A 53153-nucleotide genomic window follows, 5' to 3' on the forward strand; every position below is an offset into this window, starting at 1 on the left:
AACTGACCATCCTACCGATCCTCGACTTCGGTGATGTCATCTATAAAATAGCCTCCAACACTCTACTCAACAAACTGGATGCAGTCTATCACAGTGCCATCCGTTTTGTCACCAAAGCCCCACACACTACCCACCATTGCGACCTGCACGCTCTCGTTGGTTGGCCTTCGCTTCATACTCGTCGCCAAACCCACTGGCTACAGGTTATCTACAAGTCTCTGCTAGGTAAAGCCCCGCCTTATCTCAGCTCACTGGTCACCATAGCAGCACCCACTCGTAGCACGCGCTCCAGCAGGTATATCTCACTGGTCACCCCCAAAGCCAATTCCTCCTTTGGTCGTCTTTCCTTCCAGTTCTCTGCTGCCCAAGACTGGAACGAATTGCAAAAATCTCTGAAGCTGGATACTCACATCTCCCTCACAAGCTTTAAGCAACAGCTGTCAGAGCAGTTTACAGATCACTGCACCTGTACTTAGCCTATCTGTAAAGAGCCCCTCTACCTACCACATCCCCATACTGATATTTATTTATTTAGCTCCTTTGCACCCCAGTATCTCTACCTGCACATTCATCTTCTGCCGATCTACCATTCCAGTGTTTAATTGCTATATTGTAATTACTTCGCCACCATGGCCTATTTATTTCCTTAACTTACCTCATTTGCACTCACTGTATATAGACTTTTTGTTTTCTTTTGTTCTACTGTATTATTGACTGTATGTTTTGTTTATTCCATGTGTAACTCTGTTGTTGTATGTGTCGAATTGCTACGCTTTTATCTTGGCCAGGTCGCAGTTGCAAATGAGAACTTGTTCTCAACTAGCCTACCTGGTTAAATAAAAGGTGAAATAAATAATTAAAAAATATAATTGATGCCCGTGTTCAGGTCATATCACGGAGTCTACGTTTAAATTCACATTTGTGCCAGGTGGGGTCTACTTTGACAAACAATATGCAAAGTGATTTATAGATCAGTCAGTCTGTGTGTGGAGGAGGATGAAGACCTTTAGTGACATACAGGACACGCTATCAATGACATGCAGCTTTTCTCATAGACGGGGGAGGTTACTATGTGAAGGAATGTGTTAGGATTGGAAGTTTTCTCGTTATGTTTCTGTGGTGCTGGGGTTGTGTTGGGAATATTTATGCACGTATGGGAGCTGTAGGGGTTACATTACCGGTAATGTACGACTTGTTACATTACCCGTTCTGGGTTGAGCTCCTCAGCCAGTCTTTTTGCCTCATTAATGGCCTCATCCAGTTGGGCTTGTGGGTCCTTTTCTTGGTTGAGCTCCTCGGCAAGGCGTTCTGCCTTTTTAATAGCCTCATCCAGTTGGTCTTGGGGGTCTTCAGAGGCCATACCATCTCAAAAGAAACATAACGAGAAAACTTCCAATCCTAACACATTCCTTCACATAGTAACCTCCCCCGTCTATGAGAAAAGCTGCATGTCATTGATAGCGTGTGTGTTTTACTATGTCCTGTATGTCACTAAAGGTCTTCATCCTCCTCCACACACAGACTGACTGATCTATAAATCACTTTGCATAACAAATACATATCTATTATCACGCAGATCAGTCAGTCTTTGCCAACAATGCACTATTAGTCTGTCACTTCCTTGTTCATGTTGTTCTATGGCATGTGTGCAACTCCAGTCCTTAAAGGCTACAGTGTCTACAAGTTTTGATCAATTTAGATCATTGACTAGTTAGGCCCAACTCTCACCTGATTGTCTGTCTTAACAGGATTTCATCAACTCCTTTACGTCCCTCCTAGGGTCCCTCTCACCTTCTTCAAATGAGAAGTCGCAAGATGAATACAGATTAAGTGACAATGTGTATTTCTTTGAAGATGCAAAGAGGAAAAAGGGGAATATATAGCCTAATGTATAGGTGGCTAAAATAATAAGTGAGAATGATATCCAAATATACGCAAGTAAATGCAACAAAAATATCAAAACATTCTATGTTGTGTATGCAACTTTCTTTATTCACCTTAGTTACGTAACCTTCCTTACTGGTTTAACACGTTTTTTTTTTTTACCAAACACTTTAACAAACACAAAACAAATGTGTATGTATGCTGTATTTCTGACAAGGGACGAACTGGCGACCTACTTGTTATCTGCCCTAGGTCGATGTGTGGGCGAAAAATCTATAAACAACAAATGTCACATGGCCGAATGTCATGTAACCATTCTTGTTCTTGTAACATTCCGGTAGGCTACTTTCCGGTGTTTTTCCGCAAGTCACAGGTCGACGCAGGTATCGCACATGATTGATCGTTCTCATAACCGTAGGTGCAGCCACGTTGAAATACGAAAGCATTCTAGCTATTTCGCACTGACGGTAATTTGAACACAAGAAAGTTTCTTGTGAAAAGGTGCTTACACTCAGAGCCATGTGTTTACACTCAGCCACCCTAGCCTTAGTACGGGTTAACGTTTTGGTAATTTTGGTTGGCCAACTAAATTTAAGACTACAATAATGACAACATACGTTTCCCCAAATGTTATAAGAAAAAAATGTTTTGGTATTTATGGACAATGGCAAGGCTGCTATTGTGTTTCAGTTACATTCTGGTCAATAAAAATGTTTTACACGTTTATTTTTTGTAAGAAATACATGGAACTACAACCGAAATAAAACAACATTCGCCATCATGCATTGCTTACATTCATTCTATACTGAAAGTCTGTTCATAAAAATCGATAACAGTACATATAGGCATACAACCACAATGTTTTAATAGGAATTTAAAAAAGACAAAATATCTACATATTCATAACGTTAAATAAATAATGAAATACAGGCTATCGCGTCTACGGTTGTTGCAAAGGCTTGTGTGTCGCCTACTGGTTAAATTCGTGTATTATCGCACCTTAAATTCGTGTATTATCGCACCAATTAAGTTGCACACAAATTCGTATATTTTCGAACGAATTGAACCACACAAAAGCGCACGAAATCTACTGAAATACATTTTGTACATATATGCGCGAATTGAATGTGAGGTTGGGCTGAAAACACAGGCAAATAGGGAATGCAAAGTAACGAGATGATATGGTGACTGGCGAGAGTCTATGCTGCACAAACACTTAATGTTAAGTGGGATAAGTGAAAGTGAAGTTGGCAAGCCCCTGCGAGTGGGAAGATACAGACACAGAGACACTAGCTGTGCTCGAATAACCATACTAACATACTGTATACTACATACTTGAGTATATACTACATACTATTTGTTTACAGTATACTGAAATAAACTTAACAGTATTCTTCCTGTTGAGCATACTAGCGCTTCGCCTGTTTACCGGAAGTTGATTCTGTTGCTATGCAACTTGTTAGCATTATATATTACGACTTCATTAACAATGTCTCCACCGTGCACATCTCCCCTGAATATGCCGATTTGGCTCTCGCCTTCTGTAAGAAGAAGGCGACTCAACTACCATCCCATTGACGGGGGGATTGTGCAATACATCTCCTGGTAGACGCAGCACTTCCCAGGAGTCACGTGTATCCTCTGTCACAGGAGGAGACGTGGCTCTGGAGACATGTCTCCGAATCTCCGGGGCAGGGATACATTCGGCCTTCCACTTCACCTGCCTCCTCAAGTAAATTTTTTGTGAAGAAGAAGGATGGAGGTTTACGCCCGTGTATTGACTATCGAGGTATAAATCAGATCACTGCACTTCTTCTCAAAGCCAGTGTGACAGAGTCTGCAGGAGCTTCTTCACAAAATTGGATCCTGGTGCGTATCCCTGGTGCGTATCCGGGAGGGAGATGAGTGGAAGACGGCATTTATAGTACCACCTCTGGGCACTATGAGTACCTCGTCATGCCGTACGTGTTGATGAATGCTCCATCAGTCTTCCAATCCTTTGTAGACAAGATTTTCAGGGACCTGCACGGGCAGGGTGTAGTGGTGTATATAGATGACATTCTAATATACTCCGCTACACGCGCCGAGCATGTGTCCCCGGTGCGCAGGGTGCTTGGTCGACTGTTGGAACATGACCTGTACTTCAAGGCTGAGAAATGTCTGTTCTTCCAACAGTCTGTCTCCTTACTAGGGTACCGCCTTTCCGCATCAGGGGTGGAGATGGAAAATGACCACATTTCAGCCGTTTGTAATTGGCCGACTCCAACCACGGTAAAGGAGGTGCAGCGGTTCTTAGGGTTTGCCAACTACTCCTGGAGGTTTATCCGGGGCTTTGGCCAGGTGGCGGCTCCCATTACCTCATTGCTGAAGGGGGGACCGGTGCGACTGCAGTGGTCAGCTGGGGCGGACAGGGCTTTTGACTCACCTGAAGGCTCTATTTACCTCGGCTCCCGTGATGGCTCATCCTGATCCCTCCTTGGCATTTATAGTGGAGGTGGACGCGTCCGAGGCTGGGATAGGAGCTGTGCTGTCTCAGCGCTCAGGTACGCCACCAAAGCTCCGCCCCTGTGCTTTCTTTTCGAAGAAGCTCAGCCCGGCGGAGCGAAACTACGATGTGGGGGACCGGGAGCTGTTGGCTGTCATCAAGGCTCTGAAGGCGTGGAGACATTGGCTTGAGGGGGCTCCCCTTTCTCATTTGGACTGACCACCGCAATCTGGAGTACATCCAGGCGGCGAGGAGACTGAACTCTCGCCAGGCAAGGTGGGCCATGTTATTCATCCATTTTGTTTTCACCCTATCCTAAAGACCAGGTTCCCAGAACGCTAAGGCTGACGCACTTTCCCAGATGTATGACACAGAGGAGCAGTACAAGGATCCCACTCCCATAATTCAGTCTTCTTGCCTGGTGGTATGGGGGATGGACAAGGACATCGAGCGTGCGTTACGTACAGAGCCCACTCCCACCCAGTGTCCAGTTGGGCATCTGTACGTTCCGTCTGATGTCCGCGATCGTTTTATCTGTTGGGCCCACACGTCACCCTCCTCTGGTCATCCTGGCATCGGTCGGACAGTGCGCTGTCTTAGTGGGAAGTACTGGTGGCCCACTTTAGCTAAGGACGTGAGGGTTTATGTTTCCTCCTGCTCGGTGTGCGCCCAGTGCAAGGCACCTAGATACCTGCCCAGAGGGAAATTACAACCCCTACCCGTTCCACAATGGCCGTGGTCACACCAATCGGTGGATTTCGTGATGGATCTTCCTCCGTCACAGTGAAACACCACGATCCTGGTCGTTGTGGATCAGTTCACTAAGTCCTGCCGTCTCCTTCCTTTGCCCGGTCTCCCTACGGCTCTACAGACTGCAGAGGCCCTGTTCACCCACGTCTTCCGGCACTACGGGGTGCCTGAGGATATAGTTTCTGATCGGGGTCCCCAGTTCACGTCTAGGGTCTGGAGGGCTTTTATGGAACTTCTGGGGGTCTCGGTCAGCCTCACATCAGGTTTTCACCCCGACAGTAACGGGCAGGTGGAGAGAGTTAACCAGGATGTGGGTAGATTTCTGCGGTCCTATTGCCAGGACCGGCCGGGTGAGTGGGCGGCTTTCATCCCCTGGGCAGAGATGGCCCAAAACTCCCTCCGCCATTCCTCCATTAACCTATCTCCTTTTCAGTGTGTACTAGCTTATCAGCCGGTCCTGGCACCGTGGCATCAGAGCCAGACCGAGGAACCTGCGGTGGATGAATGATTTTGGCGCTCGGAGGAGACATGGGACGCTGCCTCGACTCCCTGGAGAACCTCCCCAGCACCGACCAGCAGTGTGGCCACTGTGGCCACATGTGGTGCAGGAAACGTCCCCCCCTCCGGTCACCCTCAGAGCAGCACCTCCGAGCTCCATAGGTGTAGGGTCGGAGGTGCTGGGGGATGGAATGGACGGGCCCCGATTCGGACGTCCACGGGTGGCCAACAGGTTACCCAGCCAGATGGATAAATCCACCAGCTGGTCGAGGGTAAGGGTGGTGTCCCTGCATGCCAGCTCCCGACGAACGTCCTCACGTAGACTGCACTGGTAATGGTCGATCAGGGCCCTTTCATTCCATCCCGCACTGGCCGCCAGGGTCCTGAAGTCCAGTGCAAAGTCCTGTGCGCTCCTCATCCCCTGTCTAAGATGGAACAAACGTTTCCCCTCATAGTGGACCAACGCTGCTGCGCCTTCTCTCCCCAGTACGGCGTTGGCCCACTCAAGTGCTCTCCCCGACAAACAGGAGATGAGGGCGGACACGCTCTCGTGTCCCGAGGGAGCCGGGTGGACGGTCGCCAGGTAGAGCTCCAACTGGAGCAGGAACCCCTGGCACCCGGCAGCCGTCCCATCATATACCCTCGGGAGCGAGAGCCGAATCCCACTGGGTCCAGGTGATGGAGGAGTGGACAGCGGTGTGGGTTGGGGTGAAGTGGATGGGGGTGTGGGAAAACCCCTTCTCTCCCATCGCTCCATGGTGTGCAGCACACGATCCATGGCTGTGCCAAGAATTTGGAGCATCGTAGCGTGCTGCTGGATGCGCTCCTCCACCGGTGATGGAGGACTGGGTGCACCTGCTGACTCCATATTTTGGTTTGTGTTTCTGTCAAGTGTCAATGTGCAGCGGGTAGGATGGAGTCAGGCGCAGGACACAGAACTGAGTAAAAAAGTACTTTATTCGAATAAACCAACAAAATAATTCCACGCAGGGAAAAATACTCCAGCTCACAGCATTAGCGAATACTTAAAGAACAAACACGCACAAAACCATAGCAGCTATGGCTATCCTGAGCTCAGTACTACTGGACTTTGCTCTCTGTCTGGCCGTGACCTAGTTCACTGATTAATCTAGTATTGTGATACCATATTGGAGTGATCAAATATAGTGCTAAATAACGAAGGTTACACATGTAACCACGGTTATGTGAGCTATTGGATCACTCCAATCCTCTTTGACAATGATCTGTGGCGCCTCGAAAAGGACACGAGGTGGAAGTAGTGCGGCAGCAGCTATTTAAGGGAGTCAGCCACAGCACTACCCGGTATACGGGACTAATCTTAAAGTCTTACTCGGAATGTATCCTGCCGTGTGGAAGGATACCATATTGGAGTGATCCAATAGCTTTACGTAACCTTCGTTCATATTTTTCAGGCAATGGGCACAGCCATGTTTGACTTTGTTTATTTGCGTCTTATAGTGAATGGCATTCTGGGATTAGGGAATTTTCGCTTGTCAAACAGAAAACAGTGCTGCCATCAAAGAATTTAGCTGCTGTTAGCTTAACTTTCACTTTTCCCTTGTGCTCACCAGAGATGTGGTACATTGTAAACAAGTCTAGCTTTTAGGTCGCTAACTTTTGTTTTCTGTTCTTTAGGTTTATGGAATGAGTTTAGTTAGCTGTGGATGTGTTCCGTGTGATGTTTGGATGATGAAGTTCGAATTTATCTTTTACAATAAAAGGTGAAATTGAGGAATAAAGTTGTGAAGACCTTTATTTCCCATCAGTACAAAACGTTTAGATACTTTTCAGACAACAATGCTGTTTAGACAAATTTGTTGCATCATATGCTCTGTTGCTACTGTTCCAATCACATATTTGCATATTTGCGACGGTACGCTGCAGGGACCACACAACAATGATCACAAATATGTGATCGTATGCGTCAAAGGGTTAATATGGTTGGTTTAAGTATTTTATTTAGCCTCCCAAGTTAAATAATATATACAATTCTTTGTTGGATGTAATAGACTGTAAAAACACAGGAAAATCAGCTCCAGGTGATTTTAATTTAAGAAATCTGTTCCTAAACATAATAAATACGTAATTGTATACAAATTTAAGCAAGGTTTGAAATTACTATGTTTTAGTCAAACATATCTTTTGGAGCTTCTTGCGGTCAATTTGTAGTCTACAAAATATTTTGAATTATGTTCCGGTGCCTCGACCTTCCACTGAATAAAAATCATCCCGTGGTTGAATGTGGTTGATGATTCCTGGACTAGGGAAAAGTGTGATCCAAAATGTCAATATTTCTCTCAAGATGTAAGAAATATGTCTAAAAATCTGTTTTTGCTTGGTTATTATGGGGTATTGTGTGTACTGTAGATTGATGAGGATTTTTTAAAATCCATTTTAGAATAAGGCAAAATGTAACAAAATGTGGAAAAAGTCAAGGGGTGTCTGAATACTTTTCTAATGCACTGTAATTGACTGACATTAATCATATCTGGTCAGAAAATAAGACAGGACATTGGCTGCATACTGTATCAATTAGTCTACAATGGCTTCCTCGTCTCCTCTCCTTCATCGGTGGCGATTTGGGAAGAAGGGATGGACAACTTTGATGGGGGTGGGGGCCACATAATCTGAGCTCATCATGAGGGGTTACAGTGGCTCGTGGGTTTGTGTACCCGACATCCATACCCACACATAGAGTCAGAGCCGTTCCTATCCTTTTGGGGTCCCAAAATTTATCCAAGCAGGAATTCTGGGAGATGCCAGGAAGCAAAATGGGGAATCTCCAACTGCCCCATTGTCGTCAAGACTCCAAGTTGTCCAGGATGTTTGTCTGGGGTGAATTCTACTCCAGCATGAGGGAAATGTGTCCGTCAGCCTGGTGTCACCTGCAAAGGAGGTGGAGTTCGACCTGGAGCGCAAGAGCATGCTCCACCCCAAGGACTCCAAGACCTTCAACTGTCGGGTGGAGTACGAGAAGGTGAAGCGCAATAACAGGGTGGCGCTCTGCAACCGCGAACCATCTAAGACCTGTTCCCAGGAGAAGACCCAGAGCCATGTGACCTGGATTTGTTCCAAGCTCTTCCAGATCATCTTTCTATAGTACGGACTATCGCCTGGTGCAGAAGGTCTGTCTGGACTACAACTTCCACAGTCAAGGGTCCTATATGCCCTCAGGCTGAAGACAGCCTTAGAGACAGTAAAGGGCACAAAGAGACAAGTTGCTGGCTGGGGGGTACTAAGCAACTTTGTATGGGTGCAAGGAGAAACATAAGGGTTCTCATAGACAAAAAGCTTTGGGGGTGTTTCAAAGCGTTGCAAAAACAAAGTGTATTTTTGCAATAGACTACATTGCAGTCATACTACTGAGAATCACTGAATTACAAATAAATAGTCAGTGTGATCCAGATTAGTGCTTATGTTCAATGCCTTGTTCATGCTGATCCCCTCAAACACATTCAAGTTGAGAACTGAAATGCACTGAAACGTTCCCTCTCACCCTTGAGTATTTTATGTCTTCTGAAATTATGTTTGGTTGTTAATTTTGGCCATATGTTTGACTATATTGTTGGTCAAAATGTTCTATGAATGACATACCTAAATCCTTGAACTGATGGGCCCCTTTTTGGACTTAAGGGCTGTCTTTTGGTTCTCTTCCAAGGCTTTATGCATCTAAACTACACCTGCAGATTCCCGAGTACTGTATTGCACAACGACAACACAACACAGAATAAGAATGGACTCAACAGAAAAGACTGGACATGACATTTCTTCAATGTCTTTCTATATCTGCAATGCAGTGGCGCTCGGTGCCGTTTAAGATGAGGGACGACAATTTTTTTTAATCAGCGCGGCCTTATTTCTATTTAGCATATTGGATGACTGTGATTCATATTCCATTCATCCAGCTCAATGTAACATGGATAGGTTTACGCTACTACACGATACAACATTTTTTCCTATACCCATGATTAGGATGCTACAACCTAGCTTATGAATGAAAGTTTACAACGTAGGTGCACAGGTCGAGAGATATTTGAGTAATCAAGGTGACAGACATTGACATGTTCAACACTGCCTTGCACACTTTTGCTGCATCTAGTTTATTTGGGGTGTAATCTTAGTCCAACAGTTGCAAAAAACTTTTCTATTGGTCAAATTATGGTACGTTTGTCCCTGTTTCGTTCCGTTTGCTTCCTTTTATGATTTTTTTCTCAACAGAATCTGCGATATGAATACACCCCTGATCACACGCAAACACAGTTGACTTTAATAGCAGCCACATACAAACAGCATGATCCCTTTGATCGTTGTATAATTAGTTCTTGCATCTACGCGCTCTCTTCCTCTCAACTTTTCCCTTCGCTTGTGGACTTCAGTGCACAACACATCAGCTGTCTATGACCAGGCAATAAAACCTTTCAGAGCCAAACCTTCATATCATAACAGCTACACACAACCTACATCATTGTCACCATATTAAAGTCATAGTCAACATAGCTAATAGAACTAACTCATTAGTAAACCCTCTACAATCATGCAGTAGTGTACTGTCAGCAGTTAGCAGTTTAGCAGTTACACCGGCAGGCCCCGGTGGCAATACATTTATAAAACCAAAAGTTTACCTTGACTTGGAAGACTTCCAGTGTTGAATAACCATAGCTACCTAGCTAACATAGCGTCCCTCTGTTTGAGCAATGTTTGAGTAGGCTAAACTAGCTAGCTGCATTTGCTAGCTAAGTAAGTAAAACTTTGTCCCTTTTGTTTTATCTCTCTCGCTTCTTCATTTTGGAAGAAATGTATTTGTTCAAAACTGTTCAACTATTGTCTCTCGATGGGGCGGCAGGGTAGCCTAGTGGTTAGAGCATTGGACTAGCAACCGGAAGGTTGCAAGTTCAAATCTCTGAGCTGACAAGGTACAAATCTGTCGTTCTGCCCCTGAACAGGCTGTTAACCCACTGTTCCTAGGCCGTCATTGAAAATAAGAATTTGTTCTTAACTGACTTGCCTAGTTAAATAAAGATAAAATAAAAAAATCTCTTTGAATCAAATACTCACAACATTTTATGCACTACTGTGCTAGCCAGCTGTAGCTTATGCTTTCAGTACTAGATTGATTCTCTGAACCTTTGATTGGTCGGACAACATGTCAAGGCCAGGCACCACAGGCAAAAATTGTGATTTTGTTTCCATCTGTTCATTTTCAGATTTGGGGATATTTTGCAACTATAACTTCCATTCTTTCATAAAATGTACAAATAAATCGTCAATAATGTATATAAATACTTTATTTGTATAATTTTATCCCAACTCCGTCAACTACACCAACCATAAATGTCGTTTTTGATAGCATGTTTCGTGTAGAACTTCAACCGCTATTTTTAAAACTCTCCATGTTGAATCATATATCGTTCAAAAGCTTGTTTTCCGGAGCATATTGTTAGCTAGTCCATACATGGCTATATCTATTGGAGACGGAAGTGCTTCGTGCTGAAAGATGAGTCATTTCCTGACATCCGAATGGTTACTGGCATTTAAAGGCCCTTTCCGGCAACCTGATTGGTTAAAATGCCTCACGTGCCGCGCAGGACTCCATTGTTTGAAAATATCTCACGCGAAGAATCAACGTGAAGAGAGATCAAATGAGAACATCTCGAAGAATATACCTACAATATGTGAATAAAAATAGGCGATCTCAGTTAGCCAAAACAATTAGCATGGTCAGCCGATCGAGGCAGTGGCAGTACAGGTAGAGGAGGAAAAGGAGGTAGCCTGCAGCATCTCAACGCAAATTAGTTGAGATGAAGATAACTAAGCAGCGACCAATAGAAGCCAACAGTGACTTTTATTCCACGTCTCAAATAAACCAACGTGTACATTATTTGATTTGCCCTGTCTAAACACTGGACTGAAAATCACCATAGACTTCACCAACCAGTGATTCTGTCATGATAGAATGGGCAGACTGTAAAAGTGACCTTGATGCATTTAGGAGTGTTTACACTTCCTCCAGGCTGCAGGAGTGCTCCAGGGGAGATGTGGCATTTGAATTGCATAGTTAAAAAAAGGTTATTAAATTATTTTGTGATGTGAATATATTTACTATAGTTTTGTCTAAAACGGATAACTTTTTTAGTGTTTAACTATTTAAAGTGTTTCCCTGAGGATGGTTCCCCCCTTCCTCTTCTGAGCTTCCACTGCTGCAATGTTTTGAGTCACTACCTTCGATAGTGTTGACATAATGCAACCAACAACTACAGTATTATCTATATCCCACTGGGCACAAACTGGTTTAATCAATGTTGTTTCAATGTAATTTGTCAACGTATTGTGACGTGAAATACGTGGAAAATAGTACATTGGATATGAAAAAAGTCCTCAACTTCTTTTCTGTTTTGAGGGTGGAATTTCAACCACAGGATTAAATTCAATATATTCACTGTTGTAATCAAAATCATTCCAAAAGGGTAGGATTAACACAGCAAATTAAATGTAACGGTTTTCTTCCTCTTCTGAGGAGGAGTATGAAGGATCGGAACAATATGCAGCGTGGTAAGTGTTTGTCATTTTATTCAATAGCACTGAACACTAAAATACAACGTAACAAAAAGAACAACCGAAACAGTTCCGTCTGGTAACCAAAACAAAGACAGAAAACAACTACCCACAAATCATAGTGGGAAAACAGGCTGCCTAAGTATGCTTCTCAATCAGAGACAACGATTGATAGCGGCCTCTGATTGGGAACCATACCAGGCCAAAACCAGAAATACAAAACATAGAACAAAAACATAGAATGCCAACCCCAACTCACGCACTGACCAAACTAAAATAGAGACATAAAAAAGGAACTAAGGTCAGGATGTGACACATAGTTTATAAATCATGCATCATCAATGATACTATTTCGGCCTATATCATATTTTACTGTTTGTTATTGTATTTTTTAAATCAACTTTTTTTGTTTTTGATAACTTGTTGATAGATTCAATCAAATGTATTTATAAAGCCCTTCTTACATCAGCTGATGGCACAAAGTGCTGTACAGAAACCCAGCCTAAAACCCCAAACAGCAAACAATGCTGGTGTAGAAGCACGGTGACTAGGAAAAACTCTCTAGAAAGGCCAGAACCTAGGAAAGAACCAGGCTATGAGTGGTGGCCAGTCCTCTTCTGGCTGTGCCGTGTGGAGATTATAACAGAACATGGCCAAAATGTTCATAGAATGACCAGCAGGGTCAAATAATAATAATCACAGTGGTTGTCAAGGGTGCAACAGGTCAGCATCTCAGGAGTAAATGTCAGTTGGCTATTTCATAGACTATCATTCAGAGTATCTCTACAGCTCCTGCTGTCTCTAGAGAGTTGAAAGCAGCAGCTCTGGGACAGGTAGCACATCCGGTGAACAGGTCATGGTTCCATAGCCGCAGGCAGAACAGTTGAAACTGGAGCAGCAGCACGGCCAGGTGGACTGGGGACAACAAGGATTTATGAGGCCAGGTAGTCCTGAGGCATGGTCCTAGGGCTCAGGTCCTCAGAGACAGAGAGAGAAATAAATAAAGAGAAAGAGAATTAGAGAGAGCATACTTACATCCACACAGGACACTGGATAAGACAGGAGAAATACTCCAGATATAACAAACTGACACTAACCCCCCCGACACATAAAGCATAAATACTGGAGGCTGAGACAGGAGGGGTCGGGAAACACTGTGGCCCCGTCCGACGATACCCCCGGACAGGGCCAAACAGGCAGGCTATAACCCCACCCACTTTGCCAAAGCACAGTCCCTAACACTTCTAGAGGGACAAAACCCACTGAGATTAACTGAAATATCTGGTGGTGACCCATGGAATTGCAGGACTGATTATGGCAAATCGGTTTATATTTGGCTTGGAGCTAGTTTGCTAATATGATTTGAATTATGCAGCAACACCAGATTAACAGCATCATTTTTTTTGACCCCCTGCCCCATTCCTAGAGGAAAGTGGACTCGCTTTTTGGGGTCTTTTCTGGACCACTGCTGAGGTGTGGTGGCACTTTTACAGTCACCAAAGCTTCAGTGAGGTGGGTGCTACATTTCAGTAGTCGACGATCCAGCCTACCTACGCAGGAGGAGCTATGGCTATCAAAGACGAGGATGTGCCCATGGCCTGTCTGTCAGATGTCTTTACCTCCCAGCCTGGCTGTACCATCTATGCTCCCTCTTCTCAAGATACTATCTTTCTGAATTACTTATCATCTAAATATATGGAAGACAATCGCCCAAATACTACCAGATCCCTATATTTGTTTTGTGAAATTATTTTCGGTTTATTTTGTTTTTAAAGGGACAGACACTACTTGCAATGAAAAGTGCTATAAAATAAATCAATTATGATTATTATCATGATGATTATTATGTAGCATTTGCACAGTCATAAACAACTATTGTTTCAATTCAGTCCAGAGTTCAACTAAAAATAGACAATACATAATCCTAGGGTGTCAAGCTCTAGTTCAATTCAAATGGAATCTTCTTAATTAATCATTAATATGTTGGATTCACGTCTCCATCAAAACCAAAAATCTAAGAATAGGACAAAAATCAGATCAAACTTTATTTAAAGTTAAGTTATGTTAACAGTCTGATGGCTTTGAGATTGAAGCTGTTTTTCCAGTCTCTAGGTCCCAGCTTTGATGCACTTGTACTGACCTCGCCATCTGGATTGTAGCGGGGTGAGCAGGCCGTGGCTCGGGTGGCTGAGGTCCTTGATGATTTTCTTGGCCTTCCTGTGACACTGGGTGCTGTAGATGTCCTGGAGGGCAGGCATTGTGTCCCCGGTAATGTGTTGGGCAGACTGCACCACCCTCTGGAAAGCCCTGGAAAGCCCTGTACCACCCTCTGGAAAGCCTATGGTGATACAGCCCGACAGGATGCTCTCAATAGTGCATCTGTAGAAGTTAGTGAGGGTCTTAGGGTCCATGACGAATTTCTTCAGCCTCCTGAGGTTCAAGAGGCGCTGTTGCACCTTCTTCACCACACTGTCTGTGTGGGTGGACCATTTTAGATTGTCAGTGATGTGTACGCCGAGGAACTTTAAGCTTTTCATCTTCTCCACTCTGACCCAACGATGCAGATGGGGGCATGCTCCCTCTGCTATCTCCTGAAGTCCACGATCAGCTCCTTCGTTTTGTTGACCTTGTGGGGGAGGCTATTTTCCCGGCACCACTCTGCCAGGGCCCTCACTTCCTCCCTGTAGGCTCTCTCTTTGTTGTTGGTTATCAGGCCTACCACAGTTGTGTCGTCTGCAAACTTGATGATTTAGTTGGAGACATGCGTGGCCACGCAGTCATGGGTTAACATGGAGTACAGGAGGGGGCTGAGCATGCACCATTGTGGGGCCCCTATGTTAAGGATCAGCGGGGTGGAGATGTTGTTACCTACCCTCACCACCTGGGGGCGGCCCGTCAGGAAGTCCAGTACCCAGTTGCACAGAGCGGGGTCGAGACCCAGGGTCTCGAGCTTGATGACGAGTTTGGAGGGTACTATGGTGTTAAATGCTGAGCTGTAGTCGTTGAACAGCATTCTCACATAGGTATTCCTCTTGTCCAGATGGGTTAGGGCAGTGTGGTTGCGTCGTCTGTGGACCTATTGGGGCGGTAAGCAAATTGGAGTGGGTCTAGGGTGTCAGGTAGGGTGGAGGTGATATGGTCCTTGACTAGTCTCTCAAAGCACTTCATGATAACGGAAGTGAGTGCTACGGGGCGGTAGTCGTTTAGCTCAGTTACCTTACTTAGCTTTCTTGGGAACAGGAACAATGGTGGCCCTCTTGAAGCATGTGGGAACAGCAGACTGGGATAAGGATTAATTGAATATGTCCGTAAACACACCAGCCAGCTGGTCTGCGCATGCGGCTGGGGATGCCGTCTGGGCCTGCAGCCTTCCGAGGGTTAACACGTTTAAATGTTTTACTCACATTGGCTGCAGTGAAGGAGAGTCCGCAGGTTTTGGTAGCGGGCCGTGTCAGTGGCACTGTATTGTCCTCAAAGCGAGCAAAAAAGTTATTTAGTCTGTCTGGGAGCAAGACATCCTGGTCCGCGACGGGGCTGGTTTTCTTTTTGTAATCCGTGATTGACTGTAGACCCTGCCACATACCTCTTGTGTCTGAGCCGTTGAATTGCCACTCTAATTTGTCTCTGTACTGATGCTTAGCTTGTTTGTTTGCCTTGCGGAGGGAATAGCTACACAGTTTGTATTCGGTCATGTTTCCAGTCACCTTACCCTGGTTAAAAGCAGTGGTTCATGCTTTCAGTTTCGCGTGAATGCTGCCATCAATCCACGGTTTCTGGTTTGGGAATGTTTTAATCTTTGCTGTGGGTATAACATCGTCGATGCACTTTCTAATGAACTCGCTCACAGAATCAGCGTATTCATCAAAGTTGTTGTTGGACGCAATGCGGAACATATCCCAATCCACATGATCGAAGCAGTCTTGAAGCGTGGAATCAGATTGGTCGGACCAGCGTTGAACAGACCAGAGCGCGAGCTACTCGTTTTAGGCTCTGTCTGTAGGCTGGAAGCAACAAATTGGAGTCATGGTCAGCTTTTCCGAAAGGAGGGCGGGGGAGGGCCTTATATGCGTCGTGGAAGTTAGAATAACAATGATCCAGGGTTTTACCAGCCCTGGTTGCGCAATCGATATGCTGATATAATTTAGGGAGTCTCGTTTTCTGATTAGCCTTGTTAAAATCCCCAGCTACAATGAATGCAGCCTCAGAATATGTGGTTTACAGTTTACATAGAGTCAAATACAGTTCGTTCAGGGCCATCGATGTGTCTGCTTGGGGGGAAATATATACGGCTGTGATTATAATCGAAAATAATTCCCTTGGTAGATAATGCGGTCGACATTTGATTGTGAGGAATTCCAAGTCAGGTGAACAGAAGGACTTGAGTTCCTGTATGTTGTTATGATCACACCATATGTAATGAAACCTAATATTACCTGGGGTACCAATGTAAGAAATAACACGTAAAAAAAGCGAGGCGGCCATCTCTGTCGGCGCCGGAAGTGAAAAAATTGAGACCCACCCAAGGCCAAAAAGAGAAAAATGAGGGGGAGGACAATTTTTGTTACCCTTCCCCAGATCTGTTCCTTGACACAATCCTGTCTCGAAGCTCTACAGACAATTCCTTCGACCTCATGACTTTGTTTTTGCACTGACATGCACTGTCAACTGTGGGACCTTATATAGACAGATGTGCACCTTTCCAAATCATGTCCAATCAATTTAATCTACCACAGGTGGACTCCAATCAAGTTGTCGAAATATCTCAAGGATGTGCAATGGAAACAGGATGCGCAATGGAAACAGGATGTACCTGAGCTCAATTGCGAGTCTCATAGTAAAGGGTCTGAATACTTATGTAAATAAGATGTTTATTGTTTTGTATAAATTAGCAAACATTTCTATAAACCTGTTTTCACTTTGTCATTATGGGGTATTGTTTGTAGATTGATGAGAAAGTAGGATTTAAAAAATGTATTTAATTTAAGAATAAGGCAGTAACGCAAATATACAATGCCTTCGGAAAGTATTCACACCCCTGGACTTTTTCCCCATTTTGTTGTGTTACAATCTGAATTTAAAATGTATTACATTTAGATTTTGTGTCATTGTCCTACAAACAATACCCCATAATGTCAAATGTTATGTTTTTAGAAATGTTTACAAATTAATAAAAAATGTTAAGTATTCAACCCCTTTATGTTATGTTATGGTAAGCTTTAAAAAGTTCAGGGGTAAAAATTAACTTAACAAGTCACACATTGCATGGACTCACTATATGCAATAATAGTGTTTAACACGATTGATGATTTTTTACATTGACTCGGTACTGGTACACCATGTATATCGGAAAGTTAGTTACTTATTAGTTATTCATTCTTCATACTATTTTTCTATACTTTCCATTTTTTTTCCTCGCTGCATTGTTGGGAAGGGTCCATAAATAAGCATTTCACACCTGTTGCTTATGAAGCATGTGACAAAATAAATGTGGATTTGATTACCTCATCTCTTTACCCCACACATACAATGATCTGCAAGGTACCTCAGCAGTGAATTTCAAACACAGATTCAACCACAAAGACCATGAAGGCTTTCCAATGGCTCACAAAGAAGAGCACCTATTGGTAGATGGGGGGATAAAAAAATAAAAAAAGATTACATTTAATGTCCATTTCAGCATGGTGAAGATATTAATTACACTTTGGATTGTGTACCAATACACATGGTTACTACAAATATACAGGTGTCCTTTCTAGAGGTCGACCGATTATGATTTATATATAGATATATATATATATATATATGTAATAATGACAATTACAACAATACTGAATGAACACCTTTATTTTAACTTAATATAATACATAAATCTATTTAGTCTCAAATAAATAATGAAACATGTTCAATTTGGTTTAAATAATGCAAAAAACAGTGTAGGAGAAGAAAGTAAAAGTGCAATATGTGCCATGTAAAAAAGCTAACATTTAAGTTCCTTGCTCAGAACATGAGAACATATGAAAGCTGGTGGTTCCTTTCAACGAGTTTAAAAATATTCCCAGTTAAGAAGTTTTAGGTTGTAGTTATTATAGGACTTTTTCTCTCTATACCATTTATTTTATATACCTTTGACTATTGGATGTTCTCATAGGCACTATAGTATTCCCAGCTTAATCTCGGGGGTTGATAGGCTTGAAGTCATAAACAGCGCTGTGCTTCAAGCATTGCAAAGAGCTGCTGGCAAACACAGGGAAGTGCTGTTTGAATGAATGCTTATAAGCCTGTTCTGTATTTTATCAAACAGGTGGCATCCATAAGTCTAAATATTACTGTTACATTGCACAACCTTCAATGTTGTCATAATTATGTAAAATTCTGGCAAATGAATTATGGTGTTTGTTAGGAAGAAATGGTCTTCACACAGTTCGCAACGAGCCAGGCGGCCCAAGCTGATGCATATACCCTGACTTGTGTGCAAAGAACGCGACACAATATTTCTAGTTAATATTGCCTGCTAACATGAATTTCTTTTAACTAAATATGCAGGGTTTAAAAAATATATACTTGTGTATTGATTTTAAGAAAGGCATTGGGGTTTATGGTTAGGTACATTGGTGAAACGACAATGCTTGTTTAACGAATGCGCTTGTTAAATCATCACCTATTTGGCGAAGTAGGCAGTGATTCGATGATAAATTAACAGACAAAGCATTGATTATTTGAAACGCAGGACAATCTAGTTAAACTAGTAATATCATCAACCATGTGTAGTTAACTAGTGATTATGTTAAGATTGATTGTTTTTTATAAGTTAAGTTTCATGCTAGCTAGCAACTTACCTTGGCTCCTTGCTGCACTCGCGTAACAGGTGGTCAGCCTGCCATGCAGTCTCCTCGTGGAGTGCAATATAAATCGGCCATAATCGGCTGATTGTTGATTACCGATTGTTATGAAAACTTGAAATCATCCCTAATTAATCGGCCGACCTCTAGTCCTTTCTAACTCAGTTGCCGGAGAGGAAGGAAACTGCTCAGGGATTTCACCATGAGGCCAATGGTGACTTTAAAACAGAGTTTAATGGCTGTGACAGGAGAAAACTGGAGGATAGATCAACAACATTGTAGTTACTCCACAACACTAACCTAAATGGCAGTGAAATAAGTACAAATATTAATCCTGTTTGTAATAAGGCACAAAAGTACAACTGCAAAAGAAATCACTTTATGTCCTGAATACAAAGTGTTATGTTTGGTGCAAATCCAACACAACTCATTACGGTGTACCCTTTCATATTTTCAGGCAAGGTAGTGGCTGCATCATGATATGGCTATGCTTGTCATCTGCAAGGATTGGGGACTTTAGGTTAAAAATAACAAATAGAGCTAAGCACAGGCAAAATCCTAGAGAAAAACCTGGTTCGGTCTGCTTTTCAACAGACACTGGGAGACAAATTCACCTTTCAGCAGGACAATCCCCTAAAACGTAACGCCAAATATATACACTGGAGTTGCTTACCAAGAGGACATTGAATGTTCCTAGTTAACAGTTTTGACTTACATTTCCTTGAAAATCCATGGCAAGACTTGAAAATGACTGTCTAGCAATGATCAACAACCAATTTGACACAGCTTGAAGAAATGTAAAAAGAAATGTGCAAACATTGTACAATTCAGGTGTGCAAAGCTCCTAGAGACTTACCCAGAAAGATTCACAGCTGTAATCGCTGTCAAAGGTGATTCTAACATGTACTGACTTACGGGTGTGAACTTATGTATAGGAGATATTTCTGTATTTTATGTTCAATAAATTTGCAAACATTTCTAAAAACATGTTTTCACTTTGTCATTATGGGGTAGTAGTGTGTGTAGATTGGTGATAAAAATCAATTTAATCCATTTTGAATTCCGACTAACAAAATGTGGAGTCAAGTGGTATGAATACAAAACATGTTATCACACAATGAACCAAGACTGTGCTGCATTCATTACAAAATAGCTGTGGTTTATTCCTTTGGGAAGAAAAAAACAACAGTATAAACTAAGCATTACCAGACATGTCTACAGGAAATAAACAGTTAATTTGCAGCCAGGTAAAAACCAGTGAAATATTAGATTTTATACTTCGTTTTCACATTCTGGTTATTCTCTCCCAGGGCCAAGCCCCAAAAAATATCTACTTTTCAATTTTATGGTTGAAAATGTTTGTTGACATTGTTCAAAAATAATGTGTGTGTCTGTACAAATTCCTATGAAAAACAATGAGGACAGTTCTGAGGAAAAACAACTAGAAAGTAAATCACCATTTTTTTATTTTTATATATAAGCCTGATTGCAGCCTAATGTAAAATTGTAACTGATGCACAACATCTTCTCTGGGTTGTTTTCCAACAGAAATCCCGAGATTTCAAGACAGATCCACACACAAAATTACAATTAAATCATGACCCCCAAAAAACACTTTACATTGTCCATTGCTCTTTTACATCCACTCTACTTTCTTTTCTATTGATAAAATAAGATGCAGATCAAGCAACATTCCATATGGGAGAGGTTTCCTTTTCTTTTTGTGTCTCTTGCAGAGAATCCTCAAGCTTCCAACATATTTTACATATGTGGATTACCAACTGTTAGCGAAACAATGGGAGTGGTAGGGGTTAATGCATGCTTAAAAGAGTAAGCCCAAATCCTCAGTCACATTAAATCAAATTGTATAGCAACCAAAATATCTCAACAAGTGACACATTTAAAATATTATACAGATGTAGGATCTTAATTTGATCACCCTGTTGTTGCAGGACACTTCCTGCACAGCAGGTAATGTTAACTGGTAGAGTATTTGAGGTTTAAAAAGGATTCTAAAGTTCATAATTTACTCATAAAAATTCAGACTTGATTTGCTTTAAAAGATTTATCAACCCCTATAAAAATGTCCATTAATTATAATCCACATAATAATTCACATTTCCTGTTGCTGCAGGATCACTTTCCTGATGTAGCAAACCATCTCAAATTAAGATCCCATATCTGTAGGAATTCTGGTATTTATATAGCATTTCCATTGAATATTTTTTTTCTCCAGAGAATACACACCAATACAGCACTACATGTACATTCAGAGAATAGCTGGTTTCTGTATTACAGTTCTACCAAGTATTCATACCACTGACAGACTTTTATAAAAAGGTGTTTTGACTGCAACTATATCAATTGTCATTTGGATTTTGTATACGCGCATACCTAGGAATAACCAGTTATAACCAAGGCGAGTACATAAGGTGCTCCATCTCTGCAGGTAGTCCGTCTTTCAGGACAAGATCCCTGCAACAGGTCCCCCTCCACCCTATGATGATATGCATTACTTAATATTATGTCTCTAGAGAAACCTGATATCGCAACTTTTTTAAAGATTTTCCCTACAATAACTACTTTTTTTGGATAATACACCAATACAGCTCTCGGTGTAGAGTATCTGAGTTCTGTATTACAGTTCTATCAAGTATGTATACCATTGGCAGATTTGTATTATGCACAAAAATAAGGAAATTTTGGTTTTGTACAGTCATAAGATACGTGGTATAGAAAAGTACAATCTTAGGTGAGTACATGGAGAGCTACAGGAAACTGCCAAAATAAAAAGGAAACACTTGAGCAAATGAGGAATACAAAGTATATTGAAAGCAGGTGCTTTTACACAGATGTGGTTCCGGAGTTAATTAAGCAATTAACTGCCCATTATGCTTAGGGTATTAAAGGCCCAGTTGCCTATTATTTTGACTAACATGGCTAGAAGAGATTTCAGTGACTTTGAAAGAGGAGTCTCAAAAGGAGCATAGGAAGATAAACCTAAAATTAGACACCGACATTGCTTTCCTCTTTCTGAAGCATTTTGCATACGTAGGTCATTTTCTGCAGCTTGTTCTAAAACCATTATTTGGACAACAGTAATAGCCTATGCATTATGCTGATTCCTGCTATGAAAGTATCTGCCTGTCCACTCACTCTCCCCACTGTGCGCACGGAGGAAAGAGAGATGCATTCAGAGAAGCACAAGCATATGACCAATGCCCAAACAGTAATTGTGGGAAAAATAGTTTTCAAAGCATCTACTATCATTCTAGTTAGAGAGGAGAGACAGAGCTTTGTGAGTATATCATTTATTTCTCACTTCTTAATATTGAGTTCAAGGCACCACTTTACAACCGGAGGAGGCTGTAGTATGGTTTTGATGCAGAGCACGCCATGTGCAGTAAATAGGCCAACATCACATAGCCTAGGCCTAGTGCTGGAAAGTTTTTGTAGGATATTAGCTGATGTTTACTGCTATATTAATAAATAAGCCTAAAAGGCTATATAGCAACAATATCATATTTAGAGTTAGCAATCTAGCTGAGTCTTTTGAGTCCCCACTTCCTCCGTTGGTGAATAACATAGCCTATAAGCCAATATGCACAAAAATGTCAGCAAATTCTCTGATGACCCTAAAATAAATCTGATAATTCGGGATCCTATTTTGACAGGTTGCAAATAAAAATATAAAATCATGCATTCCCTGGATGTTAAATCAAATAGCATACTTTTCGAATCATAGGGTACCAAGACAGACAACTGAGATGGGCACCCTATACCCTATCTTGACACCCTATGAAGACATATTATGTTGGTGTTTTATTTTGGCAGTTACATGTATACAGCATTTCTGCAAATGATCTGTCTATCTGGTCAAAATCACAGATACAGGTCTCCCTCCACCCTCTGATGGTATGGCTAACTTGTTAAAAAAAAAAAAAAAAAAAGACTCCAAAGCAGTATAATTTTTTGTCCACATTGACACAGAAACACTAAACAATGATTTAGATTTTTTAAGAACAAGTTGGTTGACAAAGTCATGAAAAATCTAAAGAATTTAATAAACCATCTCTGGGCTATGATAAAAAATATGCCTCAGGGGTCAAAATGACCCATTGCTAGCTTGAAGGTTAAAGGGTATTTGTCCTTGGCGGTCCAACGGTTTCGCCCACTAAGCTTGCGTTATGTGTGCTTCTCTACTACAGTACTCTGTATCGCTGCTGCTACAGCGGCATTTGACAAAGGGCTGACCTGTAACATTAGTGCAACATTTCCCCACTACTTTAAAAACAGGGTTTCCACAGTCTTTGAACAGGCCCTTGGCCCCTAGGTCATCGTGGTAAACAGGCCCATTCCTTCATGCTGCCTCTACCTAACCAGTCTATCAAATAGGCCCTTTTTTCGATTGACACCTGCACCTATGGTTGTCAACCAATGAGAACAATGAAAGGGACAGACGAAGCTAATCTACACATGTGCAGTGAAGGCCTTGCTTTGCATCGCTCCACTTTGCACTCATCCTCTTGTATCCTCCATGTTCGAAAGAGTGTTTCTTGTGGGCTTGGTTGGATTTGCCAATTTCTCCCTCCCCCCAATCTCCTATGCAGTTGGTAGACTCCACATCCTGGGATGTGGCTGACCCATGTCATCGAAGGACGCAGGTCTTCTTGTGGTTACGGGTTCACAACAACAAACACCGACCTCATTAAGCCAGAGCTGAGGAGAAAGAGGGTTTTTAGCATAGCCTAGCAGCTCATTGTAAACAAAACATCCCCTTCTTATCCTGACTGTTGGCCTTCTCCTTTTTCTCTTCCATTTCCCCCTCTATCTCAGAAGACGAATACAGCAGGTTCAGATATGGGACGGAGGGGTTGAGGGAGAGGCGTTAATTGTGGTGGGGAGGGATTTCCCCTGTGCGTGCGAGGAGGGTGGGTGGTGGTATGTGTGTTAAGACTGTTTGAGGCGTTTCCGGGGCGGTCCCAGGAAGGGGCACTGGGCCGAGGCCAGCGAGCGGTAGGCTTCGGCTACCAGGTGAGGATGGGATGCCACCATGGACTTCCAGCCCGCCGTCTCCATAACTTCGGCAGCATGGCTAGAGAGAGAGGGGGGGGGGGACAATTTCAAAAACTAAAATGTGCACTGGGTACCCTGGACCAAGATTACACTGGTATAGGAGACTGCTAGCTCGTTGCGCCCTCCTCAAACACACACAGTAGTTAACTCACTAGTTGATGAAGTCCACAGCCTGTGTTTTGAGCTGGTCGGCGCTGTGCAGGTCTGCCAGGATGAGGATCTCTGCAGCGTTCTCCACAGACAGACTGGTGCACAGCGCATCCTCACACATCACCTTCAGCCTCTCAAGAGCATACTGAGACGCACAGAAAGACAGACAAGAGATGGATGAGGTGGGTTAGGGAGAGAAGGAACATGAAAACGAGGACAAACAGATTAACAAAATACTAAGACAAATGTAGCTTCTATGAAAATTGTTCTTCCAAGTGGCAGGCAATGTGCTCAGGTGGAAGCATAGGGTTTTTACAGACAAAATCTTTCCATTAGAACATTTCATGGGTATTGTACAGGGCTCAACAACCCTCCAGACCAGTCAATCACCCATATCAGAGGCCCGCTTGGGCTTGTGACATTCTTTTGGTAATAATGCCATTTTCAATCTAGGCTAAATAATTGATGAAGAAAATATGATATTCCTGATGCCATTAGTTCGTTAACCTATCGCCAACAGCCAGTGAAAGTGCAGGGCGCCAAATTCAAAACAACAAAAATCTCATAATTAAAATTCCTCAAGCATACAAGTATTTTACACCATTTTAAAGATAAAATTAGCGTTAATCCAGCCAGTGTCTGATTTAAAAATTGGTTTACAGCGAAAGCACCACAAACGATTATGTTAGGTCACCACCAACTCACAGAAAAACACAGCCATTTTTCCAGCCAAAGAGAGGAGTCACAAAAAGCACAACGAGATCAAATTAATCACTAACCTTTGATGATCTTTATCAGATGACACTCATAGGACTTCATGTTACACAATACATGTATGTTTTGTTCAATAAAGTGCATATTTATATAAAAAAATCTACATTTACATTGGAGCGTTACGTTCAGTAGTTCTGAAACATGCGGTGATTGTGCAGAGAGCCACATCTATTTACAGAAACACTCATTATACATGTTGAAGAAAATACAAGTGTTATACATGGAATTAGAGATATATTTCTCCTTAATGCAACTGCTGTGTCAGATTTCAAAAAAACTTTACGGAAAAATCAAACCATGCAATAATCTGAGTACAGCGTTCAGACAACAAAGCAGCCAAAAAGATATCCGCCGTATTGGGTAGTCAACATTAGTCAGAAATAGCATTATAAATATTCACTTACCTTTGATGATCTTCATCAGAAGGCACTCCCAGGAATCGCAGTTCCACAATAAATGTTTGTTTTGTTCGATTATGTCCAAATAGCTTCTTTTGTTAGGACGTTTGGTAAACAAATCTAAAAGCGCGTTCAGGTCCACCCGAACGTCGGACAAAAAGTAAAAAAAGTTCCATTACAGCCCGTAGAAACTTGTCAAACTAAGTATAGAGTCAATCTTTAAGATGTTATCATAAATCTTCCTTAATGTCTGTAGAAAAGCAATGGAACGAGAGCTAACTCTCGTGACCGCGCCTCAGAGCCTGTGGCCCTCTGCCAGGCACCTGGCTCATTCGGTCCCACTTCACAGTAGAAGCCTCAAACAACGTTCTAAAGACTGTTGACATCTAGTGGAAGCCTTAGGAAGTGCAACATAACCAATATCCCACTGCATCCATATGAGTTCTGTTATACTCACAGACACCATTCAAACAGTTTTAGAAACTTCAGAGTGTTTTCTATCCAATACTACTAATAATATGCATATATTAGCATCTGGGACAGAGTAGCAGGTAGTTTACTCTGGGAACCTTATTCATCCAAGCTACTCAATACTGTCCCCGTTACCAAGAAGTAGATTCTTTATCACACTCGCGCCGCACACATAACCTAGTTTGAGCGGAATAATCTGTCAGGTAGCCAGAGAGTGCCGCTCTTAACTGGTTGTCACATGGATCAGCTCACAGAATTCGAAAAGTTTGGTCTGAAGTTTGGGTGAGTTTTTACGATGCGCAGTGTCTGCCTGTCAGTTGAAAATCTTGTGTGTATGAGCATGTGTAGACAACGTGGATTATCTTTTTTCAATGCTAGTTAACAATACTATAGTTCACATTTCACATTGAATTTATTGAAATGCAAGACGTGTTTTTAATTCGGGTTCCGCTCTGCACACACACAAGCTTGTTAGCTCTAGTCCAACTCTCGGAAGTTCAAAGACATTCAAAAAAGTTCACCCATAGAAGCCGCTCCTCCGTAGGTATAATTCTGTGGGCCTAATTAAGATAACGTATGTCATAACAAGATCCCTAGCCCTTCAAGCCAAGCCTCCTACTCCTCCACTCGCTACCCGCAAGATTTCAGTCGCAACTCGCGCCCTATGTCCATCGCGCATGTAAACAACTATAGCCTAGGCAGCCGATAGCGCCCACGCCAAGGCTAAAACAACTATAGTTTGCCCGCTCCATAGCAAGCTGCTCTATCCCTGGTGAAGTAATTTAATGTTGAGTGAATGTAAAAAATTAAAAAATATTTTAAAAAGGAACAGAAAGGAACTATATAAACCGGTACTTTTTGTTGATGTTCGAACCAGTCCAGAAATGCATTTTGTAGGTTGGAGGAATGGAATGGAACGAAAAAAATAAAAATGGTTCTGTTCAGAACGAAACGATTGGAAAACTATTTTGGTTCCAACCCCTGTTCAAAAGCTTCAAGTTCCTCTGTGTGCACATCACATCAATGGTCCCTTTACACAGTGTAGTGAAGAAGGCACCTCAGGAGGTTGAAGAAATGTGTCTTGGTCCCTAACGCCCTCAAAAACTTCTACAGACGCACCATTGAGAGCATCCTGTTGGCCTGTGTCACCACCTGGTACAGCAATTGCACCATCCACAACTGCAGGGCTCTCCAGAGGATGGTGCGGTCAGCCCAACACCCTGCAATTCTATCCATTTTGTTATGGGGGTTTGTAGTGTATTTATATACTGTATTATTCACATAGCTCAATCTAATATTTCTACTACTGTAAATTGCATTGTAGTTACTGTTTACACACACACACACACACTCGCGCCCTACACTTGGATGTCCATCGCGCATGTAAAAAACTATAGCCTAGGCAGCCGATAGCGCCCACGCCAAGGCTAAAACAACTATAGTTTGCCCGCTCCATAGCAAGCTGCTCTATCCCCGGTGAAGTCATTTAATGTTGAGTGAATGTATTCTATTATATTCTGAATTCTTGAGCTTACTAATGCACTGTATCTACTGCTGTAAATTTCATTCCTAGTACATCTTGTGTAAATGCATCTGGTGTAGATTGAATTTGGATTACTGTTAGGGCTATTCGGGTTGTTAATTGGATTCTTCTGACATTTGAGGAGTTGTTCTTTCTTTTTTTGTTTTATTTATCTGCTTATTTGTATACCTGTCTTGACATTTTACTGCATTGATAGGCGCTAGTAATATAAGAATTTTGCTGCACACGCTATAGCATCTGCCAAACTGTGTACGTGACCAATAAACTTTGATTCGATACTTCCTAGTTGCTATGGGGTGAAGTTCCGCCTAGGTACAGATCTAGGATCAGCTGCACATTTAGTTTTTGCCCTAGCAATACACAGTGGATTCAAATAATAAAAGCTTAATAACGAGTTGATTATTTGAATCCGCTGAGTAGTGCTAGGGGAAAAAACTAAAAAATGTGCAACCCTTAGGATGTGCAATCCCCAGGACCAAGAATGGGAACACTGGTCAAGGGTCAACTTCACCCTACCTTGTCAGCTGCTGCTAGAAGGTCATCAGCCATCTTGTCCAAGTTGGGGGCCTTGTCTGTGTAGATGAAACACATCATCTCCTTGAAGACCTCTGGCTCCACGTCATTGATCTCCACTCGGTTCTAGAGAGGTGGAGAGAAAGCAGGTGAGAGAAAAGCAGTGAGGCAGAGAGAGAAAGGGGGAAGGAGAAAGCCTGAGAGAGAGATACGATACATGTAAATTGCACATGTTTTTAGTAGTTTAATATTGATCCACGTGAGAGGAAGCCGAAGTGGAATAATGTACAACATGTGCATGATTCATGTTTGTGGGGAACTTTGAGAGATGCCCATTCAATTACAAAACAGGAAATACAACTAAAACATCAAAGAGAAAATAGATTTCTGCATATTCCCCCTCATCGCTGTTCATTGACCATTGTGTGTCTGAAATTGTAAAGTTGGACCATTTCTTTCTCTGTTTCAAAAAAGTTCAATTTGAAGATGAAAAAAACAAACCTTGCTCTATGACTGAAAAATGGCCTTGTTTTCTAAAAAGGATTTCAGAATGGTTGAGGCATCGCACACAATTTCATTTCTTATTGTTGCAAGCACACAAAGGATAAGAAACGCAATTCCTGGGATCGTGCTGCTTTGACAGCAAAGGATGAAATGTTGGCCTCACATATAGTGAGATGATTTGATTTTATAAACCCTCTTGTTGGGTTTTGTCAAACAGCCTTGTGCAATAGAATGATCTACAAAACACCTTTCACTATGAACTGACAGTAAGTCGCTGCAGATACTATAAGTCCATCTGCATTCTATCTGTTAAATTATGCCATTACACCAGCAGATAGGGGATAAAATAGTGAAACAACCTTTTTTTACAGAAATGTTTTAAGCCAGGAACAAAAAAAACAGGACTTTGAAGTCAATATTATAAAAGAGGATGATTTACCTGGCTAAATAAAGAAAAGAAATTAAGAAAAAAGTTGACCTGCACTGATATTTTTTTGGACGTACAAACATGTTAAGAGGATCCAAGTAAAGGAAGATTGAGGAAAGGGGCCCCTGACTCACCTTTTTGCTCTCCTCCATCTCATGCTCAAACATGGCACTGAAGACAGGAGAGCGTGCTGAGGAAAATACAAAGATTTCTTTAGATTAAGAGATTAGATCATGCCACTGGGCCTCAATAGAAATTGGAGGCGTCTGCATTTTATGAATGTGTGTGTGTGTGTTCTGTCTGTACCTGCTAATATGGCTTTGTGGGCCTGGAACTCCTGCCCGGCCACACACAGGGAGCAGTCAGTGAAGCGCGAGTTCTCCCACAGCCCGCCCAGCTCATCAGCCAGTCTGCAGTCAGGCACCTTCACCATGTTCATGGTGTTCTGACCCGAGATGTTCACAGAGTCCTGCACCACACTCACCTTGAGAAAACAGAGGCTACGTTTAGACAGGCAGCCCAATTCTAGTCTTTTCCCCCGCTATTTGGTCTTTTGATATCAGATCTTTTCAGATCTTTAGACCAGTTAGTGAATTCTTTTTTTGCCTGCCTGCCTGCCTAAACGCAGCCAGAGTAAGCCCACCAAACCAACCTGGTCACAATTATCAACAATGTGAAGCCACTAAAGCTGCTCTGTCTAAATAGATACAGCCTTAAGCATAAATCAAAGTCCACAGATGATGAGAAGCGATAGTCCGGCGTCCCATTGTGACATATCTACGCGGCTCTGAGACCACCACCTGTGGGGGACGCACAACCCAAACATCCACCTCCCCACAATTCCCAACCATCATTGCTTCGGTACAAGTCCTGTTAACAGTTGGAAAAATAGCTTGAGCTGCACTGAGAAATCTAAAAGTATGAAAGCCAAAGGTCCAATATTCTAGAACATTGCTGTGCGTACATGTTTTGGACTATGATAGATGCTTTGCCCAACAAACAAAATGGATCCCATCAAAAAGAGACGTTTATATTAACTAAGCCTTCCAATGTGCTCCAATGAAACAAAGACAACCCCCCCCCCCCCCAAAACAACTAAATCATTTAAAAACACTGACAGCCGCAGCAGCCAACCCAACCTCAGAGACATGAATAGCTGAGATACAGGGGGAATGTAAACCAGGCCACCTGAAATTAACACAAAGGACAGTCTGTACACTCCTGAATTTTCCCCATCTTCTTGTATAAAGGAACATTTCACTACAAAATCAAAGTTTGTCAGATGTTTTCAGACCTGAAAAATAGCCTTATGTCTAAAGATGATTAATTGATTTGACAGGAGAAATTTCCCCTTTTAAGCCTCTCTCATTTAGTAGAATGGGGTCTTACCTCACAAAACAAGGTGAGCTTGTCGTCAGGCAGAAGACCGTTGGCCTCGTCCAACAGGAAGTCTCGGCGGATGAACTTCTTAAAGCCCCAGTCCTTCCCCTGGACAAACCGATATGCTCTCTGGCTTTCTGCAGAGTCAAGGAGAGAGGAAACGTTTGTGAGAAACACTTCTATTTATACATAGACTCATGTGTTGAACTAGAGTAAGGGTTTTCAACAGGCAGGCGGCCGACGAGCCAAATCTGGCCGGTGAGCTGATCCTCTCCCACTGATTCTTTATCATATAAACAGCTGGCAGCAACAATCTAAATGACCGGAGCAAAACGTGCGAGGAGAACTGACTGAATGAGGAGCTGAAGAACGTTACAGCTGCGCTCTATCCAATCGTAGCAGCATCAACATACAGCCCACCCATATATTTTTTAGACAGCTGAACTATCCAATTGAGTCCTTAAGAGCATGCAAAATCTCTGACTTGAGAAAGATGCGTGCTGGCAGCTGAAAATGACTTACTCCGATCACAAAAATACTTGTATCACAATTGTATACATGTTACGATACTTGTTTTATCCGAGTACTCGGCACACCCATCCTATTCTTTATATTTCCCAAAGCTCTCCATCAGAGTGGTTACTGCTAACCCCACTCACCCATGGCTTTGGTCTCCTCTCCCTTGGCGTTGAGGATGGAGAACTTGAACTTGGCACGCACCTCAGCCTTGGGACAGCTAACCAGGAGCAAGTAGAGGGACAGGTAGTCTTTGCTCTCCTCATCTAGCCCTTTAGGGTTCACCCGCAGACACCTGTTAGAATTATGAGCGAGTAAACAGTCAATATTCAACAGTTAAACACAGCACTCTCATCAAAGCGGTTAGCTACCATTGACACAAGAGTTGGGCTGCTAGCAGCTAAATGTGCACTGGTGCCATTGCCAACTCTCCAACCAACAACATCTGGTGATAATGCCTTAGTCATTGTGTAGAATTTTGATGGTCTTTCATAACAAATACAACATCTTGAAACATTTAAAGAAAAGTCTTATCCACCACGCACCATTTGAGCTTGTCATTGGCTCCTGAGGAGAAGGTGGAGCTCTTAATGACCTCGCCCATCTCCTCGCGACAGAAGCTGAAGTTGTTGATGGTCCACATGTAGGAGAATTTTACCACTTTGATCTGTAGGGGGGAAAGCCGCCAGAGATGGGAGGCAATATAATGAAGAGACCTGAGAAAATAATTATTCTAATCCCCAACCCCACACTTAAACTCATCCCTTACCTGAGTGTAGCACCAGCTCTCCGCCACAGGCCCGCTGGACATTTCCGCAGGGGGAGGGGGACTCGGGACTCTTGACATCGCCAGGGTGGCAGCAGGTCGTGGCGGAGTGTGGGAGAATCTGTTCTTTCAGAGGTCCAGAATCACTCCAGAGTCCAAGATGTCGACAAACCTCAGGCGGTAACAATTTGTGCCCTGAAAAGACAGGGGACAGGTCTGAGCAGGAATTTCAAACTAACATGTTCCAACTCCTGACACAGCCTTATGTTTCTTTTTTAATTCCTGAATTATATAGACCACTTTCCCAAACTAAAAATAAAATACAAAATGCTAGCCTAGGCTAGCACACACACGTAAATCAGCAGTCTGAAAAATATGCAATTGTTTGGCCTTACCAGAAGCCTAACCACCATGCAACATCCTCCATAAAATGACCAACAAGGATAGAAGACAAGAGTTTGGTAAACGCTGGTCTAGACTCATGTAAACTCAATATAATTTCAATCAATTCTCCCTAACTCTGTATGAGGCTGTGCTGCACGCCTAGAGATGGTTCAGGCTGGATAAATTGTCCACGACCCTTTGGGGACAGCGGACGATTGATGCCCATGGCGGGGCCACTCCAGGATCAATAACCTTCACAATGGCAATTAAGTCTCAAAATGAACTGTAAATTAACAAGGGAGAGAGCTACTCCTGTGTGAAATTCACTGCTGACAGATTGTACACCTCCCAAGCACTAGGAAGCCACACAAACAGTTTGTTGGCCTACTGCTCATTGGATGAGAAATTATGGACAATTAGCCTAACTAACAAATTTACCGTGTTTTCTAAGCACTCTGACAGTATTCACTACATGACCAAAAGTATGTGGACACCTACTTGTCAAACATCTCATTCCAAAATCATGGGCATTAATATAGAGTTGGTCCCCATTTACTGCTATAACAGTATTCACTCTTCTGGGAAGGCTTTACATTAGATGTTGGAACCTTTCTGCGGGGACTTGCTTCCATTCAGCCACAAGAGCATTACATGCTGACCACACAGGTAGCGTCGTATGCGCGAGCGTTGAAAAAATATATGTACACATACATGTTATTCAATCATTGCACCCACACTGCTCACGAGCGTCTGCGTTGCCAGGTTCTAAAATTGGCAGGTGCTAAAGTGGATTCTATTTGTGGACGAGCTGCAAGTCCTGCCTCTCCAATCTCCTCATTGGCTTTTAGAAGCATACCTACGTAATTTATAAACAACTAACTTAAATATCACAAGTATTCAAATACAGCTATTTTCAGGTCTCTTCTGAGATGTTTGATGGGGTTCAAGTCCAGGCTCTGGCTGGGCCACTGAAGGACTTTCAGAGACTTGCCCTGAAGTCACTCCTTCATGGAGTGAAGAAGGTTTTCATCACAGATCTCTATGTACTTTGCTCCATTCATCTTTGCCTCGATCCCAACTAGTCTCCCAGTCCCTGCTGCAGAAAATATCCCCACAGCATGATGCTGCTACCACCATGCTTCACTGTAGGGATGGTGCCAGGTATTCAGACCCCTTTCCTTTTTCCACATTTTGTTACAGCCTTGTTCTAAAATTGATTTTTTATTTGTATTTTTTTTTAATTTAAGTATCCTCAATATACACACAATACCCCATAATGACAAAGCAAACAGGCTTTTAGAGTTTTTTTTTGTATTTACCTAAAAATTCAGACCCTTTGCTATGAGACTCAAAATTGAGCTCAGGTGCATCCTGTTTCCATTGATTATCCTTGAGATGTCTCTAAAACTTGGAGTCCACCTGTGGTAGATTCAATTGATTGGACATGATTTGGAAAGGCACACACCTGTAACACTTTATAGTAAAACATTTATAAAAACCCTTGAATGAGTAGGTGTGTCCAAACATTTGACTGGTACTGTGTGTATATATAGCCACTTTGTGCAAAGCTGTCATCAAGGCAGTCTTGGCATTCTCTCAACCAGCTTCGAGGTAGCCACCTCCAATAGCTTGACTTTGTTGTCCTGAAGCCATTTTGCCACAACTTTGGACTTCAACTTTGAAGTATGCTTGGGGTCATTGTCCATTTGGAAGACCCATTTGCGAACAAGCTTTAACTTCCTGACTGATGTCTTGAGATGTTGCTTCAATATATCCACATAATTTTCCTTCTCATGATGCCATCTATTTTGTGAAGTGCACCAGTCCCTCCTGCAGCAAAAGCACTCCCACAACATGATGCTGCCAGCCCCGAATTTCACGGTTGGGATGGTGTTCTTCGGCTTGCAAGCCTCCCCCCTTTTCCTCCAAACATAACAATGGTCATGATGGCCAAACAGCTCTATTTTTGTTTCATCAGACCAGAGGACATTTCTACAAAAAGTACGATTTTTGTCCCCATGAGCGGTCTTTCAGGTTATGTCGATATAGGACTCATTTTACTGTGGATATAGATACTTTTGTACCCGTTTCCTCCAGCATCTTGACAAGGTCCTTTGCTGTTGTTCTGGAATTGATTTGCCCTTTTCACACCAAAGTACGTTCATCTGTAGGAGACAGAACATTCTCCTTCCTGAGCGGTATGATGGCTGCGTGGTCCCATGGTGTTTATACTTGCGTACTATTGTTTGTACAGATGAACATGGTACCTTCAGGTGTTTGGAAATTGCTCCCAAAGATGAACCATGAACCACCACCAACCATTTTTCTTCTTAGGTCTTGGCTGATTTATTTTGATTTTCTCATGATTTCAAGCAAAGAGACACTGAGTTTGAAGGTAGGCCTTGAAATACATCCACAGGTACACCTCCAATTGACTCAAATGATGTCAATCAGAAGCTTCTAAAGCCATGACATTTTCTGGAATTTTCCAAGCTGTTTAAAGGCACAGTCAACTTAGTGTATGTAAACGTCTGACCCACTGGAATTGTGATACAGTGAATTATATGTGAAATAATGTCTGAAAACAATTGTTGGAAAAATTACTTGAGTCATGCACAAAGTAGATGTCCTAACCAACTTGTCAAAACTATAGTTTGTTAACAAGAAATGTGTGGAGTGTTTGAAAAATGAGTTTTAATGATCCCAACCTAAGTGTATGCAAACTTCTGACTTAAACTGTATGTATGTATATATTTACACCAAACATATGGGGGATTGGAAATGATACAGCTACAATCTGAAATATTAAAGTTGATTAAAAAGAAAATAATGAAAAACGCAATTATGTAATTCTGAGCCTTCAACAGAGCAGTACAGACTTTTGTTGCACTTAATTAACCTGTAGTCTATTTGACCGAAGCACCGCTGCCACTCGTTATATTGTCCAGCTTAGGCTGCAGCAGAAGCAAACTCCTTTGTTGGAGACTTTTGCCCCCGTGCATTGGCTGGTGAACGGCTGGCTCGGAGAAACTCGTAAAGGCTCAATTTTTATATTATTATCAAGTATGCCATGTTAATATTATTTCACACCTTGATAGCTCTTCTTGGTCTATAAAAAAATAAATCTGAGCTGAATGCGAAGTCACAGGAAGCATAAGCTGCATTCGTTCACATGCGCAGAATATTGTATAAAATATTTGGATGGTTCAAGGCTGACATTTGGTCGTTTCAATTTTAAAAAACACTCCGTAACATGACTAGCTATAGAAATGGAATCATTGTGATTTTAGTGTGCGCAGAAAAGCTGGCTGGGGAACTAATTTACATGCGCCTATAGGCCTACTATATCTAGTTTCTACAATGTTGACAGAATAAATACAAGAAAGTGTACAGACTGTGTGATGATTAGACTTGGGCAGTATCCAGATTGTCATATCGACCATGTGCCATTCTGGGATATTCGGTAATACCGGCACTGAACACAAGGGGCACCATTTTCAAACATCACTTTACCTCTGTAATCCAAAAGGTTCGCAATGCTAACAAGTACATGTAAAATCCGACAGAGAATGCAAACTAAATGCTAATGAGCATATCGAACATTTTATAAGTCTCTGACGTAAACTATTTGCAGGACCGACGTCGCAGCTCCTAAAGTTATACAAGTAACATACAAAAGAATGCTCTCACAGTTTGCTGCACGCACAAAACAAATATTAGACAGCAAGGCACTTGATTAAGGAGGGGTTTCTTTGCTGTCACCAAGCGAAACTTTATTTTGGAAGAAACTAACCACTCAGTTCGATAGCTAACTTGCTACTAAATTAGCAAACCAAATTCACAAATGCAGAGCATTTTTGTACATTTTAGACAGTTAACTTAATATTATAAGATATCTAGCTGGCAAACATTTGTGAATTTCATACTGTAACTAGATCACCTGTCGAGTGCTGCACAACAGTGAGTGAGTGACTCACAAGGCTCTGGTCTCTCGTCATTGTGTGCTTGTAAACAAACGCCACGTGACTGGGGACTAGCGGTAAGCTTCATAATGAAAAACTAACAGGTGAAATGAAGGTGGCGATTTTGTTTATCTCCTAACGTATATTGCACAAGTTAACTGCAGGAATTTCCTTAAAAAGGGATACCATGGGATTTTGGCAACGAGGCTCTTCACTTCTCCAGAGACAGATGAACTCGTGGATACTATTTTTTATTTCTGTGTCCAGTACGAAGGAAGTTGGAAGTAGTTTCACAAGCCCATCGATGGTGCACTTAAGGCTACTGGATGTTTTCGCGTTTCTAGGCGTCAGCTTGGACACCTGAAAGCCTATTAACAGTTTGACTGTTGCCCTCTTAAATCATAGGATATTGTTATATTGTGTCTCTAAAAATCACGATGTTACAATTTCTATAGTCATGTGACAGTCTTTTTAAAATTGAAACATCCAAAATGTCAGGGGGGTAGTACCTTCCAAAGCTTTGCTCGACAAAAATACACATAAGCCTATTTGACAGATCCCATAAAACCATGCAAAATTAGAGGTTAGAGCAGTACTGTCGGAACAGAGTTTCCATTAGGAAAATGTGGTGCCTGTAGCATTTTAATTTACCCGACATTCAAGACATTTACTGGACCCATAGGCATTGGGTGCGTAACCTGATTAGGGCATCCACCCACGATGCTCAGAAAGACAGAAATCACATTTAGATTATGGTAATTCATCTTAATAGAACATGCAACTCAAGGATGTTAAGGCGTGCGCCCTTCTTACCAAATTGTGATGGACAATTATTGGATTTTCAAATTGTGCACGTTCACTTTTCCCTCATCCAACAAGACAAGTAACCAACAGCAAAATAACTAGCCGATGTCAATCTACTATCCGCCATAGTGGAAAAAAAGTGTACTTATTCTATTGGTCAGCTTGTCGTTCTGTGCGAATAATAAAATAGCCAATTCCAAAACAGACTCTGGGACAGTTATGGGACGATGGATCCCAAATCCAAAGGCTACATTAAAAAAAAACATTAAAGCCTCCCGAGTGGCTCAGTGGTCTAAGGCACTGCATCGCAGCGCTAGCTGTGCCATTAGAGATCCTGGTTCGAGTCCAGGCTCTGTTGCAGCCGGCCTCGACCGGGAGACCCATGGGGCAGCACACAATTGGCCCAGCATCGTCCGGGTTTGGGGACGGTTTGGCCGGCAGGGACGTTCTTGTACAATCGCGCACTGGCGACTCCTGTGGCGGACAACGCAAGCTGACAAGATCGCCAGGTGTAAGGTGTTTCCTCCGACATATTGGTGCGGCTGGCTTCCGGGTTAAGTGATTGTGTCAAGAAGCAGTGCAGCTTGGCTGTGCTTCAGAGGACGCAAGGCTCTCGACCTTCACCTCTCCCGAGTCCGTACGGGAGTTGCAGCGAAGGGACAAGACTAACTACCAAGGATACCATGAAATTGGGGAGAAAAAGGGCAAATTATTTTTTTATAAAAATCCAATAAATAAAAAATACATTAAAAAGCAGTGAGGCTCATGCAATAGATCAGAACGTTTAGCTTAAAATGTTGATAAACTATTATTTCTTCACATTATAAGCGCAGCAATGCGCAAAGCAACATGCAAATGTTAGTTCTATAATGCAATTAGCACCGCACCTGCGAGCGGTTTCATGAGACAAAGATTAAAATATCTGTTCAAAATTTTAAGAGGAGAAAGCTAAAGATGCAACAACCAGCATGGGTTGCTAATATCACTAGGATTATGCCTTTGGCTACTAGACAATGAAAGAAAGTTGATTTTGAAAACCAATAGAACATGAGAGAAATAGGCTACTGGTTTTAATGGCATCTGGTAGTCTTAATAAAATAATTGCCTGCAGGTTTGGTTGGATTTTCCCAAGGCTACTTTGAAACAAGGTAAGACATGCCTCAATGTAGTAACACATTCAGGTTTCAAACCATTAAGTATATGTTTTCAAAATCCAACTCCAACTAATTGCAAAGGAGTGTGTGTCACGCTGAAGTCTGCTTAGTTGCATATGCACATGAATGGCGAATGGGAAATGTGCTTCAATTGCCAGTTGACAAAATAAAAAGAATAACTCTTTAAAAAGAGGACCATCAAAACTGTTAACACACGATTGCATTTAGAATTGTTGCGCAATGATTTGACTTATAAAACCCGTTTCACTCCAGCAGCAACAGGAGCTGTAGCAGGAGCTCTCACACTACATCAACTGGCATTTCAGTCAATAAATAGGTTAAAACACATTATTTTACAGTGATTTTTCTATTATACAATGACAATTGACCGGCGCCAATTATATTTATCAGCTTTTCATTATTATTATTTTTGGCCAAAAGCCGGCTAACAGAAACCCTGCACCTGAACAGGTTTTGTGGGATATGTCTAAATCTGGGGTGGACAATTCCAGTCCTAGAGGGCCTGATAGGTGTCACAGTTTTGCCCCATCCCCAGCACACTGACTCCAATGATCACTTAATCATGATCTTCAGTTTAGAATGTAATTTGATTAAATCAGCTGTGTTTGCTAGAGATGGAGAGAAAGTGTGACACCAATCAGGCCCCACCTGGTCTAAATCAAGCAGCCTTTATCAATGGCTGTTTATACACAGGCAGCCCAATTCTGATCTTTTGTCCAAAAATCTAGAGCTGATCGGACAAAAGTAAAATTCGTGGCAAAAAAGAAAAATCAGGATTAGGCTGCCTGTTTAAATGCAGCCAGAGAGACATTGTATAGGCTAATTGACAAACATGTGATATAATGTCGGCAAGTTTCTGTCACCTAATAGGCTATAGGGTCACATTGCCTTATATTGAACCAATTCCTCCACTAAAACATTTTTAGGAAGAGAAAAGGTCCTTTCCTTTAAGCCCCAAATAAATATTAGTTGAAAACATAGAAATGCTTCAGAAAAGCAATAGTCAATTGATTGAGCAATTGCAATTAAAATCAGGAACAAAATGCCATTTCAAAAAACAATTTCCTGTACAGATTAAAGAGTAGAAGAAAACAGGCATTTTTGGTGGCAATGTCCAGCAAAAAATCTAACTTGTCTAACTGTTAGCGAACACAAGGTCTGTCAGTGTTCACGCTGCATTCATTTAGCGGTGGCGATACGCCACGGCAAAATCATTGCCGCCACCAGTGGAGACCCATAATTCAGGGCAGGTGGGTCAGAAGCCCACCAGTTGAGCCCCACCTGTTTCTTCCAAAAAATAAGATTTTTTTGGCATTAATACATGCTCAGCTCTTCTGTGGGGGTGGGGCAGCCAGCAGAAAATTCTGTATGGGTTAGGAATGTTCTTTAGTTACGCCGTGATTGGATTAGTATTCTGTCACTCATGGGGACACTACATCGACCTGAATGCCAAGCATCAAGACTGGAGGATGGTGATGGCAGCATCATGCTGTGGGGATGTTTTTCAGTGGTAGGGACTGAGAGACTAGTCAGGATCAAGGGAAAGCTGAACGGAGCAAAGTAGATCCTTGATGAAAACCTGCTCCAGAGCGCTCAGGACCTCAGACTGGGGTGAAGGTTCACCTTCCAACAGGACAACGACCTTAAGCGCACACGTCTTTGAGTGGCCAAGCCAGAGCCCAGACTTGAACCCGACCAAACATCTCTGGAGAGACCTGAAAATAGCTGTGCAGCGACGCTCCCCATCCAACCTGACAGAGCTTGAGAGGATCTGTAGAGAAGAATGGGAGAAACTCCCCAAATACAGGTGTGGCAAGCTTGTAGTGTCATACCCAAGAACACTCGAGGCTGTAATCGCTGGTAAAGGTGCTTCAACAAAGTACTGAGTAAAAGGTCTGAATACTTATGTAAATGTGTAGATTGATTAGGGAAAAAACTTTAATCAATTTTAGAATAAGACTGCAACGTAACAAAATGTGGAAAAAGTGAAGGGGTCTGAATACTTTCTGAATGCACTGTTACTGTAGCTAAGAAAGTAATACTAAGTGTATGTTGTGTAGTAAGCTGTTAGTAGCCCATGTGCCTCACCCTAATAATTTGGTCCCTCAAAACTTAGCCTACTGTTCTGACTTGAAGGTGCACGTGTAGCCTATAGCCTGTGTTAGAGAAATGTAATCATCAAATATTGTAAGGGCTTTCATTGTCTGCTTATATGCCCCCTTTATTTACATACACACTACCAAGTAGGCGCTATTTTTCAGATGTTGCCCTACCGGAGTTACACAGTATTGTTGAAAAGCACATCAATAAGCTACTCGCTATGGGCTTCACGACTGACATTTGGACCAGAGATGTCAGCCCCATGAGTACGCTGAGTTTGACAGTACAGTGGGTCGACAAGGATTTGGTACTGAGGAAAGCCGTATTGTATGCTCTAGAATCGGCTGGTTCTCATACCGCTGCTGCCATTTCAATGGCATTTGAGAACATGATTGAAACATGAACACACACCTAGCTCAATTCAACTGATTCGAGAAATAAGCTCAACTGCGTCAGCAGCAGATGCGATACCCTCAATCATGGCACTGCTCAACAAAACTGCCGACATACCGTGGGGTTAAAACTTGCAAAAGTACTCTACTAGAGGCTGCGATTGGGTGGCATTCTCTCTGAGCCTCTTTACTGTGTCGCCACCATGCTCAATGCTAGGTACAAGGACTGCTACTTCGAAGCAGACAAGAAACAGAGTTTACGTGAAATGTTAGACACAGCTGGACAAGATGGAAACGGACACAGTAACAGTGCACACCGAGGAAGAGGACTCACGACAGAAGAGGCCACGGACAGACAGAGCTGAAACTGAGACTGAACAACGAAACAGCAGAGCAAGTCAGTGAAAAAAATAGGTTATGATTATGTTTTACTGGTAATAGGGACATGTAAATGCGAACAAAATAACATTTTGGTCAGTGTATGTTGGTTAACTATTTAACTTTACTAGAATACTTAAAAGGCTGCTAAAATTTTAAAGAAATATCGGTATTGTTTATTTTGTCAAGGAAAATATCAGAATCGCCCAAAAATGTCATATCGGTGCATCCCTAATTCTGAGACTTAGTGTACAGGGAGAATACTATAAGAATGGCCTATGTCCTGAATTGTGTCGCTGCTCTTCATTGTCTTATTGAAATTATAGATTGCCTCTTATCCACTCGTCGTAGTCTTACGCCATAGTTTGTAAATCTCAATTGTCAGTAGAATCCACATTTGTTGAAGCAAATCAGCCATATTAGCTATGGTTTTTAAAGTAAGTAAATGATGCTGAATGAACGGTTTCACTGCCAGACAAGGCTCTGCTGATAGCCAGGTGTAGCTAAGGATTCACTCCATGGTGCTGAAAAGAGGGCTCTGCTGTTGGGACACCTAGAGTTGAAGTCAGAAGTTTACATAGGGTTGGAGTCATTAAAACTTGTTTTTCAACCACTCCATAAATTTCTTGTTAACAAACTATAGTTTTGGCAAGTTGGTTAGGACATCTACTTTCTGCATGACACAAGTCATTTTTCCAACAATTGTTAACAGGCAGATTATTTCACATATAATTCACTGTATCACAATTCCAATGGGTCAGACGTTTACATACACTAAATTGACTGTGCCTTTAAACAGCTTGGAAAATTCCAGAAAATGATGTCATGGCTTTAGAAGCTTCCGATAGGGTAATTGACCTCATTTGAGTCGATTGGAGGTGTACCTGTGGATGTATTTCAAGGCCTACCTTCAAACTCAGTGCCTCTTTTCTCATCATGGGAAAATAAAAAATAAAATAGCCAAGACATCAGAAAAAAAATTGTAGACCTCAACAAGTCTGGTTCATCCTTGGGAGCAATTTCCAAATGCCTGAAGGTACCACGTTCATCTGTACAAACAATAGTACGCAAGTATAAACACCATGGTACCACGCAGCCGCCATACCGCTCAGGAAGGAGACGCGTTCTGTCTCCTAGGGATGAACGTACTATGGTGCGAAAAGAGCAAATCAATTTCAGAAGAACAGCAAAGGACCTTGTCAAGATGCTGGAGGAAACAGGTACAAAAGTAAATATATCCACAGTAAAACAAGTCCTATATCGACATAACCTGAAAGGCCGCTCAGCAAGGAAGAAGCCACTATACCTCAACAGTCAGTCCTACATTATATTCACTGTGTTTATGCAAGTTTTTGGGAACATAAAATGTATCAATATAATGCTACTTAGTGAAAAGAACACATGTGGGATCTAGCTAATGATTAGCTTAACGGGCTAAATAGAGATATGCTGAAGCAAGGGGATGCCCATTTATAGCCACTATGGTGCTATCAGTTGGGTTACAGGTGATAAAGTGTAATGCTAATAACATAGCTGATAATATGGACCATGCATAGTAAAACTGGGCCACATGGACAAAAATCCAAGTCGAGATAAATTGCCTGAATTGATGTGACAACGATACGTTTATAACATTAATGTTCACCAGTTTTCTTTGTGTTATCCTTAACTTCTACTACTACTGCACTGAACACAACATGCAACAATTATGAAGATTTTAATGAGTTACAGTTCATAAGGAAATCAGTCAATTGAAATAACTTCATGGCTCTAATCTATGAATTTGACATGACTGGTAATACAGATATGCATCGGTTGGTAACAGACACCTTTAAAAAAAAAAAGTTTTTAAAAAAGGTAGGGACGTGGATAATTAAAAAAAAAAATCAGTATCTGGTGTGACCACCATTTGCCTCATGCAGCGCGACACATCTCCTTCGCATAGAGTTGATCAGGTGATTGTGGCCTACGGAATGGTTTGCCACTCCTCTTCAATGGCTGTGCGAAGTTGCTGGATATTTGCAGGAACTGGAACACTGCCGTACACATCAATCCAGAGTATCCCAAACATGCTCACTGGGTGACAGACCATGGAAGAATTGGGACATTTTCAGCTTCCAGGGGCTGTGTACAGATCCTTGCGACATGGGGCCGTGCATTATTATGCTGAAACATGAGATGATGACGGCAGATCAATTGCACGACAATGGGCCTCAGGATCTCATCAAGGTATCTCTAAATTCAAATTGTCGTTGCTAAAATTCAAATGTGTTCGTTGTCCATAGCTTATGCCTGCCCATACCATAACCCCACCATGGGGCACTATGCTCACAACATTGACATCATGCAAACCACTCACCCCCATAACGCCATACAATGTCTCCCATCTGCCCGGTACAGTTGAAACCGGGATTTGTCCGTGTAGAGCATACTTTTCTCCAGCGTGCCAGTGGTCATCGAAGGTGAGCATTTGCCTACTGAAGTCGGTTACGACACAGAACTGCAGTCAGGTCAAGACCCCAGTGAGGACGAAGAGCACGCAGATGAGCTTCCCTGAGAGGGTATCTGACAGTTTGTGCAGAAATTCTTCGGTTGTGCAAACCCGCAGTTTCATTGGCTGTCTGGTCTCCCACGACACCACAGGTGAAAAAGCCAGATATAGTGGTCTTAGTGCTGGCGTGGTTACACGTGGTCTGCGGTTGTGAGGCCAGTTGGGCATACTGCCAAATTCTATAAAACAACATTTGAAGTGACCTATGGTAAAGAAATGAACATTAAAATGATCTAGAAACAGCTCTGGTGGACATTCCTGCAGGCACCATGTCAATTGCACACTCCCTCAACACTGGAGACATCTGTGGCATTGTCCCCAGGACCAAGCTTCTCAATCCTGAGCGTCTCAGAGGAAACACTGGTCTATCGCCAATGCATCAGTCATTAAAGACTGCACGAAGTCACAGACAAAACCTTAAAACAATAATTGGGAAATTCCACACCAGGAAGGCCAGGAAATAGTTTTGGTATCTCAGATTGTTCTGGATATTTTCACATATAAACTTAATAGGGAGGTAGGATGTTTGATATGTTTTTTTAATATTTAACACAAACCATTTTTTGTTAGACCCTTTTTAAACCTATACATGCCTCCTACATTAAACGTACATGATACAGACATCTTGGTGTCATTATACTTCTAATAGTGTGCTCTAAAATATGTTTAGATTATTGAATACATTAAAGTAAAATGTATTTCGTAGTCAAAATATTAATATGAATCTCAAGAGAACCCTTTGAGTTAAATTTGTTTAAATATATTGTTTTAAAACATACTCTACAAGTAGGCTACATAAACCTTCCAAGGTGGGTACTGTGATACTTTTGAAGTTAAGATCAGTTTTATGAGCACCACTAACACAGTGAATGGGAGAATGTACTTGAAGGAAACTTCCTCTGCTGGTGATTTGCTGAACGTGATTGATTAATGACCTATAATGTCAATTTCTATAATGTGTCAAATCTTCAAAAGTAGCAGAGCACCCACTCTGGAAATTTGACGTGTTTGAAGTAGAGGTCGACCGATTGTGATTTTTCAATGCTGATACCGATTATTGGAGGACGAAATATGACAAATATGACAATTACAACAATACTGAAAAAAAAAGAAAAAGCTTATTTTAACTTAATACATATATAAAATCAATTTAGTCTCAAATAAATAATTAAACATGTTCAATTTGGTTTAAATAATGAGAAAACAGTGTTGGAGAAGTAAAAGTGCAATATGTGCCATGTAAAAAAGCTAACGTTTAAGTTCCTTGCTCAGAACATGAGAAAGCTGGTGGTTCCTGAGTCTTCAATATTCCCAGTTAAGAAGTTTTAGGTTGTAGTTATTATAGGACCATTTCTCTCTATACCATTTGCATTTCATATACCTTCGACTATTGGATGTTCTTATAGGCACTATAGTATTGCCAGCCTAATCTCGGGAGTTGATAGGCTTGAAGTCATAAACAGTGCTGTGCCTCAAGCATTGCTAAGAGCTACTGTTTGAATGAATGCTTACGAGCCTGCTGCTGCCTTCCACCGCTCAGTCAGACTGCTATAACAAATTATACTTAATTATAATCAAATAAACGCAGAAATACGAGCCTTAGGTCATTAATACGGTCAAATCCGGAAACGATCATTTCGAAAACAAAACGTTTATTCTTTATTTTATCGTAAGGGTGGCAACCCTAAGTCTAAATATTACTGTTACTTTGCACAACCTTCAATGTTATGTCATAATTACGTAAAATTCTGGCAAATTAATTACGGTCTTTGTTAGGAAGAAATGGTCTTCACAGTTTGCAACGAGCCAGGCGACCCTAACTGCTGCATATACACTGACTGCTTGCACTGAACGCAAAAAAGTGACACAATTTCCCTAGTTAATATTGCCTGCTAACATGAATTTCTTTTAACTAAATATATAATAAAACATTTTTTGTAATGATTAAGAAGGCATTGGTGTTTATGATTGGTACATTACTGCAACGATTCTGCTTTGTTTGCGAATGGGCTTTTGTTAAATCATTACCGGTTTGGCGAAGTAGGCTGTGATTCGATGATAAATTAACAGGCACCGCATTGATTATATGCAACACAGAACAAGCTAGTTAACCATGTGTAGTTCACTAGTGATTGTGAAGATTGATTGTTTTTATGTTTAATGCTAGCTAGCAACTTACCTTGGCTCATTGCAGCCACAAGGTCCTTTTGATGCTGCACACGCGTAACAGGTGGTCAGCCTGCCACGCAGTCTCCTCGTGGATTGCAATGTAATCGGCCATAATCGGCGTATAAAGGCTGATTACTGAGTGTTATGAAAACTTGAAAATTGTCCCTAATTAATCGGCCATGCCTCTAGTTTGAAGAGTATATTACTCCAAACAATATCTCTAAAAATAAGCTAAATCAAAAAGTATACTTTTGAGATATTCATTATGTTGAATAAATGAATGTGAACATTTTTTTTCCAGTATCTAGACATACTCCCTATTTTAGAGCACACTTAAGGATTATAATGACACCAAAATGTAGTTTGTATCATGTGCTGTTATCAGATCATAGGGTGTTACAAGAGGCAGGTTTAATAGGGGCATAAAATGGTCTCTTTCCACGTGTGGAATTGCCCAATTGGTACAGGGACCAGAAATCGATAGCATAGTCCACATTGGACCTCTATGGGAGACATTTTATAGTCTGCCCTTTATCCTAGGACTCATCCTTTCCTAAAAATTAAATCTCAGAAAACATTTGAACTGTTCATTTTTTTTAAAACTGCGATCATCTGGACTCTCTTTCATCCCTGACTTTGCGCAATTGTACTTCCTCACACAAATCCCATCACCTTTACCAAGCAAAGGAGGTTATGGGGAGGTGGAAGGGAGATGAATTCATACAGTGCATTCGGAAGGTATTCAGACCCCTTGACTTTTCCCACATCTTGTTACGTTACGGCCTTATTCTGAAATGTATTATATCGTCCCCCCTCTCTTCAATGTACACACAATACCTCATAATGACAAAGCAAAAACAGATTTAGATATTTTTGCAAAATTGGAAAACCTGTAAATATACATTTACATAAGTATTCAGACACAATACGCAGTACTTTGTTGAAGCGCCTTTGGCAGCGATTACAGCCTCGTGACTTCTTGGGTATGACGATAAAATCTTGCCACATCTGTATTTGGGGAGTTTCTCCCATTCTTCTCTGCAGATCCTCTCAAGCTCTGCAAGGTTGGATGGGGAGTGTCGCTGCACAGCTATTTTCAGGTCTCTCCAGAGATGTTTGATTGGGTTCAAGTCCGGGCTCTGGCTGGTCCACTCAAGGACATTCAGACTGCTGCGTCTCCCAGTCCCTGAAAAACATCCCACAGCATGATGCTGCTGCCACTACGTTTCACCGTAGGGATGGTGCCAGGTTTCCTCCAGACGTGACGCTTGGCATTCAAGCCAAAGAGTTCACTCTTGGTTTCATCAGACCAGAGATTTTTTTTAATCATGGTCTGAGATAGAGATCAACGATTATGATTTTTCAACGTCGAAAAAACTTGAAATCGGCCCTAATCGGTCGACCTCTAGTCTGAGAGTCCTTTAGGTGCCCTTTGTCAAATTCCAAACGGGCTGTCATGTGCCTTTCACTGAGGAGTGGCTTCCGTCTGGCCACTCTACCATAAAGGCTGGATTGGTGGAGTGCTGCTGAGATGGTGGTTCTCACCATCTCCACAGAGGTGGTCACTCTGTCAGAGTGACCATTGGGTTCTTGAACAACTCCCTGACCAAGGCACTTCTCCCCTGATTGCTCAGTTTGGCCGAGTGGCCAGCTCTAAGAAGAGTCTTGGTGGTTCCAAACTTCTTCCATTGAAGAATGATGGAGGCCACTGTGTTCTTAGGGACCTTCAATGCTACAGAAATGTTTTGGTACCCTTCCCCGGATCTGTGCCTCGATATCCTGTCTCGGAGCTCTACAGACAATTCCTTCGAGCTCATGGCTTGGTTTTTGCTCTGACATGCACGGCCAACTGTGGGATCTTATATAGACAGGTGTGTGCCTTTCCAAATCATGTCCAATCAATTGAATTAACTACAGGTGGACTCCAATCAAGTTGTAGAAAGCTCAAGGATGATCAATGGAAACAAGATGCACCTGAGCTCAATTTTGAGTCTCATAGCAAAGAATCTGAATACTTATGTAAATAAGGTTAAAAAAAAAAGTATATACATTTGCAAAAATCTGTTTTCACTGTCATTATGGGGTATTGTTTATATTCAATCAATTTTAGAGTAAGGCTGTAACGTAACAAAATGTAGAAAGTCAAGGGGTCTGAATACTTTCCGAATCCACTGTATCTATTGTCTCCAGTCACCTTCTATTTGATGCTATTACTAACAGTGCAGCTGCACCAAGAGGTTACACAGGTAAATCCATTTGAATTCAATCACTTTTTGACAGCATCCCTTTGGATTTAAACAAAAACTTTCCATACATGTTTTCCCATGGAGGAAGTAGTCAGAAAGTGATGTTTTGGACCCAAATACCAAAACATTCAGGAGATATAGGTTTCTGAGAAAAAATTACAATTTACATTAAAGCTTATAAAAAAAAGTATCTAAAAACGTGTAAACGCCAATTTAGCTGGAACACCATTGAAATTTAAATTGATGAAATTGTACTTCTAATTACTACCACAAATATGGCCGCTGGACCATACACCGTTGAATGTCAACGTAAATGGACATGTCAATTTTATTATCTATATTTTTCAATGTTTGCAATAGTTTTCCTATGGAAGACAGTATGATTTAATACCGATATTCCCAATCAGGCCAACATCATCTGATGTGTGGACCTCCAACCATCTTTGTGGTACCATTTGAAAGTTGTTTAAATTGTATTCCCATTTTAGTAAATATATCAGCCAAAACATGACACCCACCCTGTATTGAAGAGCATGTATCTCAACCGATGGCAGGCACAACCCAAAACTCTCAGACGTTGTAAAATAAGGTCCAAGCTACAACATATGCGAATATGAAGAAAAAATAGTTTGTGTGTAATATAATTTATGTTTAAGGTAATGTATGTTTTAAAATATTACCAATCACAATCATTCAAGACATGGATGTCTCATGGTATAGTGGGGTATGCACAATACACTGAGTGTACAAAACATTAGGAACAGCTTCCTAATATTGCGTTGCACCCCCTTTTGCCCAGAGAACTGCCTCAATTCAATGGGGCATGGACTCTACAAGGTGTCAAGTGTTCCACAGGGATGATGGCCCATGCTGACTCCAAATGTTTCGCACAGTTGTTTCAAGTTGGCTGGATGTTCTTTGGGTGGTGGGCCATTCTTGATAAACACAAGAAACTGTTTAGCATGAAAAACCCAGCAGTGTTGCATGTTCCAGTGCACCTGGCATCTACTACCATACCCCGTTCAAAGGCATGTACACCTTTTGTCTTGCCCATTCACCCTCTGAATGGCACACATACACAATCAAGGCTTGAAAATCCTTCTTTAACCCATCTCCTCCCCTTCATCTACACTGATTGCTTTCAGCTCTCACCTGGTCAATCTGTCGTGGAAAGAGCAGGTGTCCCAAATGTTTTGTATACTCAGTGTGGCCACCATCATTATCTCTCTATCTAAATGTTTTGGCATTTGGAGCTACCAGCTTAATTTGTCCCTTCATTTGGGGACTGTGGGCAGTTTATGTCATATTGAGCTGTATAAACTGTCTGGTCTAGGAAGTTAGAGAAGAAAATGTGTAATTGGGGAATATGGGTCCAAAAGATCAGTTAATTTCTAAATGTCATTATCAAGATGGAATGTTTCATGTCAATCTACTGCACTAACTAAGCCGCTACTATTGTTCTTGTGAGGTGCAATGCAGTACCTAACTGCACAATGGATGCAGGCTGGTACTACCTAATAGGTAGCTAGCTAAGTGCTAACCGTACTTTGGGTTGATTGATTAGCCAGACAGCCCCCGACTTGTGTTGTGGACGAACATCTGCCATAAACTTTTCCTACAGTTGTCATTTCATGTTGGCTAATGCACATGCCATTCTGCCTGTTTGAAATTGGCAAGTTGAAGATGGTGATTTTAACACAATACAGACAGTATAGCTGAGAAGGGAACGTATTCAGGAAATAGCTAACGTTAGGCTCATAGCTAGCCAACAATACTTGAACGCCAAACCAAAGCTTTGGATGGATGGGTGGGTGGCTAGCTAGCTAACGTTACGGATGACTAACACAAACTTGAAGAGCAAGTTAGCTAATTGTGCTAGCCATATTTGTCGATACGTCAACGTTTTTAAAAATAAAGTACCTTGCTGGCGAACTACAACATGGCGAAATTAGTTTTCATGCATTTGAAACTCATTAGATGTTAACATGTATAACTTGGCTAACAAATAGCTGCGGTACATTAAATTAACCCATTTTAGCCAGTTGCGGTACATTTAATTAGCCCAGTTTGCTAGCCAGTAAGTTGGTGCCAGCTAACTAGCGGCGGTAGCTAACGTTAACTTCAAATTCCCATACTAACGTAGCTACTGATTGCAACTCATTGTTTATTTTAGGAAATGGCAACATTGTTTTTCATTTCATAACGACAAAGATATGAATTCATATTTCCATTAAATCTTTGTAACAATCTGTCTTGTTAGCTACATTTTCGGTAAACTCACCTTTTAACTGGCTGTATTTGCGCAGATCTTATGTTATTAACGTTAGCTGCTGCAACATCGACAAGATTCCATCATTGGATTTCAGCCAAAGCTATTTGCATGCACAGCGCTATCTACTGTTTTGGAGTGGAAGTCCGAGGACTTTGCAACCAGGCCCTAATGTCCATGTTTAGGACCAAAAAAATAGTACAAGTTTATAGTGTTGATTGATTGAAACACCAAGTTGCACTATGAATTTGCTGAAAATGAATCAACATTTCAGGTTTTGGTATACACTAACATTTGGGGTCGGTGTTTATACTTAATTGGACCAATTTATCTTAATTCAATCTGCAGATGTGGTGGAATATTCCTTCACTTTAATTACAATGCCCCAAGATTAAAGCACTAAGAGAGGCTGATATGGGTGTATTTAATTTGCACATGGATTAGAATTAATAGCAGCATCTCCCCTCTGTGGACACTCAATTACTCAAATGTTAATGTTCAAGGTTAGCAACCAACTAAGCCTCAGGAGACTGAAAAGATTTGGCACGGGCCATATGATCCTCAAAATGTTATACAGCTGCACCATCAAGAGCATCTTGACTGGCCGCATCACTGCTTGGTGCAGACGGTCCAGTACATCACTATGGCCAAGCTCCCTTCCATCCAGGACCTCTATAATAGGCAGTGTCAAAGGAAGGCCCAAAAAATTGCCAATTACTTCAGGCACCCAAGCTGTAGACTGTTCACTCTCCTACCGTCCAGCAAGTGGTACCCAAGCATCGGCTCTCGGACCAACAGGCTCCGAGACAGCTTCTACTCCCAAGCCATACGACTGCTAAATAGTTATTTAAATATGAACACATACACACATACTTTCATAATCATCATATGCTGCTACTCTGTTCTTTATTTTACTCTTATTATTATCTATCCTGATGTCTAGTCACTTTACTCTGCAAATAAAATTGTATTTGATTTAAGCTGCATCTATGCTGATGGACTCCTGAGTGACACAGCGGTCTAAGGCACTGCATCTCAGTGCAAGAGGCGGCACTACAGTACCGGATGTATCACATCCGGCTGTGATTGGGAGTCCCATAGGCCGGCGCACAATTGGCCCAGCGTTGTCGGCGTTCGGCCAGTGTAGGCCGTCATTGTAAATAAGAATATGTTCTTAACTCACTTGCCTAGTTAAATAAAGATTCAACAAAAATATATTTTTTAAATAATAATAATTTCATTGTGGCCATTAGAATTCAAGCCCTGCACAATCTTGTGAAAATTACAAATAAAATACAATTTTATTGATCACATACACATGGTTAGCAGATGTTATTGCGAGTGTAATGAAATGCTTATGCCTCTAGATCCGACAGTGCAGCAATATCTAACAGGTAATATCAAACAATTTCACAACAAAACTTAATACACACAATCTAGTAAAGGAATGGGATGATAATATATATACTACCATTCAAAAGTTTGGGGTCACTTAGAAATGTCCTTGTTTTTGAAAGAAAAGCAAACTTTTTTCCCATTAAAATAACATCAAATTGATCAGAAATACAGTGTAGACATTGTTAATGTTGTAAATGACTATTGTAGCTGGAAATGGCTGATATTTTATGGAATATCTACATAAGCATACAGAGTCCCATCACTCTTGTGTTCCAATGGCACGTTGTGTTAGCTAATCCAAGTTTATAATTTTAAAAGGCTAATTGAGCATAAGAAAACCCTTTTGCAATTATGTTAGCAAAGCTGAAAACTGTTGTGCTGATTAAAGAATTAATAAAACTGGCCTTCTTCGTATTAGTTTAGTACCTGGAGCATCAGCATTTGTGGATTCCATTACAGGCTAAAAATGTCCAGAAACAAAGACCTTTCTTTTGCAACTCGTACGTCTATTCTTGTTCTGAGATTGGAAGTCTATTTCATGCGAGAAATTGCCAAGAAACTGAAGATCTCAGACAACGCTGTGTACAACTCCCTTCACAGAACAGTGCAAACTGGCTCTAACCAGAATAGAAAGAGGAGTGGTAGACCCCGGTGCACAACTGAGCATGAGGACAAGTACATTAGTGTCTAGTTTGAGAAACAGGCGCCTCACAAGTTCTCAACTGGAAGCTTCGTTAAATAGTACTCACAAAACACCAGCCTCAACGTCAACAGTGAAGTAGCGACTCCGGGATGTTCTTCTAGGCAGAGTTCCTCTCTCCAGTGTCTGTGTTCTTTTAACCATCTTAATCTTTTATTTTTATTGGCCAGTCTGAGATCTGTTTTTTTCTTTGCAACTCTGCCTAGAAGGCCAGCATCCCAGAGTCGCCTTTTCACTGTTGACGTTGAGGTTGATGTTTTGCAGGATTGCTACAGGGATATCAAATCAAATCAAATGTATTTATATAGCACTTCGTACATCAGCTGATATCTCAAAGTGCTGTACAGAAACCCAGCCTAAAACCCCAAACAGCAAGCAATGCAGATGTAGAAGCACGGTGGCTAGGAAAAACTCCCTAGAAAGGCCAAAACCTAGGAAGAAACCTAGAGAGGAACCAGGCTATGTGGGGTGGCCAGTCCTCTTCTGGCTGTGCCGGGTGGAGATTATAACAGAACATGGCCAAGATGTTCAAATGTTCATAAATGACCAGCATGGTCGAATAATAATAAGGCAGAACAGTTGAAACTGGAAAAGAGAGCAAGGAGTCATCATGTCAGGTAGTCCTGGGGCATGGTCCTAGGGCTCAGGTCCTCCGAGAGAGAGAGAGAAAGAAAGAGAGAAGGAGAGAATTAGAGAACGCACACTTAGATTCACACAGGATAGGACAGGAGAAGTACTCCAGATATAACAAACTGACCCTAGCCCCCCGACACAAACTACTGCAGCATAAATACTGGAGGCTGAGACAGGAGGGGTCAGGAGACACTGTGGCCCCATCCGAGGACACCCCCGGACAGGGCCAAACAGGAAGGATAAACCCCACCCATTTTGCCAAAGCACAGCCCCCACACCACTAGAGGGATATCTTCAACCACCAACTTACCATCCTGAGACAAGGCTGAGTATAGCCCACAAAGATCTCCGCCATGGCACAACCCAAGGGGGGGCGCCAACCCAGACAGGATGACCACATCAGTGAATCAACCCACTCAGGTGACGCACCCCTTCCAGGGACGGC

At 41.8% G+C, this 53153-nt stretch overlaps 1 protein-coding gene and 1 long non-coding RNA gene across 9 annotated transcripts in view; both read right to left on the reverse strand.

Moving 5' to 3' along the window:
* The window catches only part of LOC115106697 (uncharacterized), a 9151-nt gene extending 6691 nt beyond the window's left edge, over positions 1-2460 (reverse strand). For 4 of the 8 annotated variants that reach the window (XR_010460692.1, XR_010460688.1, XR_010460691.1 and 1 more), the window contains exons 1-3: positions 1998-2460; positions 1729-1794; positions 1205-1365 (exon numbers count right to left, since the gene is read on the reverse strand). This is a non-coding gene — a long non-coding RNA (uncharacterized LOC115106697). The remainder of the gene's footprint in view (positions 1-1204; positions 1366-1728; positions 1795-1997) is intronic. The other 4 variants (XR_010460687.1, XR_003860068.2, XR_010460690.1 and 1 more) reach the window with 4 other exon arrangements.
* A 16784-nt stretch (positions 2461-19244) lies between these two features.
* On the reverse strand, positions 19245-50093 carry LOC115106698 (speckle-type POZ protein). Its single transcript, XM_029629682.2, has 10 exons — positions 49990-50093; positions 31551-31742; positions 31327-31448; positions 30925-31076; positions 30275-30402; positions 29192-29369; positions 29020-29075; positions 27958-28080; positions 24258-24400; positions 19245-24124 (listed from the first exon to the last, which is right to left on the reverse strand). The coding sequence occupies exons 2-10, from the start codon at positions 31626-31628 to the stop codon at positions 23980-23982; spliced, it is 1125 nt and encodes a 374-aa protein (XP_029485542.1). The 5' UTR covers positions 31629-31742; positions 49990-50093; the 3' UTR covers positions 19245-23979.
* Positions 50094-53153: the final 3060 nt, after the last annotated feature.

Source organism: Oncorhynchus nerka, linkage group LG23 (assembly GCF_034236695.1).
Source record: "Oncorhynchus nerka isolate Pitt River linkage group LG23, Oner_Uvic_2.0, whole genome shotgun sequence".
In the NCBI taxonomy this organism is placed as follows: domain Eukaryota; kingdom Metazoa; phylum Chordata; class Actinopteri; order Salmoniformes; family Salmonidae; genus Oncorhynchus; species Oncorhynchus nerka.

Excerpts from the sequence above, each read along its gene's own strand:
- LOC115106698 (XM_029629682.2), bottom strand. The coding sequence starts at position 31,628 with ATGTCAAGAGTCCCGAGTCCCCCTCCCCCTGCGGAAATGTCCAGCGGG. Across the intron at positions 30,403-30,924 it reads AGAGGAGACCAAAGCCATGG|AAAGCCAGAGAGCATATCGG; the intron begins GTGAGTGGGGTT and ends TTGACTCTGCAG. Across the intron at positions 24,401-27,957 it reads TTCTAGCAGCAGCTGACAAG|TATGCTCTTGAGAGGCTGAA; the intron begins GTAGGGTGAAGT and ends TGTGCGTCTCAG.